The 60,000-nt window shown below is 42.8% G+C and overlaps 1 protein-coding gene, 2 long non-coding RNA genes, 1 other non-coding gene and 5 pseudogenes across 6 annotated transcripts; 5 read left to right on the top strand and 4 right to left on the bottom strand.

Moving 5' to 3' along the window:
* The first annotated feature begins 8,148 nt into the window (after nucleotides 1–8,148).
* Nucleotides 8,149–13,367, top strand: LOC136533038 (uncharacterized; annotated as a pseudogene).
* Nucleotides 10,487–11,659, bottom strand: LOC136533041 (receptor protein kinase-like protein At4g34220; annotated as a pseudogene).
* A 627-nt stretch (nucleotides 13,368–13,994) lies between the features above and the next one.
* LOC136533043 (probable plastid-lipid-associated protein 12, chloroplastic) lies at nucleotides 13,995–20,075 on the bottom strand (annotated as a pseudogene).
* Nucleotides 20,076–25,274: 5,199 nt separating this feature from the next.
* Nucleotides 25,275–25,867, bottom strand: LOC136533040 (uncharacterized). 2 transcript variants are annotated; one of them, XR_010778366.1, is made up of 2 exons: nucleotides 25,645–25,867; nucleotides 25,275–25,573 (listed from the first exon to the last, which is right to left on the bottom strand). It is a non-coding gene; the product is annotated as an uncharacterized lncRNA (long non-coding RNA). The 2 variants fall into 2 exon arrangements; XR_010778367.1 differs by having other exon boundaries at nucleotides 25,670–25,867.
* A 2,168-nt stretch (nucleotides 25,868–28,035) lies between these two features.
* Nucleotides 28,036–28,116, bottom strand: TRNAL-AAG (transfer RNA leucine (anticodon AAG)). Its single transcript has one exon. It is a non-coding gene; the product is annotated as a tRNA-Leu (tRNA).
* Nucleotides 28,117–33,064: 4,948 nt separating this feature from the next.
* On the top strand, nucleotides 33,065–34,974 carry LOC136533042 (uncharacterized; annotated as a pseudogene).
* Nucleotides 34,975–35,143: 169 nt separating this feature from the next.
* Nucleotides 35,144–37,204, top strand: LOC136533045 (uncharacterized; annotated as a pseudogene).
* A 115-nt stretch (nucleotides 37,205–37,319) lies between these two features.
* Nucleotides 37,320–39,722, top strand: LOC136533044 (uncharacterized). 2 transcript variants are annotated; one of them, XM_066525612.1, is made up of 7 exons: nucleotides 37,320–37,659; nucleotides 37,759–37,975; nucleotides 38,089–38,456; nucleotides 38,543–38,653; nucleotides 38,746–39,072; nucleotides 39,150–39,215; nucleotides 39,598–39,722. In XM_066525612.1, exons 4-7 carry the CDS (start codon nucleotides 38,594–38,596, stop codon nucleotides 39,664–39,666), a joined length of 522 nt encoding a protein of 173 aa, XP_066381709.1. In that variant the 5' UTR covers nucleotides 37,320–37,659; nucleotides 37,759–37,975; nucleotides 38,089–38,456; nucleotides 38,543–38,593; the 3' UTR covers nucleotides 39,667–39,722. The 2 variants fall into 2 exon arrangements, with proteins under 2 accessions (XP_066381709.1, XP_066381708.1); XM_066525611.1 differs by having other exon boundaries at nucleotides 38,543–38,668.
* Nucleotides 39,723–40,067: 345 nt separating this feature from the next.
* Nucleotides 40,068–40,607, top strand: LOC136533039 (uncharacterized). Its single transcript, XR_010778365.1, has 2 exons — nucleotides 40,068–40,169; nucleotides 40,222–40,607. It is a non-coding gene; the product is annotated as an uncharacterized lncRNA (long non-coding RNA).
* Nucleotides 40,608–60,000: the final 19,393 nt, after the last annotated feature.

Genomic DNA, 60,000 nt, shown 5'->3' with positions numbered 1-60,000 from the left:
ATGCAAGTGCTACTTCTTCTCCAATTGTGCTATCAAGTCAATTCCATCTTGGACAATCACATATATAGTACAAGACGTTGTATCGGCTAGGTAGGAGCTAGCGAAAGCACGTCCCTGATTTTAGTCAGCATCTTTATGCCCCAAGGTGCCAATTACACATGTGTTCGGACTCTATTGGATGAAGTGCCGAAGGATATATAGGAATGGTTCCTTGTCAATGTAGAAATGCCCTACATGTGGAATAATGTTTTGTGCCCTACGAAAACAGCCCACAAGTCCAATGCTTGTGCATCATCAAATTGGTATCTAGATCAACGGCGGAAATTGTTACCTAAGAAGCATGGCAGGAAGACTATAGTCTCCATCCTTGGCTAGAGAAAAGCTGCTGCTACTATGAGAAAGATTAGAGAGTGCAAAACACACACCTCAACGTGTGAAGCAAAGAAAAGAAAGAACAAGAAATCTATCCAGCTTTTGTGACACAAAAATTGGTTATCTTTGAGCCAGCAATTAGTGACTCAAACGTGGTTGGAATAGCCTCAAATTTTGGTGACCTCATTCCTCACTTAGGATAGGTCGATGCCTCAAGTTTGTTGGAGTATTGGTTGAGTAAAACATTGGATTTGAGAGATATCTTGTCGGCTTGGTTTGCTGCCATTTTAGAACACAATAGTTTTGGTAGATGAATTGTTTGGATGGTCAAACGATGTCCGTTTGAGTTGAATTTTGGTGAGTATTTAGAAGACTCATGGATCTATATGCCTACCAAAATTCATGCATAATGGAGCTGTAGATTGTGAGTTATGAACAACAAACAAAAGGGTATAGAATCTACAATTTCTCTGTTGACTGTGATCATCCTTTACTTTAGAAAGTTGTGTTTGCAATTGACGTTAAGATTAGCAACGCAGTCAAGGTGTTCTAGAAGTCAAAATTGTACCCTTGCAATTTGAAAGTAATTGGAAAGGTGTCTAACCATATACTTTTCTTAGATTATGGTTTTCAAGATATTGATTGGCCTAAGAATAGAAGCCTCGATGTCAAATATAGTTCAAGAAAGCTGGTTTTGCTACGATGCAAGTCAACCCAACTTGCTGTGTAATTGCACCACGAAGGCAAATTGTGCTCAACCTGCTTGGTAGTGAACTAGTCCCTAGTTTTGTGATTACTTGCAACTTGTGTTGTCCTCCAAGCCTCGCTAACATCCTTCTACGTCAATGGTTCTCCAATGCTGACATGCATTTGGTACCTTATATGTGTTTTTACCTAAGAGGTTGCATCAGATTCCACCCAGATCCCTATTGCAACCTGGATCCAAAGGCTCCCTAAGGAATGATCATCGAGAACGTTGAGCCGATAGAGTCAGCTACTACATTTACCACTTCCTCAGCAGACTCAGACCATACAATATTGTTATCAGAGAAAGAGCACTGCACACATGGAACATTATGTAGCTTTCCATCAGTTGGCATCAAATGACTAGACAGTTACAACCAAAATAGACATTGTTTGTCGGATAGTCAGTTTTCCATAACCTTAGTGGATGTTTATCGTATAGGATCTCGTCCCTTATGAAAAGTTGTGCTCAAGCCACTTTTGTAGAGAACTGCTTTTCAGACCTTGGGAACAAATATAGCACCGTTGCAAGGAATATCCATCAACAGGCTGCGGTCTAGTGCAAAGTCCATATGGTCTGTGCTATATCCACTTGGGAAGTAGATGCTACAAGTATTTAGTCTACGTTTGTATCGCTCTTCGTACATCAAGGACGAAGTACGTAGGACATTGCTATCTTGGTTCCTCCCAAAGTAACAATACTTCATGAAGGCCAACGAAGGAAATTCTTCATACCAAACTTACTACAAAGGACAAGTATCAAAAAGTGTCTTGACCAAATTAGCCTCTCTTATGCTTGAAGCTAGGTAGCCTAAAGCTATGGCTGATATTAGAAACTGGTAGCATGTCTCTCTTCCATAAAAGTCTTTCGTCCTGAATCTCGGGACGCGATTCTTTTAAGGGGGGAAGGCTGTAACACCCTAGGTGTTTGCCACCAGTTAAGCAATGGGTTTGAGCTCGAATATGACATATTAAGTGATGATGAAAATGTCAAGGTCAGACCTATGAAAATGAGCCACAACCTAAACTTGGATATTGCACCCTTGCTTTACATATAGGCCCTTTTCAAGATATATGCTTGGGTGGTGTTATTAGAATATCTTTGTGAGTCTCACATCAATACCCATCTATATTGATCCATGGAAAAGTTTCATGAAGTTTGGAATCAAAAAGTCACATGAAATGATAAGTTATATCCTTATTGGAATGATTTTACTAAGTGCTTGAATTGCACTATTAAGTAAATGGAAATGTAGGTCATCAATCAAACCTTGCAACCTTGCCTAAATGACTCTAGATGAACTCTACAACAAAAGTCATGAAAGGTTCATGTTGAGCATAAGTCAAGAAAATGCCTCAATCAGTCAATAACTCTAATTTAAGCTTTACGGTGATGATACTTTGACCTATGTTGACCAACCACTTACAATGCTTGCATGGAGTTGCACCTTTAATAAAAGTTGTAGCTCAGTTTGAGTAGAACAAACTTTGTTTAAAGGTCAAGACCTAGCTCAGTCTCTAACTTAGTCCAACCGAGCCCTCAAATTGGAATCCATTACTACTTTGGAGCTCGAAAAATTTGCTAAGTCCTCAATGGACTGAATGACTATTTTCAGGTTTCATGTCTCTACATTGAGGAACTAATATCTTGCAAACCGATCCGATCCAGACCATGATCCTTTAAGAAAATTTGTAGTACTCATGTAGCTATAACACATGGTGTAATCAGTTGAACGAATAACGAATCGGTTTAGGAGATATAGGATGGGAAAGATGACATTTCAGTCGAATGTTTAAGGTGGTATTAGAAATTTGAATCCATAGTAGCAGCAGGAATGGCCGACCGTGTACTGGCGCTCAATGCCCCATGGCCTCTCATGCTCGCCTGCATGCGTGCCGCGTCGCCCAGCTTGTCGATTTGGAGACCCGAGCACTCGCCCCTCTCCCATTCTTCCTCTCGCTCTCTATGTCCTCTCCCATTCTCTGCCGGTGCCTGAGCGCGTCCGCCATGGCAAACGAGCGGAGCTCCCCACCGTCGCTCGCTTCTTTCTCTTCCTCCACCCTGACTCGCCATCCTCTGCTCGCCCCAAGCCAAGCGCCTCCGTCACCTCCTCCCTTGCCTCGCTGCTGCGCACAACTGTGTCTGCCATGGACGCCAGCCAAGCCAAAGCTCGGGCTGCCACTGCACGAGCACGCGGCCTGGCCGCTGTGCCTTGCCATGGTGCGAGCGGAGCCCAGCCGCGGGCGCGCTATGGCCACCCGGTTTCGCGCGGCTCGTCCTCGCCACCCGTCGCGCCCCACAGCGTCGCCGCCATCAATCTACGCATAGCCGAGCCACATGCACACGTGGCCAGCCCTCCACACTCCTCCTCGGGCCAAGCCGAGGGCACCATCGGGTGCGCACGGGACCGTACTTGCTCCCCGCCACTCGTCGCCATCGACTGCTGCCTCTCCGACCGGATTCGGCGAAGTCCAGTGCCTCCTCTGCTCCTAGACCCCGTCAAGGACCTCGCGCAGCAATTCGACAAAAGGAGAGGGCCTTTCTGCAGAACCTGTGACTCATGTAAATAGTGCCGTAAGGACTGGTTTGTAATTATTTTGCAGGAACTTTGGAAATTCATAGTAATCGTAGAAAATTCGTAAAATAGTAAACGAAGACTTTTTGGAATCCTTGTGAAATTGTCTATGCAGTGGATCTATAATATGGCATGTTTTAGTTTAAATATTTTGCGGTAAAAATAGATTTGTGCAGTAAGGTTGTAATGCTAGTTGAATTTGTTATTTTTCATAACTGTAGATCTAGGGCTCCAAATGAAGTGAAATTTTTGTGGCATGCTACTCATGTGATAGTTGATGTGTGGTAAAAATTTCATGAGTATTGGGTGAAATATGAGTGAGTTATTGGTTTATCTCGCTCTCACATGATTTCTTGCTTTAGCAACTTGTTCTTTTCATAGAGGTTGCTATACATATTCAAATGGAATAAACTTTGTACAGTAGAATATTGAGAGGATATGTGAGCCACTGTAATTTTTGTAGAATTTATTGTATAATTTTGGTATATGTTCATTAAGTCACCTTGTTATCTAAAATAAATTAAGAAATGCATTAAAAGAATTTATTTGGTCATGGACACTAGGTTTTCTGGTGTTCTTTAGTCATGTGTGAAATGTTGGTAAAGTTGGTTTTGCCCAATTATGAATTTACAACATAAGTTAATAATTATTTTCTTGCCGATGTGGTTTATTTACAGATCTGGGAACTTAGCAAAGTTCTTCATGATAAGGTGCTTTGTTGTGAAACTTGTTTATACAAAAGTTGTAGATAATTTATGTATCTAACTGCTGTTAAAATTTGGTATCATTTGGCTGAGTAGTGTTTGAGTTACAACTATTTAAAGTTAGAATACAGGATTTGTTGCTCTCTGTTTTGTATGAACCAGTTTCTGTAAAGGTATAATTTCAACCTACTTAACTTGGGAATCATGCTGTGATGGTTATAGATGAAATGTAGATAATTTCATAAGATTTCCAAAATGTCTTCTTGTAAGTCATTTGGATTTGTGTAACTCCAGTTATAGCTAAATCTTGTAGCTGTTGTTTGCATATACAGAAATTAGCAGATTCCAATTATAGTGTTTACTGGTATATTGTTAAGTGTGACTTATGCCTTGAATGATAATGAGTTAGAGCACCTGAGATCTTAGGAAACTTATATCATGCTTGGTGTTGTCGTCTTGTTTGCCATCTTAGCATGATTGATTGTGTGATGTTTAAGTTAAGCATCGCAAAGTACTTAAGTGTGTTAGTGTAAACTATGCTTGTCTTGCTTGCTATTTTGTGATGCGTCTCATGGTACTATTCTTTATATTTATGCACTTACATATTGCATCTCATCTAGGTATGCTAGATGCACCACGTGAAGGATGAGATGTTGGAGCCAAACCCGAAGACAGTGTTTGATGGATTTATCCCGAAGGTGGAAGGGCTAAGCAAGTGTTAGGACCTGTGATATCACTGGGGTGGTGCAAGCTAACTGAACTGACTTGTGTCGGATCCCAGGCAAGCCCTAGAGCATTAATAAGTCTCCTAATTTATAAAAGCAATTCTTTCTATATATGAGTTATATATTGTTGCATTAAGTTGTAGGAGTTGATTGAAACCGTTGATGCATTTATTGCTATCCTTGCCTACCTTATTATCTTTTTACCCTGTTAGGTCGGGATCGAATAACTGCTTAGCTTGCTTAGACCGGTAGCGATCGGTGATATCCGGTCACCTACATTATAGGTGGTTACTGAAAGAATTTAGCTATGGAAAGAATGATATCCTAGAATTAACCATGGGTGATGGATAATTGGAGACCGGACGGAAAAAAAAGTTGGAGGCAACCAGACAGGGTTCTGGGGTGCTGTTAGTTTCTGTCTGTGTCGATTAAGGACCGACCGTTGTTGGCCCTCGAGTCATGTTGAACGCATGCCTTACATTTAGCTGGCCGAATAAAGCACCTTTCGACCGCGAAGCTGGGAGATTATTCGGGCTGAGTAGATTGCCCGCAGCGCACTGTACCGGAGCAGGTGTGGTAGGACACGGGGGCACGATGATAAGACCAAAGGGCAGTCGGTCGGCCCCCGGGTACATGTGGTTCCTAGCAAACTCGAGATTCCTAGATAGTTGACTCGGTGACCGATATCTCACTTTAGCGGGTGAGTGAGGTTTGTGTAAGGAATAAATCACCAGCTGGTTAGGAATCGATTCGAATCACCATCGCTCCTGGATAGTGAGCACTTGACTCGAGTTACGGCATCGTAGTAATTATTATGGAACAATGATGGTTATCTAAATGGTATGAGATATGCTAAATCTAAATTGGTAACTGGATGTTATTGGTTAATCAAGTGATTGCTATAGTACATGTGCTTACCTAGATGGATAGGTTATAATAAAGATGATGCAAAGTACTTAAAAATGGTTCCTTCATGATAGCTTATGCTTTTCGCAAACAAGTCAGCTAGCCCACTAAAGAAAGCCATGTATAATCCTTGGTGTCACTTTATTTTGGTTTAAGACGGGTAAGTCTGGCTGAGTACATTCGAGTACTCAGGGTTTATCCCACCTTGTTGCAGGTGATGTTCTCGACCTATTGATGATGGTGGCTAACCACCGGTGGGCTCGGTGATTCTATACTTACTTCTCATCTATATGCTTTTGTCGGATGATGTCACTTATGCTAGCAATATATTTGGAACTTATATTAATGTAATCATTTGAAAGCTATGTTGTTTTCACTAAGCGGTTTTGAAACCTAAACTGGTACTTTTATTTGTGAACCCATTTGTAATATTATTTCCGCTGCAACCCTGTGTATGTGATGTGTATTTACTTAATCACGCGATCTTGGTTGTGATATTGATTTACCGAGGTCTTTCGGGACACTCGGCGAACTACCGGGTTTATATGAGTGAAAGTATGGGTGTGTCAACGTATTAGCGGGGACAACCGTACTTGATCTTGTATAAATTGGGCGGTTATGTCACAGTTAAGTTCTCATCCCTTCCAACATCTACACCCGATTATTACAGTGGCTCAAAACACATCCTCTTGTTTCTCTAGTTGGTGAACTTAGAGTATCAAGGGGGTATGCCTAAGGATATGTGTAAGAGACTGAATTTTTTTATAAACTTAGTGGCCAGGGATGTTTGGAAGCATCGGAGTTCTTGTGTATTTGAGTGTTCTTTACCAAATGTTCATGGGTTGCTACATGCCATTAAAGATGAGGATGAGTGCAGCCTCTAGTGCTTGCATTTAAGGTTGGAGTTTTTCCTCTCTTGTAATTGAGTCTAGCATCTTAGGCTATGGGTGTTTGGTCTTTTTGTTTCTTATTTACAAGTGTGTGTGTTTGTACTTAGTCTGTGTTTCTTTTCCTCGGTTCAATGTTCTTTTATCCTACCTTAATGAAACGATAACACAAGGCTCATGGCTCATCCTATACCTGCAAAACCCAATTTTTAAATTTGTTATTAGAAAGGTTATGAAACTAAGATTGTTAGGATGAATTCTTTTACCATTGGATATGCTTTAATAAAATTGCAAGACCCTCTTTGGATTGTTGGGAAAACACAAAAAATGGAGAATTCATATATGAATTGAATTACTATAACGTTCTTTGGTTTGTAGGAATCAGAAAACGTACAAAACTTTCTTTTGTACTTGATTTCATAGGAAACCCACATGAGAAAACACATTCTCATCCGCTTAAGCTGCATGTTTCTCGCTCCTTGTATTTTTTTTAGGCTGATCCAAACACCTATTACTACAAAATTCTTGTGCTTCCCATTCCTTCGTCTTGTATACACATTTCCAATTTATTCCTGTTTTCCTCAACTATCGCGATTGTCCAATTTCAAGCTAATTTCAAGCCATGCACCATAATATAGAGCATGATTTTAGGAAAAAAATCTGAAGCTAGTTTCGTAGTTTTCCAAGCTAAAAACAATATTTCTAAGATTAAATCTAGTTTTATGATTTTTAATTGCATTATTCTTTCTTGTAGAAATATATTTGGATAGTTTTTAAAAAAATATGATTTCTAAGGTATTTTTTGTGAAAACATTTTCTAGTCCGATTAATCTCATTTAACTTTTAACTTGGTTCAATTTATCCTTAGCAAAACCATCTTAAAAAACGCTCTGGTGCAAAAATAAATGATTTTTATAAGTTGAAGGGGTTTAGAAACTGAGTTTATAATTCAGGACAAAAAAAACGTACGGCCGCCATCAACCGTGTCAGTTTTTTTTATCTTGAGAAACGCGTCATTTTTTTGTTTTTTTATTAGGGAGTTAAATCCCGCGTTCAAGGGGGACCTAAACGAGGTAGAGGGCTTTCTGGGCCTCTAACGGGCCGGACCAGCTATCAGCCACTCGCTCAAACGGCGATTCCTTCCTTCTCCTGCGGAGGGCCACCGCAACACATCCGCCCGTCTTGTCCCCGGAGGTCGCCGCCGCCGTCTTCGTGGGCGGCCGTACCGGCGACGATGAACAGCATCAAGTCGGCTCTCTTCTCCGGCCACCGTCCGCATCCCCTCGCGACGGCGGCGGCGGCGGTCCCGCAGCAGCAGCCGGGGGGGGGGGGGGGCTGTGCCGTTCCACTCGACACCCGTTCTGCAGCGAAAGCGCAAGACCCAGGAGAAAATCGGAATTTTGCCCTCATGCCGGGTGGGCTTTGCCAAAATGCCATTAAATTTGTGGATTTCGTTGAAATGCCCTTATAAAATAGGTGTTTCACGCTATTTTGCCATTTTCTGATTTTAGACCACCTTAAAAAAAATTTAGCCCAAATTTTTACCTGATCTGACCATTTTACCCCTGCCCCCGTTACTCCTCGTTCTCTCTTCTCCTCATGGACGGTAAGCCGTCTCTCTCTCTCTCTCCCAGCGAGGATATCTCCCGGGCGAGAGCAGGACGCCGACGGCCGCCGTCCCGGGCCGCTCCTCCCCAGGCGCGCCGCCCCATCGTGAGTCGTGACTGAACCGCATCGTCCCCCGCGGAAACTGCTCCGACGAGTTAGGCATGGCGGTGCTGCAAACGCACCAGCACGGTTGGGCTCCACCCTGCTCCACACGAGCGCTCGAACTTGGAACTGAGAACGAAGAACAGAAGGAGCGAGCGCTGCAAGGCCTGAGCCGATTTCTGCAAGACCGAGCAAATCAGAAACATTGCAGCAAGGGAAGGGCAGGGACTGCACTGCGCCATTCCACTTCACACCGGTGGCTACTGTCCCCGACCAGAAACGCAGTTGAGCGGAAAGAACAGAAAAGGGTGGTTCCAAGAAATTCAACCAAATCCTACCCAAGCCTCCATGAACCGCTCCCAAACTTTGCACAGATGCAATTCAACCTAGCACGAACCTATTCCCCAAAAATCATTGTCTGAGATTGGCCCAAACTCTGAAAATCAGGATTGAAACAAAGAACGAAAATGGGGGAAAATAGGACGCGTGGTCGCCGGCCTGGCGCGGACAGTAGGGGCGAGGATGCCTGGTGACGCGTGGCCTGGCGCGGACGGGCGGCGGTGGCCGGCGTCGACTGGAGCGACGGCGACATCACCATCATCACGCTGCTCCCCGTGGCTTGGCTGGGGCCGCCTTCGCCTGGGGTAGGGAGCCGTCTTGGGGGCGGATGACGGCGGCGCTCAGCGCACTGCCTTTCACGGGAGCGAGAGAACAACGAGAGGGGGAGAGATGAGAGTGTTGGACTCTGTCAACGAGTTCTGGGGCAAAATGGTCACTGGAGGCTAAAATGTTGACTGAATTTTTTTTAAACTGTACTTAAACCTCAAAATGACATTATAGCGTGTTGGACTCGTTTCATAAGGGTATTTCAGCCAAGCCCACAAAATTAATGGCATTTGGACGAAGCCCGCTCACCATATGGTCAAAATTCCGATTTTCTCAAGACCCAGTGGCACAATGTATAAATACGTAATCCCGCTTCCGTCCGCCCCCCTTTTCCTCCAATCTCTTTGATGACAAATGGTGTCTCCTTCTGTTTGATCCGAGCGTTATTTTTATCTGGCCCGGAATATGTTTGATGGGATGGAAAGCATGTGTGGAACCAGGTCTGCCGCACCATTGATGTGCTTTTGAGGATCACACACTTGGTGGACTATTATTCAGGGAACGATTGGTGAAGCGTTCATGCAGAATCCTATTAGATAGTTTCGCATTATAAAACTAATGTTACTAGATTGTATCTGGTGTGTTTGTTTTTCCTTGTTATCCTGCTCTGCACAGGGTGATAGGTGCAAAAATTGAGGATACTCACAGTGATTGGTTGAAGTAAAATGACAGCACCATAATTAATTAGCTGACCCAGAAAAAAATCATTAAATACCCACATGCATCCCTACTTGTGGTAAATTGCGCTGTGCTTTTCAAGATGAATCTTTTAATCGATGTTATACTCACAGTGATTGGTTCAGCCGGTTTCTCTGTTTTGCCTGCTTAGGTTTCAATGAAATAGCATTCTATCTTTCTAGAAGCTTGTGCTAACTGATCAGTCACAAGCAACGTTGTTTCTTACTACAAAATAGTTTGTGCTTTTAATAGTGAAAGAACCAATGCGTACCTTATGCTTGAGCAGAGATTCAACTATTATACGAGACGTAGGAAGAGGGAGATCTAACTATTTGCCACTCTTACGGTGGCTGCTTCTTCGTTTGCCAACTTTATTGTGCCAATTATAAAATTACCCGAGAAAACAGTAACCAGACTAATATTTTGCCATTTTCGCTGACGTGTCGTGCCAGATCAGCGCGCCAGCATGGAAGTTAACGTCTCCGTCTCCGCTGACCAATGGCGCCCGCAACTGTTCGTCAGCTCCCCCTCGTCCTGCTAATGGATGGCCGTGGCTGCCTCGGGGCTCCCGGCGGGGCACGAGCGGGGTTCTTGGGGATGGTCGCGAACGCCGCCGGCGAGTCGGTGGCGTTGGGAGGGTTCGAGAGGGACGACGGGATGGAGCACGCCTGCTTCAGCGGCGGCCCGCACAGGTTCGGGTTGCCCTCGTACGCCGCTGCCGGCTGCGCGGCGAACGGGCCGTCCTGTGGGATCGCGCGCGGTGAAGTTGTTCCGCGACAGGTCCACCGTCGCGTTCGCTGGGACGAGCGCGGCCAGCTCGGTCGGCACCACGCCAGCGAGCTTGTTCGACGGAACGTTGAGCAGGTGGAGCCGTGCCCCCCCCCCTCCCCGAAGTCCGACGGGAGGGAGCCGTTGAAGCCGTTGCCGCTGAGGTCAACGAGCTCCAACGTCCCGAGGCCCCCGATGGGGAGCTCGCCGGCGAAGCGGTTGCTAGCGAGCCCCAGCACGACGAGGCAGGGCAGCCTGCACAACGCGGCGGGGAGGCGGCCCGCGAGCGCGTTGCCCGAGAGGTTGAGCTCCTGGAGACCGCGTGCGTAGGCCGCCGCCCCCGTGTCCGGGAGCTCGCCGGAGATGGCGTTGCCCGCGAGCGAGAGCACGCGGAGCTCGGTGGCGTTGAGCAGCGTGGCCGGCAGGCCGCCGCTGAGGCTGTTCCCGGAGAGGTCGAGGTGGCGCAGGTGCTCGACGCGGCCGAGGTCCGACGACAGCGTCCCCGAGAGCTGCGTGTTGGGGAGCACGAGGCTGATGACCCGCGACACCGTGGCCGCCGCCAGTGACGCGCCGAGCCCGCCCGCCACGGCGACGGCGGCGTTCGGCACGGGCGCGGGCGCGGAGTTGCCGTTGCCGTCGGCGGAGGCGGAGGTCACGTTGACCGCCGCCGGTCCGACGTTGGGCTGCGGGAAGCCGTTGCAGACGCCGCCGTTCCAGGCGCACGGCGCTGCGTCGCTGTAGGTCCAGCCGGCCAGCGTGCCCAGCGGGTCCGCGGTGACCGCGTTCTTGAAGGCCATGAGCAGCACCCCATCGGCATTGAGCCTACGGGAGTGGGCGCACAGCGAGGCGAGAAGCAGCAGCAGCAGCAGCCACCCCACCGCACCCGCCGTAGCTCCGCCGCCGCCCCTCCTCCGGCCATCCATTGCCGCTGCGGCGAGCGAGCTTCCTAGACGGCCAGCGGCGGCGCCAACATGTCCGTCCTCGATCCTCCTCCTAGGCCGCTAGCTTTCCTTGGCCGCTAGCTCTTGCGAAAATGTTGGTTCAGCTTTCAATAATGTCTCTCAAATGCTTATGCAGATACAGAATGTTCTGATCCATTTATATTTTTATATTTTTCTTGATGTTCAGAGTTGGCGTGATGAAGATGTGAAAAATGATGCATCTAGTGGGCCGTCATGGTTTAGAGGACATCGTTGGGTCAGGAATTCAAACAACAATGGTTTCCGTACACATGATTTTTATTCCGGGAATTTCAGAAGCAAAGGTTCAATACCTTTTCCTTTTCCTATCTTATAAGATATTTCAGTTTTTCTTCTCTATAGATCGTAACTTGGATTGAAAAGTTCTTCTGCTGGCCTTCAATGTCCAGCAGTTTTTGTCAGAAATGTTACAGATGTATATAAGTGTGCAAGGCATCTTATGTTATGAATATTAGAATTACTTCGATGATATCAATGCCTTTTTACTAGCCGGCATACCATGGATCTTATGGAGTGTAAACTTTATTTATTGGGTAAAGTACACTTTACAACCCTCAACTTGCACCAAAGTTCGATTTTCAACCTTCAACTATGAAACCGGTCAAGAAACACCCTCCAACTATCAAAACCGGACGAAATGGGTAAAGTACACTTTACAACCCTCAACTTGCACCAAAGTTCGATTTTCAACCTTCAACTATGAAACCGGTCAAGAAACACCCTCCAACTATCAAAACCGGACGAAGGACCAAATTCGTCCGGTTTTGATAGTTGGAGGGTGTTTCTTGGTCGGTTTTATAGTTGAAGGTTGAAAATCGAACTTTGGTGCAAGTTGAGGGTTGTAAAGTGTACTTTACCCTTATTTATTTGTTGTTTGGCTACAGGAGGATTTGATTTTTGCACGAGTGATGAGGATGAACCAGAGAATCTGTTTCGTAATGTTTTCCGAGACCAAGGCACATACTATTGGTCTTTTTCATCTGATAATTTTCAGAGGAACTCCAGACGTGCTCGCTCAGAAAAATCCAGAAATTGGAGTTCTGAAACAGAAACAGACGAGGATGATGAAGTACCAGCTCCATCAGAGGTATCTTTGGCACGACAAGCTCTTGGATTGAGCACTTCTGGTCCGCTAAAACTTGACGATGTTAAAAGCGCGTAAGACCTTTGAGCATTTTTATGTCTTTGAGTCCTTTTTTTCCTTTTTGGCAGAGATTGTGTGTATACTTCCTTTTGAACTGTTCCGAAGATTATTTGATCATTTATTTCCTTTCTTTGATAATAGATACCGAGCATGCGCTGATGCGCACTTAGAGGGCATCCAGATCGCCACAGTGGATCATCTAAGGTATTGTTCTACATTACAACACAAATAATTAATATTGTTATTTTACATAGCTAATTAAGCATATGGGGTTTGTTTGATGGACAGGCTACAGCGGAGGAGAAATTCAAGCATTGCAGCGCAGCATACAAGACCTTATGTGATAGTTTCGCTGCTGCATAGATAATTTTGCTGGTGCATAGATAATTTTGAATGAAGATGGACTCTGGGCGAGTCCCTTTCAAACTTTCTAGCTGCAAATTCTGAAGAGCTGCCACATGCTTGTGGTAGTTCCTACCACCCCAATCCCAACAGTCGCATTTCTCTTGGCTCGGGGGGGGGATCGTGTAAACTCAAAATTGACCAGATAATATGAGTTCTGTACCATGTAAAATCTTTTCTCAGAGCTTATTGTTGTATTCTTTATAGAGATAGGAAGAAATTGTTCATACCGGTCAATAATTTTTCTTGGCTGAGTTACTGTACCAAAATTTAGGTTGGATGTTTTTTATGGGTTCGTGTGATGACAGACGATTATATTTACATTACATTATCGTCTTTGTTGCTGACAAAGTTCTTGTGGACGGTGAACCATCTGATATTGGCTATGTTTTGCCTCATGTTATATGTTCATCACTAGTCCTTTGGACTTGGACATTTTCTCTTTTTCTACATGCTGCTCTGGAAATAGATTGCATGTTCTGGAGGGGTGCCAAATTTCAACAGCACATAATTCGTCAGGTTAATAGGTACGGCTGCACGATTTCAGGCACTCAATTCGGACACCATTTTATACTATGAGAATGACGAGCAGTCATATTCAGTCCTGAAACAGAAATCCGGCAGCACGAACACGAGCCTGACTGGATGTCCGGGCTCATCAAGAAAATAAAAGTTACTCTACTTGCAAAAGGGCATTTTGAGATCTACTTTCTACCTACATAAGAAATTCCCTGAGAAATAGAAACATCCATTTTATGGTCTTGAAGTTACATAAGAAATTCCCTGAGAAATCTGGTTTCAAACAGGCCTTGACAGAATGTTGCCATAAAAAAAAATGCTCAGCTGTCTTTTTTTAATAAAAAAATGCTAAACTGTGGTTCCATATATTTTTGAGAAAACGGTTTGAGTACATGAAAACTAAGTAGACACAACCTGAGTTTTTTTTTTTTTTTTTTTACTAAAATAGGGTCAGCTATACACAACTAAATTTTAAATATGTCGCTTGAAGTAGTCACATCTGATATCAGGTGTGCTCATCAATGAAATTAAGATATAAGTTCACATATCCTTCATTAGGGTGTCATGTATTTGTAATGCGTAAATGGACAAGCATGTGCTGGTTAAGCCTGGATATCCTTATCTTGTTGTCGATATACCTGCAATGAGAGAGAGAAAAAAACTCATTCAGAATAAGCATTAGTTCTCTGCTATCTTGAGCCACCACTCACCAGAAACCGAAATTTTTCTAAGTATAACTTGCATATTTAGATTTCAGGAAATCAAGAATGACTTGCAATATCTCCATGACAAATTCTCCTTGAGCATCCAAGGGAAACTGCAAACCACCAACTTGAACAGCTCCTTTCATGGACACGGTAAAGGTGTTGCCACTCCCTTTTTTGCTTCAAGTGCAATGCGAAGCTGATTCAGAACTGGAAACCAAAATGCACTTTCGTGCAATAATTTGTACATTCTAGTACACCCTGTCTTACTGCAAAACGTTCATTTCCCTCCCTGTATGTGCACAGCTTATTTTTTTATGTTTGCACTAACAAAAGTAAGTATAGCATAATGTTTCCTTCAGGTAGAAGGCCAACTGCTTCAACAAGTATAGATCACGCATGCTGGAGGAGTGGAATAAGGAGTTCTGTTTTTTCTTCATTAAGACGGTCTTGCACAAATGCAAACTATCCTTGACAGGAAACACAAATAAACATTGATTCTTGGAGGCTCTACAGACTTACCCTATGTTGCCTGTTGCATTGAGGGTGAGACCTGGGAAGGGGCTAGCTGAATTATTTAATTTCCCGTCTTCTTTTATAATCTAAACAGAAAGTCCATGTTACTATTAGTCATGTGAGGTGCCAAGTGCCAATAAACACACTAAAGTATCACACAATCACTTTACTGTTTGATTTCATTCTAAAACTGACCTGGAAGTCCTTGAGAACGGCAGATGCAACAGATGACCAACTTTCACCTTCAGTCTGCAACCATAGAAAGGCAAAGCACTTTCAGGACTCCTAAATGTATGCAAATTTAACCAGTATGAGAGTCTAGTTAAGTATCCAGATTAACCTGTGAACTCCACAATAGTTGCCATTCACCCACCAGAATGCTTAGATCAGTCTTTGTTCCATTTTGGCTTGAAATAAAATAATTGATGACCTGTTTAGCCAAAAAGAAAGTTTGTACACATAACTTGTCTCCATTTAGTGCGACGATGGATGATTAAAGCTGTAATCACACACCTCTTCTACTCCTGTTCTTGCAGATATAGCTGACAATAAGATCTGTCTTGGCTCTGCACTCTTCTGTAGGACAAAAGTGGTTCCCTGCACTACAGATTGTTTTGAAAATATGATGAAATACAAGCAGGTCTATACAAAGCCAAATAGTTTCCATATAGAAGGGTTATGGACTTGATATGCTGCAGATTTCTACTAAATCAGGAGAATATACAACAAATCAGAACCTTAAATGCTTCAAGGCTGCATTTATGAACATTCCAATGTTGTCAAGGTAGTAAAATAACATCAAGATTATGTCATCGTACCTTGTTTCCCCTTGAAATACGTATGTTCCCAGTGTGGGATAAGTATGTTGTGTCAAGCCAACCCTTAGCTTCATCTCCAAGAAGTCTAAATGGCACTGGGTATGGAACTTTAAATGACAGAAACTTGAAGGCGAATGCTGCTCGGTCAAAACGGAAGTATGCGCTTTCCATCCTTAATAGTTGCTTCTGCCTGGTTTTATTTTCATAAAACATTTATTGTAAGTATTGTAAAAGAAATTTAAAGTAACAATCCCTAAGGCAATACAAGTATTTATTTCTTTACAGTTAACTCTCCCTAAGGCAGTATAAGGCCTTATTTCTTTATAGTTAACTCTCACTAAGTCAGTACAATGCTTTGTTTCCAACATCCTCCATGTTTATTATGACAAGATTGATGGTTAATGTTGCAGAACCTCTTCGATTACAGATTAATTTGGATGTTACCGCCTATTCTGTTTTGCCTTGGAAGAATAGCAGCAAAAACAGGGATAAGGTAATGAAGTTTATTTCTTTGGGTTTAGTGATAGCTGTGTGCTATACTGTCATTTAATGTGATGCTAAGAGTGTAGGTTTCCAGTTTATCATAACAGAATAGACGTCATAAACAATTGGCAAGGTCAGGTGCATATCTACTCCCTCCGTTCCAAATATAAGACATTTAAGACAAGCTAATTAACAAAAAATGAACTAATTATCATGTCCTAAATGCTATATATTCTAAAACAGAGGGAGTATTCTTTTTAATCATGTATTGAATAAGAATACTAAATGCCAATTTGTTTTTCACTTGTTAAAGCTTGTTGAGAATTTGGTATTGACATGCTAAGTTGTATGTGCATGTAACACCTCAGACATGATTGCTAATTAGCATTGGATACCAAATAAAATCTGACAAGCATCCACTCCCTTTGATAAATTTATAAGTTCAATAACAAATTTCATAAAGTAGATACATTATTAATATTTCCTGAGTCTCTGTAATGTAAAATTTCATCACTTTGATACATTTATAAGTCTAATAACATATTTCGTAACAAGTAGATACATTATTAATATTTCCTGATTCCCTGTAATTTAACATTTCATCAATTATGTTGGAGTAAAATTAAGGTGCACACACACACATTGAACGTAACACCAACACTTCACTGTAATTCAAATGCACGTAAACCAATAAAGCTCTTTATGGAATGTAGATACATTATTATTAATTCAGAGAACTGCACTCTAAAAATAGTTTGACATGAAAGATAATAGTAAATGAAATGGCAGGATCAGGGATGCAGGAAGCACAAACAGATGAAAGACCGACTTGGAAAGATGCAAATCCCTAAAGCCCCATGTCGAACCCGCCGCCCCCACACTCGCCCCCACCAGCTAGCCCCCTGGCTGCCGCCACTGCTCGCCGGCGAAGTGGTGGCGGCGACCTGCGGTGCCTCTCAACAAGGCGGCCTCCCGTGCCTTCTCCCTTCCCTTCCCCACCCTCTCCTTCCCCAAGCTTCTTTCTACTCCCATGGCAGTCGAGATGACCGGCGACGAGAAGAACCATGCCCTCGGAGGCTTGATCCGGTGCCCACGACCATGGATCTGCTGCCCCCCCTTCCCTCCGAAGCAGGCAACGCTGCTGGCGCCGGTGGTGCCGGCGACGGAGCTACTGGTGTGGGACCCCGGCGCGGAGCTGGATCCGTCTCCGCATGAAATGTGAACCGACAATTGATTTAGTCATCCATCTAGAGTTTTCACAATCCAAAGATGAAAGAATACAGATACAAATAGTAAGTGGAACATGTATTTTCAACACAAGCATTTTGAACTCCACCTGAATGGGTGATGCTGTTCCTGGTCTTGTAGTGAAGATGAGCTGCCAGCTACCTTCGATTAAACTTGAACTCGTCTACAGAGAAACAATAAGCCTAAGAAGGCAAGCTTTCCTCTAGTTTCAAGAAGAACATTTTGAGCTTTGTTGGGTGCACATATGGTAACAGAGTTTTGAGTTTATTTTTTCCTAAACTAAAAACTCCCTGAGTCACTTATCTTGAATTCTAAATCAATGCAATGCCTCACCAGAATTAGAGTTTAGCTGTTCCAGATATTCATTGTCAAATCAAATCAATACTACCAAAAGGAACAATAGTGTCATTCAGTTAAGCTAGTGGAGTCTGTAATCTTAATTACACGATGTTAACTGATTTATTCTGTGCAAGGATATATCATACGAAGCTCTAAACAATCTCCTAAGTAGGAAGCTTCAGCTCCAGCATATTATCGCTGTTAAGGCAGTAAACCCGCTAGCTCAAACCTCAGCAGAATTTCTCTGTTCAGTCGGCTTCAACTTAAATATGGAAGATTTAAGTTAACCCATTTGTTAATTCGCATCTGAAGCATTAATCTTTGACAGTTGACTTCACTAATTAACCACTAAGTATCACGGGTAAGCGGATTAGATTATAAATCGCACCGGATCAGGAACGCCTCCCAGGGCCTCGAGAGCCTGCACGACGCTCTCCACTTCCTGCAACCACCACGAAAAGGCGTCAACCTCCAGTGACACGCCCACCTGCATGTCAGCAAGCACGTGGTGCGCTCGGCATAGGTCTAGTGAATCGCGAGTCCCTTGCCTGGAGCTGACGCGGCGCGACGGCGCGGCCGCAGCCCTGGACGCCGAGGAGGACCTCGAGCAACACCAGCTCAGGTTCCGTGTACGCCTCCGCCTCCGCGGCCGCTACCGACGGCGCCGCTAGCGCCAGGGCCCGGCGGCGGCGAAGGCGAAGCAGGGGCGGGGCGGGGCCCCCCAGATGCGCGGCGAGCGGGAGGCGCTAGCGCGAGGCGACACGCATCGCGGAGGCGGAGGACGGAGGTGCATAAGGCCTCCGGGTGCAGCTGGGGCGGTGGCTATGGAGCGGCGGGTGCACGGAGACGGGGCGCAGAGTTCGTGGCTTGCGTTCGCGCTTCTCGTGCGCCGTGCGCGTGGGTGGAGGGTGGAGGCAGCGGTAGTTGTTCGATTCGTGGGGGCAGCTGGGTGACCTGTGAGTCTGTGACCAACAGAACGCTGGGTTCGCGGACCGTTTTTCCGCCAGCGTGGAGTGCTGTGCAGCATTCCTCCTTTATTTTATCATTCGTGGAGTCATGTGTTCAATTTTACAAAAAAAAAAAAAAAAACATACAAACAAGATTTTCTGCCACGTTCCAAACAAGCCTAAGTTTTTAAGGCCATGGGCCATGACATCCAAAGATGGTGTATCCAATTGCCGATTTTCGCTAATGCTCCTATCAAGACGTCCGGACGGACATGGACGGAAGGACCCGCCTCACACCGCGCGCCCTGTGCCTCCCCGCGCTCGCGCCGTGCGCCCCTGCACCTCACGCCTCGCACGGTCGCACCAGATCCACCTCGCGCCACGTGCGCCCTACGCCCTCGTGTCTCGTGCTACACGCCCCGCCCGTGCCTTGCGTCGTCCGCGCCTTGCGTCTCGTGCTGCGCGCCGCCCTCACTCTCCCGCACCGCGTCAACTAGCCTTCATTGGGCGACAGCAAATAGATGAGCACATGTTTCAATCGTATGTTTCATGTGTTTTAGATGTATGTTACATATGTTTTATCTGGATGTTACAAAAGTAGATCTGGGGCTACATATGTTGCAATGGCTATACACGTATGTTGTACATGTATGTTTCAAATATTTCAACTGTTTCAAACGTATGTTGCAAGTGTTTTATCTGGATATTGCATATGTTGCAGTAGCTATACATGTATGTTGCAAGTGTATGTTTCAAATGTTTCACTTGTTTCAGACCTATGTTGCAAGTGTTTCATTTGGATGTTGAATATGTTGCAATTATTTCATACATATGTTGCAAGCGTATATTCAAAATGTTTCATTTGTTTTAGACGTATGTTGCAAGTGTGTTTATTTGGATGTTGTAATTAATATACACATATGTTGCAAACATATGTTTATTAATGTTTCACCTATTTCAGACGTATGTTACAGAAGTGTTTTCATGTTGCAACATTAGCAGACTTAGGAAGCTAGAGCATGCAGATGCGGGGCCCGTGGGCGTAGCGGTCTCCACGTGCGCGGCAAGCGAAGTGAGCGTGTGGCGCGTCAACAGGCATGCGACGCGGTTACGTGCACAACATGTTGGCGTAGCATTTGCATACGACATGCGGGGGCGAGCGTGCAGGCGCAATAGTTACAGGCGGGGCAGGCGCCGTTCCATTTCTTCATGAGTGAAGCGCATTCGCATGGAAACCATGCGTGCGGAGAAAAAATTGTTGTCACTCCTGCAGCTGCATGCATTAGAGAGGGGCGCTGCTGGCGCATGCGAGACTGAGGAAGCAGATAACCTGTTTGCTGGTTGGTTTCTAGGCTGATAAGCCCGACTGATCCTGCTTTATTATGAGAGAAAAATACTGTTGACTAATTAATAAGCTCTGGCTAAAACCAATGAGTGCTCAACGCTAGAGCGAGCATGCAGGAGGAGGTGAGACAGTCAGGACGGACAACGCGAAGGGGCAGACGCGGACGTGACGTCCTGACACTAGCCACGCCACAATCGACTTTAGCTTTAATCGTTAGATCTGCCGACAAAATACTTTAACATGCTAATGTTGTACTAACTCAAGACCAACACGATTTCTGTCAAAACTAAATTGACCATGGTAGTTAACCGAGGAGAAAAATATGAGCCACTTATATTAAATTAAAGAATTTAAATATGAAAGGATATATATATATATATCTTTTTAAAAATCTAACAAACTACGCTACGCGATATATATATATATATATATATATATATATATATATATATATATATATATATATATATATATATATATATATATATATATCTTTTTAAAAATCTAACAAACTATGCTACGCTCAATTCACATAAATATACTTAATCGTTTATAGCCTTTTATGTTTTGTTGCGCAAAGGCTAGGATGGGCTCGATCGGCTGATCAGTTTTTGACTGATTTTGGATGATTTAATAGCGTTCTGTGAGATAATAAGCTAAAACAAGTGGAGAGTGGAGCAGCCGAACGAGCTCCGCTGTTTGATTCTTCAGCCATTCTTATTCTCCAATGAAGTGATTTCATTAGATTCTTAGGAGAGTAGGGTGCGGAGCTGATAAAATTCTCTGCTGATCTCCACCAGAATATAATAGAGAAAGTGAATGGAGAAATGATTCTCTGATATTTTAACTGTTTAGTTGGTTAGGGGTAATTCTCTTCGAATAAGCTGGAGTTAGAGCTCTCACAAACGCCTTTAATATTTTTTTTAACCAAATCTACTTATCTCTGTAATAATTCTGGAATTCAATAAAAAAACTTCTTTGTCGAAAAATATTATCAATATAATAAAACAAACGAAATTTTGAAAACTTATCGGTTTATTGCGAACTGGAACTGTGTGTCTGTAAACGAACGACCTTTGACTTTGACCCGCGGCAGTCAAATCTTCTGGTTTCCTCATCATTCCCCAACTCCCTCGTCAGAATCTCGCCATGCGCTCGACCCACCTCGTCGGCGGCGACCTTGCTTCGGCCTTGGCGATGGGAGGCCACCCCGACCGTGTGTACAGGGCGCTGGCGGTCGCCTCACTCTACATCCTTATCCGCCGGTGGCGCGCCGGCGGGGTCGGCCTCAGTGAGCGGCCGGCGCCGGCGGAGATCGCTGCCGCGGCTGCGCTCTGCACCTCCGTGGCGTGGCTGTATGTGCTCCCCGCCCTTGGTCTCCGTCGGAGCACGCACCGACGTCGGCACCAAGATTAGTTGACCAGAGGTTGTTGTTGCGTTGCTAGTAACCATCCCTATTCTTCCTCTTTTTTTTTTTTTTTCTTTTTTTAGGTGTGTAATCCAATTTTCCAATTGCAGCCCGAGGAGATGTATGTGCAAGTACGGATACGAATTGTTGAAATATTAGCCACTAAGAATGATCATGTGAGTACGGATCTAATGGTCCAATCTAAGATTAGGCTGATCCAACTGTTCAATGATTTACTGGTTCATATGTCAGTGTATAGACATGGTAACCTCTAGCCAGTTACCTCTATGGTTACTAGTGACTTTACAAAGAGAATTTCTTAAGGTTGTTTGTTAATCTCCTGCTTTTCTTCAAGTGACTATTTCTAACTTACAGTTCAAACACTTTGCCTGGGACCTTTTAAGTCGCTTAACAGTCTCAACTCTCAAGACAACTTACACAGGTAGTTGTCATAATCTTGATGATTATGCCTAAGCCCATTCAAGAGGGTCCACTTCCACACCCTTGTCACGCAAAGTGACATCTCTCTCTCTCTCACCGGGAAGCTAAGCATTCTATTGTTGTTCACAATTTACTACTAAAAAAGTAGTATAAACATGGCTGTTTGATACTAACTCCGTCCTGAAAAGAATGCAACCATGGGTTGTGTGCCACGAAAAGTGGTTCACGTTTGACCGTTTGACCAAGTTTTTAGTGAATAATATTCATAGTTATGTTTTTAAATTAATTTATTATGAAAATACATTTCGTAATTAATCTTATGGTATTTGTTTGGATCATAAACATTGATACTTTTTTATCTATAAATGGTCAAACTTAAGGTACTAAAACGTGACACTGTGCTAGAATTGCATTCTTTTGGGAACGGAGGTAGTACTTCAATCACAATGTGATTTCGCGAATTACTTAGATTCCATGCTTCCATGCCTCACCTTGTGATTCTGTTCCACTTGATTCTGATATAACTGAAGTTTCCAATGCCACCTATTTCCAAGCACTTACCCGGTTCACAGGAGGAGTATGTTTTTTTTTTAATAATTATGCACAAAGAACTCCAGGAGGGGAAGTGAAAAAGCATATTCTTTCTTCTTTCCCGCGTCGTTTGCACTTCATTGGTATATGTTTTGGCTTACATTATGTTTTTTCTCAGACCAACAACCAGACAAGGGTATAAATAGAAAAGCTTAAGGGAGAATGATGCGTAGAACTATATAGGTGCTGTGGTTTTGCAAAGTTTCAGGAAAAGTAAAGCATGCTTGGTTGCGATGCTGACCCCTTTTTTTCCAGCTTTAAATTAGTGGTTTTGGAAGTTCTACGTTAAATGAAAGCCAACCCTTTATACTGATTTGTTTACCCTTGCTCAATCATGATATATGCCACAAAATTAAGGGATCTAAACATGGTCTACATTCTAGAATCTAGATATAGGGCACATACAAGCAGGGTAGCTACATCCTTTTGTTTGGAGTGAAGTGCACGTTCGCTGTCTAAGCTTGTGCTGTCCTAAACTTGTGAACTGTACATAGCAGCTGTTTCGGTACGAAATAGTAAGGCTAATTTTTGGATAACTGATTTTCTTAAATTCTTATTTTAGGGTAACAAAATCAATTAGCATTCTGGTGATCTCACTCTGGCCATGAGCAAACATGCCTGCATCGCTCAACATCCTCCAGCGTTGGTGTTGTGCTGGCTAGGTCAAGCGGTGGAAGCCCTCCTTGTGATGGCTTTGACTATAAGGGATCGCTTGTTTTTCTGCTTATGTAAGTTTGCATTATATTAAGTTTCCTATTGTGTCTTGCGCCACAAATGTGTAACTGGATGAAGAGTTTCTGGTAGTAACTCCAGACATAAAAGATTGAACAAAGGTGCTATTTGATTGATATCAGGTGTATGATTGGATAGAGTTTTATGAGTTGTTATGAGTAAACAATGTTTCAATAAAGCACTTATTGCTTCTGGTTCGCCTCTGTCACATTGCTCACCACATTGTAAAGCACTGATTGTACTACCCAAGTGATGTTCTTATAGCAAGCTTTTGCCATTGTTGGTGCACCGTGCCAGAGATTTCGATTCCTAGTGATGTTGAAGTATTCCCGGACTCATACATGTTGCCAAGGATGTTGCCAAGATCATCTGAACAACACCTTTCAAGAACTCATACATGTTGAGGGAAGTCACCTATTATATTGATAAAAGAAGCTATGCATTCGTGTTTCTGGGCATGTGCTGTTTAATTTGAAAAAGAAACCAACTAAGTTATGCATGCGTGTTTCTAGGCATGTTCTGTTTACTTTGAAAAAGAAACCAACTATTGAAAAGAAGGCGGCAACTTATATATTACAAACAAATTCAGACCTTTTTTATGCCGTGCCTTGCTTTAAGATTTAGCAAAGTCAATCACTCAAACAGTCAAGCTTAGCGCCTCGGTAGGTTCCAGACAGCCCAAATCCTAGAAAGCCCAAATATTTGTGCTACATGTACAGCTTCATTGAGGTCAGTGCAAGGGGTCTCATGGCCACAAGAGCATCCTTGAGGTCATACCAGCGGAGGTATGTATTTGTAGCAAAGGACAAGTTAGTTTTGATACAGGGGATTAGTTTGACAGGGAAAGGGAATGACAGCATGCAATAGGACTAGAACAAAATGGTGCTGTTTTGTAGTTTTCTATGTACTCGAATTGTAGAAATGTTTGTAAAGCTATTCAGCCTGTTCGCTTGTTGGTTTCAGCTAGGGCTTATCAGCTAACAAACAGTGTTTTCCTCTCACAACAAACCAGCACGAGCCAGGCTTATCAGCCCAGAAACCAACCAGCGAACAGTCTCATTTAGTGAAGAAGTTCAATGCATGGGGCAACTATTTTGCTTGACCACTATTTCCAAGGTATCAGGAAGCTCTCTATGTTGTTTTTCTTTCAATCATTTCATGTGTTGTATTATATATTATTCCCGTGCAACATTGTATTGTCTTGTACTGATTTTTGTTTATCTTGTTGCATCTACCTATATCAAGAAGAAGAAGACAAAATGAGAACAAAAAACAATTGTTATGTTAAGAATATAAAAAAAAAAGAGAGAAGGAGAAAAAGATCAAAATTGTTCTGTTGAGAATATATAAAAACGAACAAAAGAGAACAAAACTGTTATGTTGAGAATATAAAAAGGAGAAGAAAACAAGAGAGCAAAAAATGTTGTTATGTTGAGAAAATAAAAAGGAGAAGAATAAACAAAGAACAAAAATGTTAGGGGCTCTTGCGTTTGTACCCTTGTTTTGTTCCGAAATTGTGATTTTGCCCCTATTTTTTTGACTTTGTGAATTTACCCCTATTGTGCCATTCACGAAGCACCAGTTTGCCCCTGCTCCGTCATCCACCCCTAACGGTGTTAAACTTTATACAAAAGGACATAAATGCCCATGCGATTTTGCCCCTGTTTGTTATGTCTAATTGTGATTTTACCCTGATTTGGAATTAGATTTTTTTATTGTATGCTGACAATTGATTAAATTTGGTCAAACATATTTGGCACAACTTGCAATTATTTGAACTCAGATTTAATATTGATAAATATTCAAAATTTTGGGACCAAAGGTTCATAATGATGACAGATGTAACGACATAAGAAATATTTCGATATAATCTTTTGTGTGGGACCAAAAATCTTCAATGTATAAGAATGCATGTAGAACATCGGATAACAAACTGTATAAGTAGATGCATGCACTGATAACCTTACATGTTTTTTCAGCAAAAGTAACCACCATACAAGTTGGTTCATGTAACACTACAAGCACTAAAACAACAACATGTATTTACTAACCAAATTGGAAAAGAGAATGACATGAATAAAAAGACAATTGTGAATCATCATGATCGACTATAGCAGCATTTACTACAGAAACGCGACGGCTCCGGGTCGTAGGCAGCACCAGCACGATCGCCGAGTCGGCGACGCCGTCCGAACGCGACGCCTCCACCTTCCTCTGCTTCTGCGGTATTGGAAATGAGTGTGGTTGAAAAGTGTATGCCCTAGGAAAATATTGAGCACCATGAAACTTACCCATCGAGATAGGAAATGGTCGTACATGGTCAAAAGGCCAAGTCTAAACACGGGTTCTGTTGCATAAACTGGTGCAGAGAGCCCAATGAATCAGCAACCTTCAGTTCAGAGGCCCAAGTTGAAAGCTTAAATGCTGCCAGTGGGCGAAGTAAGTATCCACGTTTCCATGGTCTACATGAGGGTGCAGAATTCATAGCAGTTCCAGCAGCGTCAAAATTGTGGGAAGGATGATAGTCATGTGTAGCAATTTGTGACGACGAGTCAACTCTGGAAGCTTGTTTGCCACCCAACCAATTTATGTTTGCAACATTAGTTTGCATAGCAGGTGATGGGGCACCAGCAGAACTAGTCACTGAAAGCTGACAATAATTCCATCCGCACTGATCAAGAATTCTGCATATCATCCAAGGATAACACGTGGTGGTGGCCAAGGTTGTGGCACCAACAATCTAGTACCATTACTGCACTCAAGTGATAGCCAATGAACTGACCAATTATCGAAATGGATCAGGTGGTGGCCATGGTTGTAGGCCACCACACTCAACAACCAACTGATTTCCACACAGATTGAACAGATCACCCAAAACTAGAAATGGATCAGGTGGTGGCCATGGTTGTAGGCCACCACACTCAACAACCAACTGATTTCCACACAGATTGAACAGATCACCCAAAACTAGAAATGGATCAGGTGGTGGCCATGGTTGTAACAGAAACTTGCCACCATTTCTACAGATAAAATGCAGTGCTATTGGCTTTCCTCTGGATGCCTTCTGTAGTTGCACTGGCGGCGTCATAGATGGTTGCCACTGCACCCACTTCATGCAATCTCTGCACCAAGGTGATACCTCAAGCAGGAACCCACTGATCAAATGCATTTTCCCATACCAAGAACGAAACAACCCTGTACCTAGCAGCCATGGAGGTTTTGGTTGCGTACATCCTCGCCCATTCCCGATGTCGGTACTGTCCTCTTGGGGCAGTGTTGAGGCAGGGAAAGCTGTTGATGGCGCTGATGGTGCTATGGACACTAGAATACAAGCATACCGGTACAGGCTTAGTGTCGAACACCTGGTGGGCGAGGCGATGAGGAGCTCGGGTATGCCAAACTGGAAGTCAAGAGCCGTGTCTTGGCTAGGAGCGGAGGTTGGGGAAGAGGTGGGCGAGGCCAAGGCAGCCATCACCAGGTTGCTGGTGGTGGGGTTGGCGCAGACGAAGAGGGGCTTGCCGATGGGGAGGCCGAGCACCTGATCAGATGACAGTAGGGAGAAACGGAAGGGGCCCTGGTGGCCTCACGGATGGGCGCGAGGTACGACAGGACGGAGCCACCGTGGACGGAGTTGTAGCCGGTGCCGGTGGTGATGTCGACCTAGAGCGAGGCGCGATTCTCCAGCCTGCCGATGCCATAGGCGAAGGGGATCCCGCGCGGGGGCGCGTACGCCTGCTCCGCCGAGTCGTTGGTGGTGATGGACAGTTCAGGGAGTGTGCGGTGGATGTAGGAGAGCTCGGTGACGAGGACGAAGCGGTCGATGCAGGGAGTGACGGATGCGGAGTCCTGGTCGGCCACCACGATGTACGAGGAGGCGCGGTCCGCAGATGGGTCGTGGTCCGCGAGAGACCTAGCGGCGGCCTTGGATTCAGAAGCGGAGGCAGAGGCGAGGGAGTGGAGGGTGGCGAGGGCGGAGTTGTTGGAGTTGTAGCCGGTGCCGGTGGTGGCATCGACCTCACGCCCGCTGCTGTCGGAGTCGGCGACGAAGGCTGGAGGAGCGGTTCGAAAGGCCGCGTTGCACGCCTCCAAATCCGACACCATCTTCGTCACCATGACTAGGATCTGGTCTAGCATCTCCTTGCATCGTGCCTCTTGTGCGGCATCCATGGCGGAATCTGAGAGCCCACAGATCGAGAGCTCCGGTACCAGTTGGTGCTTCTACAGCGCCGCCGCTGGAAAAGCCGCGCCCAAGCCCGATGTGAGCGATGACGCCCTATGCGTTTGAGACGAGGAGATAAGGACAAGGGGCACTATGGTCATTTGGCCTTTGTTTTTCAGATTTAGAATTTTTTTAATTCGTTTAATCCATGTCCATCTGACGGACGTCAGAAACAAGGGCAAACGGACCGTTCAATTCAAAATAACAGGGGTAAAAACACAAAGTTAAAAAAAGAAGGGTAAAATCACAATTAGCTTACTGGACAGGAGTAAGAACACCATTTTCCCAAAATGTTATGTTGAAAATTATTAAAAAGTTGAGAATATAAAAAAGGAGAAGAAAACAAGAGAGGAAAAAACGTTGTTATATTGAGAAAATAAAAAAGGAGAAGAATAAACAAAGAACAACAAAAAAAAAGAGAACAAAATTGTTATGTTAAAAATAATTAAAAAGACGAAATATATGTTGAGAGTGGGATTTGAACCCACGCCCTTTCGGACCAGAACCTTAATCTGGCGCCTTAGACCAACTCGGCCATCTCAACTTGTTATGAATATGTTTTGTGATAATTCTTTAATCCTTTTTACTTTGAATCCATGCTTTTCACAGTGCGTCAGAATTGATTTCTTACCCATGGCAACCACTTTCCAGGATTCAAAATTCCCCTACTTTTAGTGTTCTCGAAGACAAGCACAAATGTGTTTTTTATTAGAAACTGTTTTTTCCGATAGAAATACTTTTATTAAAATTGAATAGTTTATGTGTCACATGAGACGATGGAAATAAAAAAAAACTGCCTCTGTAATAAAAGAAAGTGTCTATAAAAATTATTTTTATATTAGTGCCATGGAGCTACATGGCCCACGCTACATTCGCGAAGTCTGATTTTAGACACTCGGGGCTACGAGTGCTTCTCTGGTTCGGTATCTGTCTAGGAGGTTTTCGACCCAAACAATCCTTTTCACCTCTTACGGATCTAATGCCGCAACACAGCGGCAGTATGAAATTTAGGAATCTAAAACGAGAGAGATTGGATTTTAAAAGGCATATAGCACACATAAAACAAGCTTAGATAAAGAGTTTCACCTTTACCTCTGATAATAGGGCTTTCACAGCTTTCCTGGCAAACCTATGCTAATGTAATCTACTTCTAAGAGCACCCTCAACAATAGAGTCTACTTGTTAGCTCGTATATGAAATTAAAGAAAAAGATAAAATAGAGCAGCTATCGTGCTAGCATAGGAAAGCGTGTGAGTATATACATATGAATCATAGGAAAGTGTGGGAGCTTATTAGCTAATATAAGAACTACCTAGTTCACCCACCGCAAAATCAGAATCATAGATGTTTCCACCATGCCTCGTACGAGTGTCCACGCATGTACTGTGATTCAAGAGAAACCCATAACAATTGACTTGGATAATGGCGACGACTCCATGTTTAATGCTACGTCCTTATAATTGCAGCATCTTGTTAGTCCAATCGCAAAGCAAAAGTGTAATCCCTAACAGCCAAAGTTCGCTGATAATATATAGGACAATCAGAAAGCTAGTATGGAGTAACATTTAGTAATAAAATCCTTCGTCAGATCGGATTACAGATGGTGCCAACATATCCGTTTTCCCAAGGCAAGGAAGACAAATTTAATATACTTCCTGGTCCTGTTAGTTTGTTTTGCTACAAACTCCCTCCAGTGATAAATGAACTAGTAGTAACATTTTGAAGGAGCTGGCTTCATAAAAAAAAATTAAACTTTTTTTATGAATAATTTTTGGACCTCATGCCGCGGAGCAGCATGCCATAGTACAGCTCTTTCTAAACATGGTTTTCAGTAATTCATTGGCACTGCTCGGGCTCCTGACCAGGCCATCGACCCAAACGCCTCCAAAAATCTGGACAAGCTTACATGGATCATAACTTATGAAGGTCCTGTTTAAATCCATTAGTGGTAATAGTTAGCTCCTAGCAGCAGATGTAAGCCAGCAAATAGCTTTTTATTAGTGGGGCTATTAGCTAATTAACCCACTAGTTGAGCTATGTTTGGATCCTTAATAATTAGTAGTATTTAGCTAGGACAAACCAGTCAATAACTTTTTTTATTAGTTAGCTAGTTCATTTTGAGTTATTAGTTAGATTTTTAGTTAGGGTATTTGGATTCACTAGTGCTAAGTTTAGTTGCTAACAATTAGCACTAATAGATTTATTTGAACTTTTGGCTTTACTAATAGCTTTTTTTGGAGGTCCAAAACTAGAAGCTCAAATAAACATAGCCTATAGTTTTAAGTCTTTGAGAGCTTTTCTTCGAGTTTTTACGGTTTCATCTCTTTTTGTTCCATTCTTTTTTTTCTCTTTCTCCCTGTAAGCAAAGGAGGGAATTAAATTCTAATGTAAAATAGAGAATTAAATTCATAACTTTAGTTTTAAACAAACTAGAAGAATAGCCCACGCATTGTTGCGGGACTTTGAAATAAAACATTTGTAGAATATTAAATTAAGTTATAGGAGAATGCGATAGGAAAACAAATAGTACAATGTGGATATCTTGCATGTTGATAGACTAAAAATAGTAATTGCATTCAGTGGAAAATGTTATAGCAATTATTAAGGGGATGATATGGCACTTAGTGGAGTATGCCATGTGGTGTCCTGCATGTGGAGATTGAAAGATAGTGAGATTTGTTTTTATAAGAGATATATATAGATATAGATAAATTTCACCACTAAACTATTGTTGTGTTAGTTTTTGTGCACAGTTATCCTCTTTAATTGTTATAGTAGGTGCTCAACTTGCCTGCAATATAATAACCAAAAAATCAAATCGCTATCATTTTTTTTTTCAAAAGTTAAGCAATAGATCAATATTTTTTTGGCCTATATGCTATCTCCACCAAAAATTACATTGTGTAGTCTTATACAAGATAAGTAGAAGAGACATACTTGAATCATTAAGTTTTGTTTGTCTGATCTCTACTTTTGATTATGGGAAGGAAATGCTTTGGATGAATTTCCAAATATGAACTATATTTTATAAAAAAAGTAATATATACTAATATTAAGGTATGGAGTTTTAATCATTTGCCCTCTCCCATACTTTTACGAGTTAGAGCAGTGTGTTAAGACACGATAGAAAGTTCGATCCCAATATAAATTGAAACGCATGACCCAATTAATGGATAAATCTTCAAGCGTCCTTTGCCAATATGAATGCGAGTAGAACGTGTCCAGACGTGTTATAGAGTTTGATTCCAAAGTAAATAAAAACACATGACACAATAGCTGAATAAATCTTCTGAGGTTCAGGTCGCTCAGGTGACTACAAACTATACGTCTCGCAGCAACGCCCGTACATTTTTGCTAGTAATTTAAAAGAATGAATCATATTATATATAATGCTTCTTCCACTTCGACCGCCAAAAGGCCACACTCGAAACATTTCGGCGTCCAAGAAACTACTCATATTTGGAGCTATCAAAGAGAAATGGCGTGCCCACTTGTACTCTTTTAAATTTGTTTGATTTTCATGGCATGTAATGTAAGCATGCACCAGAGCCGGACATCGGCTGACGGTCACCGCATAACACAACACGCTGGTCCTCCCGTGTCTCAGCATACTGCTAATTGGCGACGGTTATGGAGACACATTTTTTATATTAATTAAAATAATAATAAATATATATTTGCAGCACAATTGTCCAACTGCATCACGCTTAGCTAGTGTCATGTTCTTTTGATTGTGGACCTCTATCTATCGTTCCGTCATCAAGCATTATATTGGTCACTTACCAACAGATAGAAGTTCAGCAATACTTAACGGGATAAATTGGTGATAACAGAACAGTCACTGATCAGTTCTAGACTGTCTCATTTAGAACAAAAGAATTTCATAGGAATCAGTTTATTTTTATAGAAAAAATGCAGGAAACAGAAAAAAAATCCCTTAATCCAAAAGGCCTCGCCTCATAAAACTAAAAGCCACGTCCTCATATACACAGGCATGCAACTGGCACAAAATAGTTTGTTCAAAGAACAAATATTTCCTCCATAACATATACTGGGCCAACTCACAAACGGCAATATCTCAATGATTTTTTTTCCTCCATAAACAATGGAAGTGACAAATTTAAAAATATTTCAGATCTGCTAGTGTTAGAGTAGTGTAATAACGAGATATTTTCAAATATGGTGGATTAGGACAATTTGCAACCCAGTTTAAGGCTACTACTTGTCCCCTAATATGCAATGTACTCCTATATAATCCACCCACTAGGCTAGGCAATATACATACCAAGAATTCTCCCAATTCTAGTCTTATATATAAACCTACGTACCATTGGTTTTGTCAGGTAAGAGCAAGTATAATAGTAGGCTGTAAGCTGGCTGAATGCTGAGGTGGAGGAGAAAAGACAAGATAGAGAAGAGAAGCGGGCTATAAGCTTATAGCCGGCTTAGACACGAGAACCGAGAAACTTCGTGAGAGAGACAAGTGGGTCATGAATTAATAGTGAAGAGCTAACTAATATATAATGAGTGAGCTGAGAGAAAGCTACAAACATCCTTACAGCCAGCCTACTAACCGTATTATTAGCCTTGCACTACCCCAGCCATATTTTCTCCTGTCGGTCCAGACATTTCCCCTCGGCCCGCCTCCTCCGTCAGTAGCACTGAAGCATCCCTGTCGTGGCTGGAAAACCGTCCGGAGAGGTGTCTCCCGTCGGTGGGCCACCGTCACGGAGATGCTGTAGTGCTTTTCGCATGCAACGACTGCACTCGCACGCGCTTTCCTGATGCCTTTCGCGCCCAGAAATTGGATGAGCGCGCTGCCCCGGATCCCCCTGGCCCACCAACAGAGAGAGCGGATGGAGGAAATTATTTGCCCACCCCGCCAAACTCCCTGGCAGCTTTGACTGCCGTGGCCTTATCTTCTACTTTTCCCCTCCCCCAAATTCTCTCTCCTCACGCACAACCACAGAAGCCGCCGCTGCCCCCCAACGCCGCATAGGCCGCCGCCGCTGCACAGCCTCCTATGGCCCAGCCTCCTGCACCGGGCGCCGCCTAGCCACCACGCCATTGCTGCCTGCCGCACCTGCCTCCGGCGGCGGCGGCGCCCTAGCGACTGACGCGGGCTCGCACCCGGAAACCAGCAGCGCCGCCCACTGCCCCAATCCACGACGCCACTGGCCCCAGCCAGCACCGCGACCAAGCCTCAGGCAGCAACTCCGTCCGACGCCCCAAGGTGCTCTCGACTTGGATTTCGATTTCTTTCCCCAACGATTTTGCCTTATTTAGATCGAAAATCAAATTTGTATCTTGTTTGTTGATTGATTCATCTGATTTGGTTTTGCCTCCCATTTGGACTGCTCGCTTCGGGGCTTGTTTGTACTTGCAGCAGCCGACGTCTAGCAGCAGCAACCTGGACACCAACTCTGGCACCCCCATCTGGAAGAACTCTCATGTTAGTGTCGAACAGCAAGGTCAGACCACGCCTTGTCTCTCCTCTCCTTCTTGGTTTCCTTTCTCCCTACACGAATCATTATCTACCATATATGTTCTTCATTTGTGCTAGCCTTGCTGTGGTGAATTAGCTGCTCTTTGGTTGCTAGCTATTGTGATCTATATTTTGCGCAAAATTAGATATAACACAAATTTCAGTGACTAACTTTTCTTTTGGTGCTCTAATTTTGCACTGTGATTCACTAGTTATGGTGTACTAGCTGGATAGAAATTTGTTATTATGCCTTTTAGTGTTGTATTACTAGTTGTATATGAATTTTTATTTTGTTTGACTGAAGCAATTTGTGTTATTTCTAAATTGGTAACAGGTTCCTCACTGTGATCTGGTTGCCTGTTGCTGCTTTATTTGGTTCTATCTGCTGTCTGTGAGCTGGCCTCGAAGTCTTAGACAACTACTGTGACTCTGCTTGCAGCTGGTGAGCTCCTATCTTCTGGCTCAAGTTGGCAAATAAGATATGGCAGATCGTGGGTGGATGTATAGTGGTTGGAAGCGTGGTAGTATATCAAATGAATGGGTTGATAAAACAAAAGAGTTTTTAGATCATGCCTTCTCAATCCCTGAATTAGTTGAGTCTGATACAGTTAGGTGCCCTTGTTCCATGTGCCGGGATTATTTCAGGCATAAAAGGCCTAGGATAGAGCTACATTTGTGCCACAATGGGTTCAAGGAAAATTACCAAACTTGGACAGCACATGGTGAGAGGCTGGGAAATCACAACCTTGAGATTAGTTCTGGGGGTAGAAAATGAGGGATTTGGTGAGACAGATCGGATGGATTCTATGCTAGTTGATTTAGCTGGTGAGCACCCACCATTAATTGATGAAACACCAACTGCTTTTGTCCAAGCCTTCTATAAAATGGTTGTTAGTGCTGATCAGCAAGTACATGAGCAAACCTTGCACTCTAGTCTCTCTGTTGTTGCTCGTCTATTGGCCATTAAATCACAGTACAATCTTTTAGCGGCATGTTATGATGATTTTATGGAACTCCTCCCTCCTAATTGTAAGATTCCTAAGGACTTCTACGATTCTAAAAAATTGTTAGAGGGCCTTGGTATGCCATACCATAAGATTGATGTTTGTTATAAAAATTGCATTCTGTACTACAAACATAACAAGGATAAGGATAAGTGTGACATATGCGGAACCTCCCGCTATAAGGATGGATCAAATAAGGTTCCCCGTAAAGTATTGCGCTACCTGCCCATTACAGAGAGGTTACAAAGATTATATCTACATGAGGGCACAGCAAAACTCATGCGTTCACACAAAGAAACTCCTCTAGCAAATTCTAGTAAAATGTTGCATCAATGTCATGGAGAGGCATGGAAGCAATTTGATGCCGATTACCCAAACTTTAAAGATGATGCTAGGAATGTAAGACTTGGTTTTTGCAACTGATGGATTTACACCATATAAATTGAATGCAACCTCTTACTCTTGTTGGCCAGTATTTTGGGTTCCCTATAATCTTCCGCCTGGTGTTTGTATGAAACCTGAGTATATATTCCTTGCTATGGTCATCCCTGGACCAGAACACCCTGGAAAAAACCTAAGTGTCTTGCTTAAACCTTTGGTAGATGAATTGTTATAGCTGTGGGCTGGGGTAGAGACATGGGATGCTTCCGTGAAGCAAAAATTTACAATGAGAGCAGCATATTTATGGTCTATACATGATTTCCCTGCATATGGCATGTTTGCTGGATGGAGCACCCATGGGATTTTTGCATGTCCAAAATGTTTATGTGAGAGTATTGCATATCGTTTAAAGAAAGGCCTTAAGGCTACATGGTTTGACTGCCATAGGCGGTTTCTTCCTATAGACCACCCCTTTCGAAACGAAGCAAATGCATTTCGCAAGGGCAAGGTAGTTCGAGAAGGACCCCCCTAGGAAATTAACTGGAGAGGAGGTTAAGGCTCAGCTGTACAGACATGTTGATAACCCAGAAAAATATGGCAAAGAACACAACTGGACATATATAAGTGGCTTTTGGCAGCTTCCTTACTTCAGTAAATTACTTCTTTGTCACAACATAGATGTGATGCATAATGAAAAAAAATGTGGCTGAAGCCATTTGGAACACATGTTTTGATATTTCAGATAAGACTAAAGATAATGTGAAAGCTAGACAAGACATGGAACTGCTTTGCAACCGCCCTTCTCTTCATTTATACCTAAAGAATGGCAAGTGGCAGAGACCAAGGGCTCCATACTGCATAGATAAGAATGACAAACCCAAAATTCTAAATTGGTTCTAAGAGCTTAAGTTTCCAGATGGGTATGCAACTAATATTAGGCGTGGGGTTAACCTACTACAAAAGAAGATTTTTGGTTTGAAAAGTCATGACTTGCATATCTTTATTGAGCGCTTACTTCCTGTTGCATTCCGAGGGTTTCTACCTGATAATATTTGGACCTGTTTGGCTGAGCTAAGTTATTTTTATAGACAGTTGTGTGCTAAACAAATCAGCAGAGAGTCAATATTGGCACTGCAAGAGAACATAGCTGTCCTTATCTGCAAATTAGAAAAGATATTCCCCCAGGCTTCTTTAATCCGATGCAACATCTAGTAATTCATCTTTCTAATGAGGCATTATTAGGAGGCCCTGTCCAGTATCTATGGATGTATCCTTTTGAGAGGTGAACCCAAAACTACTATTCTTCATCTATTTAATATATGGTACTTACTAGATCTACTAAATGGAATTTAACATGTAGGTATATTATGCGCATTAAAAATAAAGTCTGGAATAAGGCTCGAGTTGAGGGATCCATTGTTGAGGCTTACCTTGTAGAAGAGGCTGCAAACTTCCTTTCGCTGTATTTTAGATCTAAAGTACATTCTATACGAAATAGAACACACAGATATGATGATGGTGGCTCAACTTCTGTTAGAGGCTGTGGCATTGAATTGTTTGAACATACTGGTAGATGCTTCATCTCACAAGGCTTCTGTGACCTCACAACACAACAATACAAGGCAGCAGCCCTATACATATTAACTAACATCCCAGAGATGGATGATTTCTTCAAGTACGCCTTCTTTTTATTTGGTTCAAAGTTATTTTCTGATTTATACTTGCACTATAACAATGTCAAATATGACCTTGTAGAGAATTTGACAATGAACAATGGAAGGGTCGCTCATAGCCAAGTGACCAACAAATTAGTAACTTAAGATTAGATGGTTGGAAAGGCATGCGAGGCAGCAATAGAGGCCCCGATTTCTTTGATTGGTCCAAAAACATAGTAATACCTCAACTCAACTGGAGCAAGTTTTCTTTCTTCTTTGTTTAAAACCACAAGCACTAATAAATTATTAATTCAACTCTTTGCAGTGTACAATCAGATCAAGTGTTCATAATGTGTTGCGTCAAATTTCTTATGGGTTTCACAAAAGAGTGTCCTCCTATGGTTGCTGTGATGTGAATGGATATAGATTTTGGTCAGAGAAGTATGAGAATAACAGGATAGGATTAGCTACATGCAATACTGGTGTTTGTGTGACATGTACTGATGCCAATGGCAATGCTATTGAGTACTTTGGTGTCATTGAGGATATTATTAAAATTTCTTGGGAGGGCAGGGAAGAACTTGAGCTAGTTCTATTTTATTGTCGCTGGTTTGATCCAACATCTAGGGGTGTTAGGCGAACTGAAAATCTTGGTTTGGTGGAAGTGAAGCACAGCTCAAGGCTTTGAAATTTTGAACCATTTGTGTTAGCGAGTCAAGTTACACAGGTTTATTATCTGCCATATGCTTGTGATAAACCTAATTTGAAGGAATGGTGGGTAGTGTACCATGTAGCACCACGAGATCATTTGCCACCAATTGAAATCAACAATGATTCCATTGAAACCGAAGAACCATCACATGACATCTCATTTTTTCAAGAGGATGGACTGGAGGGCACATTTGTGATCGATCTAGGTGACATTGAAATAGTTGCATCATCAGCAGATGAAATAACTGATCCAAAAGAATTGGAAGAGCTAGAGAAGCAAACTGATGCTCCAGAATAGGAAGAGATATTAGAATCTGATGAAGAAGACAACGAAGATGATGCTGAATGCTCTGATGAAGATTGTTATGAGGATGAGGATTTCTAAAAAATGCTTCGTGTTTTTATTTCTGAAATTATTGTACTAATGTTGAAGTCATAGTTCTATCCTAATATGGACTTAGTCCTATGTATCTTTTGTGTGCTGCTATGTATCCTAATCTAAACTCAGTGGTGTGTATCTTTTGTGTGCTGCTATGCATCATAATCTAGACTCACTTTTATGTATGCAGTCTTTTTTTTCTACTGTTGTATTGTTATATTTAACTTTTGTATGCAGTCTTTTTTCTACTCTTGTACTGTTGCATTTAAAAATCTGCTACTAACATTATGTTGCAACATGTTATGTGGCAGGAGATGCAGTCCTTCAATTATCGGACGGATAGGCGACCAAGATCAAGTGATGTCTCACATGACGTCGAGAGTCAGCCCCCTGCAGGAAAGAGGATAAGGGGCCGCAATAGACCACATAAGCCTCGCTGTGGTCGAGTAGAAATAATACCTGAGGGTGACAAGTATGTGCATGCTAAGTTTTTTTTCTCTTAGTGTGGACAATGCTAGTGTTAGAACTTGCTAATCCTTTTATGGTGTACTTCATTTTTCTTATTGAGCAGCCAATTTCGCTATGCTAATTACTCAATTGATGATAAAATGAAGAAAGGCCCAATCCTTGGAGTGCTTTTAAAGAAAGAATATCCTCCGATCATTGAAGGGACAACTAGAGATGGTCGTCCATTCAAGTATCATGCAAGCAAGTGGGAACACTATTCGCACATTATAAGGGAGGAGGATGCACAGACCCCAGCTGATCGTGTGAAACAAGGGTTCTGGGTGAGCATATAAGATCTGTCATTGTATTTCTTTCAACTGTAGGCATGTCTGAGCAGTTTCAAGTGGTGTTCAACACTATTTACAGTAATGCTTGATTATTGTTTCTTTTCCAGAGCATATATTCAGTTCCTGAAGATCTTGAAGATGAAGCAGACCATGTATTTGAGAAATATGCATGCACCCAATGCAAGAATATGATGTACCAAGCTCGTCCAGATGCTGTCAAGTACTACTATCACGAAATCACAAAGAGCCCGAAGTCTGATGCATTTGCTAGTGCCAAACTACTAACTTTTGAAGAGTACATGCAATGCAAGCCTGACTGGTTCATTGTAGAAGCCTAGGAGTCCCTTTGTACGTATTGGTGCTCTGCTGAATACTTGAAGAAAAGGAGTCTTGGGCAAGAATCTCGTAAAAAAATCCTGATGGTGCTCAAAACAGGGGTGGTTCTAGGCCACTAGTTGAGACTCAACAATATCTGGTAATCTCCTTAATCACCATCCATTTCTGAATAACTTTGACATTTTCATATGCATTAACATTGGTCACTTCTTTTATGCCTTGAAGGAAGCTAAGCATGGACCTAGGAAGGGTACTATAATAAATGCTTTTTCCTGCATGAAAGCTGGCCTTAAGAATTGTGATGCCAATAGGAATGCTGGCCCAATTCCAGAACGAGTAAAGAAACTTGTTGTATGTAGAAGCACCTTCTATCTAGTTTCATGCTTTTCCCTATGTAGTTTCTGACTAATAATTTCTGTTATTTGTAGGATGACTATAATGAAGCATTACAAGAAAAGTATCCAGAGAACTGGCAAGAGCAACCTTTTGATGGTCAAATTGCATATGATATTGGTGGTGGCTTGCCGCATGGTTGCCTTGCAATAGGAAATGGTGCTGTCAACATGGTTACAATAATTGATGCTGCCAAGGCAAGTGGAACAAGGCCAGCAACCTCAAGGGCTTTTCAAACCCTGTTGGCAAGATATGAGGAATCAATTGCCAACGTTGGTCGCTTAACTAATCAAAACAATGCCTTGGTTCAACAGAATGCTGCATTGACTCGAGATGTGAAGCGTAATGGTCGTGTACTTGAGGTATAATTCTGTTTTGGTGCACTATCTGTCTACAGTTCAAGGTTCATAAATACTAATTATGTATCTTAACCTTGCAGCTCATTCTTAACAAAGTACAAATAGAGATACCACTAGACCTGCTTCAGGTAGAAGAAAATGACATGGTAAGATTAACAATTTCTTCACCTGCAGCTGCTTGTGCTCAAAATTGTCTTGTTGTACCAATATGTATCTTGCTTGTGCATGTGCTTAAAATAGAGATACCACTAGCTCTCATTATCTTCATCTGCATGTGAAAAGATTCTGTAGAACAAGTGGCTATTTTTGCTTGTTGGTTGTTGGCATGTGTGTTGCTGCTAGTAAGTCCTAGTTTATTTGTCTAGTGAATGAAACTATGTAGCTGCTGCCTTTTATTTGTTCAAAGTGTTTCAGTGGTTGTAAATAGATGCATGCTTGCTTCCTGTAAGGATTGGCGTCAGCAGTAGGCTGTTTTATTTATTTATACTTGCCTCCTGGAATGATCCTATATATTTATTTTTGTTGTAGGGAGGGACTATAGATGGATCATCTCGTGCTTCAGCCAACCTGGACATGGACAACAATGATGGCCATTGAGTTGTGCGATGGCAGGAAGTATTTTGTGAAGCTGTAGTCTTTTGTTTATCTACTATGGGGGTGTTTGGTTCTTTAGGCGCTTCTAAAATTTATGTCACATCGAATGTTTAGAGGCTAATAAGGAGTATTAAATATAAATTAATTATAAAACTAATTACATAGATGGAGGCTAATTTCCGAGGCGAATTTTTTAAGCCTAATTAATCTATCATTAGCACATGTTTACTGTAGCACCACATTGTCAAATCATGGACTAATTAGGCTTAAAAGATTCGTCTCGCAAATTAGTCGCAAGTTATGCAATTAGTTTCGTAATTAGTCTATATTTAATACTCCATGCATGTGTCCAAACATTCGATGTGACAGGAATTTTAGGAGATGGGGAAGGAACCAAACAGCCCCTATAGCTGATGGCAACAAAGTTCGAAGGCCATGCATGTGTCATGCTGGGTATTTTGTGCAAGGGAGGTATCTTGGTTGTGCATGAGCTGCTGCATATCTAGGCTGTGAAGCAAAATATGCGGATTCCATCACGCTTCAAGGCATGCATGCTAGTTGTCGAGTAGCAGCGGCATGTTGCCTATTCACTGCGTGTGCTTGTGCAAATGTGGGTGCATACTGCCATCAAAAAGCAGATTGCTACCTGTAGACTTCCTAGGTCAAGGAATGTCGATTTCTTTTGGCTATCTTGTGCAGAAGTGGCTGCATACTGTCATGAGATAGCAGCTAGCTACTAGTTGTGTTGGGAGGATAGCATCTAATTGTAAGTTAGCACTTTTAACTTGTGCTGTCCCTTTTAGGTCCCTAACTTGAAGGATGACTAGGAGGCACTAATTATTATAAAGCTTTGTATTCATGAACAACTTGAATGATGTTCTAAGATTATTGAATGTAATATTTATTACTTAAGCGTGGATGAATGGTTACATCAGTTGCTGTAATATTATTTTTAGTGGCCGATTAGTTGCTGTGAACAGTAGAATAATAATGGCTAAATAATCAGTGATTTTGCCAGTCAAATGACTGGAAATATTTTCCCTGACGGTTGAACACTGACGGGAAAGTTTATTTCATGGCTGACAGTTGGCGAACCGACGGGAAAGTTATTTCATCCCTGACGGTGCTGCACTGACAGGGAAAGTTTGAAATTTCGCTGACAGTTCTCTGACCAACGGGAAAAGCTAAAAGTATCCCTGACGTTTCTCGGCTGTCAGGGGAAATCTTCCCTGACAGCAGACTAAAAACCGACACTGTATATCTTTCCTGACAGTTTCTGCCGTCAGTGAATAGTCAGTGACGGTTTTCCGTCAGGGAAACTGCACTTTCCGTGACGTTTTTCCGCTGACGGCTTATCCCTGATGGTAACCGTCACAGATGACCTTTCCTGACGGTTTTCAGTACTTTTCCTGACGGAAGAGACCGTCAGGAAAAAAGTGAGCTAGGGTAGTGTTGCTAATACTTAAAACCCTTCGTCTCCAAGAAACTACGTGGGAAGAAGCTCAACAAAAGCAAAAGGCATGCCCACTTAAACTCTTGTGAGACCGATTGTCAAGGCATGTACATAAGCATTGGCCCTAGCAACGGGTCACCGTAAAACCGAACATCCTCCAAAGGCAAAACTTACTGCTGACTGATGAGGATAGTGGAGACAACTTTTTATATCAGAACTTTATATATAACCACATCTTGCTGTTCTATGACGACGAACCTATCTTTCGTCCTGTCATGAAGCATTGGCAATAAACAACAAAAGATCATTAACTTTTAGTGGGGACAGATAATTGGTTAGAGCAAGCTCATGATAGAGAATTTTGTCATACAAATAACCTTCATAGACAACTATCACCAAACTACATTTCAGTTGCTTCAGAAAACCTGGTAGCCCCAATCTTGAACATATTCTATATATATCTGCCCCTGTAAAGTTGAGGTAGTGAAAAGAGGCCTCTTTTACCTTTGATTCTTACAGGATTTGAAACTACAAGATTGCTAGAGGGGATGTAGTTTTGGATCATCCGAAGGCAAAAGAGAGACGAGGGAAATAGAACGATAAATTGGATTTCTTGGAACATTCTCGTGGTTGACATTATATCTGTACTAGGAGTAGGTCTGCAAATAAAATAAAATAAAATAAAATATTGGGGTTACGGGGATGCCTTTCCCTTGAATATATTTTCAACTCCATTCCTATGTCCCCTATTTTAGACATGTTCGCTTCAACTTATCAGCCGGTTTATCAGCTAGAATCTTCAGTATTTTTCTCTCACAACAAATTAGTTTCAGCCGGCTTTAATACCAGCCGAACAGTTACTTTATTAAAGACAAAACTCCTGAGAAATGAACTCTCATCGGAGCAGTGGTGATATCACTGGATGCAGATTTATATATGTTTTCTAATGCGCATTATTTCAACTTTTCTAGGTACCAAGTGCAACTTTTCATAAGAAAACAATAAGAAGAAAGATCCCTTGAAACTGCTCCCTTCACCGGCAGTGTATAATTGCCGCATAAAAGAAGTCCATGACTGGTATCCGCATAGACTTTTGCCTCCCATCATATACTTGGCTACGTCACCATAGATTATTATCTATACTTCTCTAGTCCCATCACTTAGGCACTGAAACAGCACCCATTAATTATTATACACTGATAAGCAAAACAGCAACTCATCAGGTTGGCTAGTTTTCAGCTGTCAGAGACTAATCTTTAGCATTTCACCTAGCTCAAATTAATTGCATGCTGAGTCGAACCTCGATCGAGCACTACTAGCTATGCGAGTTGTTATATATGATGAAATATAATTATTTAAAAGGTACATCAAAATTATTTTAGACACTAGCTAGACATATATTTTTGACTGCGCGAACTGATCATAGATCAGTTGGTTAGATTTCCTTATGGTGGAAACCTACTCACCTGGATTCAAGTCCTCGAATTGACACGGGTGTTCGCATTTTCCAGGATTTATTTTAGGATTTAACGTCGCTATGCTTTTAGTGGTAGGTAACGTCCTCGTCGACTAGTAAGGCACCAGTGGTGACTTCGTGATGCCGGCTTAGTCCTTCGGATGTGCTCATAAGGGTAGGGCTTGCGTACGCGTGTTCATAGGGGTGAGTGTGCGTGCGTTGTGGGCGTCTATGTTGTACCGTGTAATTCTAAAAAAAAAAATGCTAGTAGTGCCAAACTGCCAATGATGGATGGACAATAATACAATATATGATGGAGATTAGATCAGAATTAGATAGGCGGATTTATTTGTGTGTGTGTGAAAGTAGTGTTTACTTGATTTTGGAAAAAGTCCTCTTTTCGAATGCCAGTAGTAACAACGCTCATTTTTTTTACTATCAAGTGGCAAAACCTTGCAGCAGCTGGACCACAGGATTTACCGCGAATATATAACGACGTACTCCGTATGAGCCAGAGCTCACTCCAGGGCAGTGTGGTATCGTCATACTGCCCATTGCCCACTTATTAGTAGGTAGCAAGATGCAGGCTACGGTTCTCAACCACTTGGTAGCCCTTGTTGCCGATGCCGTTTTCAACCACCACCACCCTAACAATCCGATCGTGCACGACCACGACCTTGACCCAGACCGCCATGTCGTCGTGGCGCAGCGGCTACGCGTGTGCTCGGCCGCGTACATGGCGCTAGGCGCCTCATTGCTCATCATCACCGCCGGCGGCGACGGTCACCGCGAGGGCGATCACGACCACATCCTGGTGGGATTCCCGCTGTGGATGGCAGGGGCCGTGCTCCTGCAGCTCTCCTTCGCCGCCGCCCGCTTTCCCGCGGCGGCTTTGGTGGCCGCCGGCGTCGCACAGGCTGCGCTCAAGGAGCTCGCGGTTCCAACCATTCTCACTCTAGCGCGCCACTGGAACACGATCGACCTCGGTTTTCATATCAATCACTGAATCTTTAGTTGTCTTGGCCTTTTTTTTCTATCTACTCCGATCCTATCTTTAACCTCACTTTGCACAACCCGTGCGTGCAGCTCCTGGCTGTCGTGTGACGTCGCTGACCTACGTATGACGTATGATGATCCGTGTGGTACCTCTGCTTCAGATTTGCATGCATGTGCACATATTGATGTTCTACTTGCATGCCTTGGTGTCTCTCTCTCTCTCGCGCGGCGCGGTATATATATTATATATTAATATATATATACTACTTTGCGTCTCTCTCGCGCGCGTAATATAATATTAATACTCGCTGGTACAAAAAACATCTTAGCCACTTGAGTACGATTACTAATAATTTACGATATAAGAACTCGGGTAACGTTATGATAAATCCCATGTGTTATATAATAACTATGAAATATGTATGAATATCGTAATAGTATATAAAATTATCAAAAGAAGGTGACCAGAATAACTATTTTGTCTGGCTCTGAGATATTATTATATATTTCTATATATATATAATTATCTATATATTCTATATTAATATATATTATATATAATACACACTGTGTGTTCATATATACGATATCTATTTCTGGTTTTGTGTAGATTCGAAGCGAATTTGTTTTAATATCCGATCCCCACACACAGTACTACGCACCGTCGTAGGATCGCCGCGTATACAAAATCCGGTACCTGCAACTGCATATTGTTATACACGATAGATAGTATAAATAACGAAGAACTAGTATATTAAGCATAGGAGACATAAGATTTTAACGTGGAAAACCCTCCCAAATTGGAAGGGAAAAACCAATCCTCCCAAAGTGGAAGGGAAAAATCACGGTCATCGACCAGTAAATCTTCACTATATCGGGTGAGGTTATAAACACCGAAGATTTACAACTTGGGGGTACCCTAACCTAGGAGTCTTCCCGTATAAAAGTCTATGATGTATCTTTTCCATGAGGGAGGTGGTCCGTATATATAGGGAGAAAAAATCCCACATCCTCGTCTATTAGCAATACGAAACTAATAGATGGTGTAGCCCCTCTTAACGCTAATGGGCCGCTTCGCTTCGGCCCAAGCTTGAATTTGGATCATAGCTCAACAAACTTCACCTTGAGACAAATTTTCTTCTGGTAGCATAAAACGAACCTTCAACCTGAAACAACAAAGAAATACTTCCAGTGTCAAATAAATAGCCTCTTGGGCTAAACAGTTATACCAACTAAGCTTGAGCTAAAGCTCAAACTTAGCAACATGAACTGACTTTGTTAACATATCAGCAGGATTATCACGTGTGCTTATCTTGCATACCTTCAGCTTACCTTGCGCGACCACATCACGAACATAATGGTATTTGACATCAATGTACTTCGTTCTCTCATGGAACATATGATCTTTAATGAGACATATAGCACTTTGACTGTCACAAAATAAATTAATGCAAGAATCATCTCAACAAAGCTCAGGAAACAAACCTTTCAACCAAACTGATTCTTTACATGCTTCAACAATAGCCATGTATTCTGCTTCAGTGGTAGACAGGGCAACAATGTGCTACAATGTTGCCCTCCAACTCATAGCACAACCATCAATAGTGAACACATAACCTGTGATAGATCTCCTCTTATCCAAATCAGCAGCAAAACCTGAATCCACGTAGCCAGTGAATCCCTTATTAGTCATGCCAAACTTTAAATAAGCATTTATTGTGCCACGAAGGTACCTAAAAATCCACTAAACAACCTTCTAATGTTCTTTACCAGAATTAGCCATGTATCTACTAACCAAACTCATAACATATGATAAATCAGGACGAGAGCAAACCATGTCATACATCAAAGAACCAACAGCACTAGAATATGGAACTCTTGACATGTACTCAAAATCCTCATCCGTACTAGCACATTGCAAAGCTGATAATTTTAAATGAGGAGCAATAGGAGTACTAACAGACTTTGCATCATGCATGTTGAAACAATAAAGAACTTTCTTAATGTAACTTTGTTGACTAAGAAATAACAAACTAGAATTTCTGTCTCTAGTAATTTCCATACCTAGAATCTTCTTAGTAGCACCAAGATCCTTCATCTCAAACTCACTACTCAACAGTTTTTTCAACGTAGTGATTTCTTTCTTGCTTTTGGCAGCAATCAACATATCATCAACATATAACAGCAAATATATAGGTGATCCATCAACAAATTTAATGTACACATAACTATTAAATTCAATCCTCTTAAAAACATGTGACATCATAAAAGAATCAAACCTTTTATACTATTGACGAGGAGACTGTTTCAAACCATATAAGGACCTCTTTAATTTGCAAACATGATCCTCCTTACCAGGTACTATGAACCCTTCTGGCTGATCCATGTATATCTCCTCCTCGAGTTCTCCATGTAGAAACATAGTCTTTACATCTAACTGCTCAAGCTCAAGATCTTGCATAGCAACAATACTGAAAAATATACGAATTGAACTATGCTTTACAACTCAAGAGAACACATCATTATAATCAACGTCAGGAATTTGACTGAAACCTTTTGCTACTAACCTTGCCTTAAATCTTGGAGGCTCACTAGGAGACAAACCCTCCTTTCTTTTGAAGATCCATTTGCAACGAATGACCTTCTTGTGTTTAGGTAAGCGCACAACATCCCATGTGCTATTTTTCTCAAGTGACTGCATCTCTTCTTGCATAGCAGAAATCCACTTCTCGCGGTCATCAGAAACAACAGCTTCAGTGTACGTAGTCGGCTCATAAATGTTCTCCACCTGTTCAGCACAACTAAAGGCATAATGAACAATATCACATTCCTCAATTAAACGTGGACGAGGTCCACGATTCCTCTTTGTTCTGCGATCTACAATAGACTGATTTTGAGGCTACAAAACAAGAGGTGAGTGCTATGAAAGGATCAAAATGCCCAAGAGGGGGGATGAATTTGGCTAATTCTAAAATTCTTTACAATAATTAAACCCTACAGTTAGCCCACTTCACCCCTTATGCCTAGAAAATGTTTCTATTGTTCTAACGCATAAAAGTTTAGCAACCTATGTTCTAATCCTACTCTAGCATGTCAATTCTATGAATGTAAAGACAAAAATTGAATTGCTCAAAGTAAATGCTTAAAGTAAAGAGAGAAGGAGGAACGCGGCGATGTTTTGCCGAGGTATCGGAGAGTCGTCACTCCCCACTAGTCCTCGTTGGAGCACCCACGCAAGGGTGTAGCTCCCCCTTGATCCGCGCAAGGATCAAGTGCTCTCTATGGGTTGATTCTTCGACACTCCGTTGTGGTCAATCACCCACAACTGCTCACAACTTGAGTTGGGTCATCCACAAGCTCCGCCAGATGATCACCAAGCTCCCAATCACCACCAAGCCGTCTAGGTGATAGCGATCACTAAGAGTAACAAGCATGAACTCTCACTTGACCACGACAAGCCTAATGAGAAGGGTGAATGCACACTTTGCTACTCTTGCTTTCACTAATGAGGCATCTCACTTGGATTCTCAAATCTCAATCACCTCACTAGGACATTGCTCTTCTTGGTACTCTCAAGGGTGTTTCTCAGCTGTCGGAATGAGCAAAAGTGATCCCTTGAGTGAATAGAGGGAGTATTTATAATCCCTCATTCAAAACGAACCGTTATGTGCCTCTGCGGGGTGACCGGACGCTCCAGTCAAGGTGATCGGACGCTCTGATCAGTTCACCCGCCTCTGTGCAGTTTAAGTTATGACCGGACACTGGCCAGCGTCCGATCACCAAAACTGCCCTGTGGAACCTTACTGATATTGACCAGACTCTGGAACCCATCGTCCGGTCACTTTGCTGCTCAGCGTCCGGTTAGTAGCTGAAACCTAACCAGCGTCCGGTCAGCACTGACAGGACGCGTCCGATCAGGATTCTCCCTCTCTGGAACCTTACTGGAGTTGACCGGACGCTGGCACCCAGCGTCCGGTCACTCACCTCTCAGTGTCCAGTCGTACCAGACGACTTCACCTTGATCAAATGAACTGACCGGACTCTGAGCCAGCGTCCGGTCACACCGGAACCATCGTCCGGTCAACATTTAACCCTCCATTCACTTCCAACTCATAATCATATGTGAATGAAGTTCACTCCAATTGATCTAAGGGCTTTTTAGAAGCTACCTAGTGCTAGATTTGACAATTGTGCACCACACCTAACCCACTAGACTCACCTAGGTCAAGCTACCCATCCATACCCCCCTTAATAGTATGAACCAAAGGAAAAACAAAGTCCTAAACTACTCTAAGTGTCTCTTCAACACCAAATGACACTTAGAACTAGCTCATCCTTAACCTTGTCGTCCATCATTTGAAAACCGAAATAATTTCCATCGTAGGGGCATAGCAACCATGATTGCCCAACCAATTTCCATTACCATGACCTAACTTAATTGCATCTGCAAAACACATGTTAGTCACAGTAATCTTGTATTGTCATTAATCACTGAAACCCAACTAGAGGCCTAGATGCTTTCAATCTCCCCTTTTTGGTGATTAATGACAATACCACCTCGAGTATGTGAAAGATATGATATTTTCAACATGCTTGGTTCATATAAGCTTTTAACAATAAGAACGAAAGAGATAGGCAAGCTTATATGACCCAAGCCAACATGATATACTCAATAGATATGAAATAGGCATGAGTACAAGTAATAAAGCTCATTTGCATCAGAGTAAAATGCGGAAGCAAATCAAATGAGCATAACACAAGTGATATGACATATAAATAATTCAAAATAGAGAGCACACATGTCACATATCACATAAATATAGTTCGATGCATGAAAGTAAACACATGAATGCATAATAGTGTATCACACATAAAAAGCCAAATATAATAGATAGACTCTCCCTAAATATATCGCTCTCCCTAAGTCTAACATACTCGATCCTTCTCCCCCTTTGGCGTCAAACACCAAAACCTAAGGGTCAGTCGGTGGGGCTACAGCAGACGAGACGGGCGCTGAGGTGCGAGGAGCGAGCTAGAACTACGTGCCATCATCATCTGATCCTGAGCTCTGAGCAGTCTGACCCTCTATGGCTGGAAGCGATGCTGAAGTGGTCTAGGTCAGATCAGGGACTAGTGCAGCCTGTGACGCTGTAGGTATGACTGTGGCAGGTGGGTATGATGATGCAACTGAAGAAGGGAGCGTTTCTATAGTCCCCATAATAGGTGGAACTGTGGAAGGTCCAGGGACATGTAGATATGACAGAGTAGGCTGCCCTATCAACTCACTGAAGGTAGCACCAAGGCTCCTAGAAACTGTGGTATTTAGTGCTAGCAGCGAGGAAGTCTGAGCCGGTGTGAAGCCCGTCTGTAGAGGTGTGAACTATGGGGCTGGCACTGGCGAGGCAAATCACTAGGACACCTGCTCTGTAGGTGAAGGAAACTGTGCTGCTGGCAGTTCCTGACTCTGAAGCCCACTAGGCTGTAAAGCTGGAGTCATAGAAGTGGTGGTAGGCTGGCTAATTTGGGGTGAAGGCTGTAGTAGTAACTACATGCTGCATGAATCCAAGTAACTGCTGCTGCATGAGGAGCTGCTGCTGCATGGCCTGCTGCTGCTACTGCTAGATAGCCTGCTGCTGACGTTGGAACTCGTCTTATCTAGCCTGAAACTATGCTAGAGTAGCTGCTGTCTCCTAGGCTTGGCGAGCCTGATCCTACCTCATCCGCTCAAGGATAGCAAGTAGAGCGGGGTCTGTTTGCGGTGCAGGTGGAGCTGAACTGAAACTACCAGCCTCATAGTCATGTCATCGTGTAGGCATCTGAGGGATGTCCTGGTAGTCATCATCAGTACTATTGTTGGGGTCGCTCTCGACCATACCCTCCTGCTGAGCATCTAACTGCTCTTCCTCTGTAGCTGCAATGCCCCTGATAATCTCATCCTGTTGGGCTGCAGTCTCTGGCACCTCTAGGCAACGGCGCGGCTGGCTAGGTGCACTCGGCCTGTTGTGATGGAGCATCTGGGTCAAGTTATATATAGGAAACTTGGTAGTAGCACCAGAATACTCTACCAACATCTCTAGAGGCCTCACTGTAACTACCCGTTGAATTAGAAATATAATCCAGTGAACATACGGTAGCTGCCTGTGTCCTCTAAATCCCTCTGCTAGGGTATCCTCCATCTCTGAAAAAATGGCATCCCATACATCAAAGATAGTCTACTGCATTAGGGCGTTCAGTAGCCACAACTGAATGTGTGTCAAGCCCTCATGATATCCCATCCTCGGAAGCAGGGTCCTCCGCATGATAGCATCTAGCAATTTGGTAGTAGGAGTAAGATCCCTAGGAGTCCTGCTCGACCCCTCATTGAATGGCTCTATGAAGCACTGGCGGACCAAATCTGTAGGAGGCACAAGACCATCGTGAGGGCGTCTGGGAGGCTCTGTATGCCCATAGCAAACCTCGTGAATTTGGATGGGTGAATCATGTAATATGAGAATCTCTCAGACCCTGAAGCTTATCAGCCTGTAGTTACAGGCCTCCGAATGCAAAGTGAATGAATCTGTGGCCCAGGTCAATATACAATGAAGCATAGAACTGACGATCCCAAGATGGAACATATCTGCCTGTCCGTCCAAGTAAATCTATCAGCCCTGGTAGGTAAGAAAGATGTGGATGTATCTACTCTCCTGCTGCTACAACAATGGCCTCAATAGAGCACACTCGCTGAGATCTGAAGGCCACCCCACTGTTAAGATATACATTGTAAAAATCTTCCTACAGTGGTGTATAGAATCCCTTAGAAGCACGCTCGTCCCTCCTAGGCAGGAACCACTCCTCAAACTGCACAAATCTGAGCTGCTGCACCTGCTTGGCCGTGGCGGCCCTCAAATCCAGGTGAGTCACTAGCAGTAGACCCTGTGGTCTAGGAGGCGGACAAGAACCCCTCCGCTGTGTCTCTGCCCTCGGTGTCACCTAGGTATGGGTACGACCAGAGCAGCGTAACTATGGCTGAGGTGCCTACTCTGTCTCTTCGGTATGCTCGGCCTGCTAGGTGCCCTCTGACTGCTCTACTGGCTCCCCCTGAGTCTGAGTCTCCTCCAAAGCAGCACGTCGTCCCTCAAGCATGATAGTCCTAGCTAGACCACCATGACGATGCTCAACCTACTCTATTGCTGTCCTCTGTGCTGGTGAAAGCTGATCTACAATCTGAACTCCACTCCTAGCATCTCCTCTCTCTGCACGCTCTGCGACGGCTGTAACTACGGCTGCTCTCGCTGTATCAGCATCTGCAAACTTTCGCTTCTTTGACGTGATCTTCTTCTTCGCCTTACCTTTCACATCAGTAGGAAAGTGAGGTGGGGGCCTCAGATCCTCATCACCTGGACCACCTCTAGCGTTCTTAACACGTGTCATCTGGAATGATCTACTGCCTCAGACAATAAACAACTGTCACTAACACTTCTGAGGCTTGACCTCGATCCGTACTCACGAGCTTGGCCTCGAGTTGACTGACAACTTCTAATGAGACCTCAACAACACTGACTCGCTACATGATGGAATAGATCAGATATATATGAATAATTTAAACATACATCTAAAGATACAAAACCCTAAGAAGCAAGCAATAGATGCAAAATTGAAAACAAGGGCTTGCTACCTGACGAACCGGCGAATCGATGAGAAGAGGAATGAATTGGGGAACCACCACATCGGCAATGCAAGGCTAGGATTTGCAATGCGCAGTGGATCGGTGGTAGTGAAGATGCAGGCCAGTGCAATGTAGCTCGGGCACGTGGAGCAGAGGCACTTGGCGCGACGGTTGCTGGTACGGCGATGGCGCTGAAGTAGGGCACAGGCACGGCGATGCTGGAGCACGGTGTGAGCGAGCTACGGTATGGGCGTGGATGGCATGGGCGCAACAGTGCAACACGGTGACACGCAGGCGTAGGAAAGCACGGCTGTGCGACGGTGGCTAGGGCACGAGCGCAGTGTGGCGAGCGGTGAAGGCGTAGGCAGGAGCGGTGAAGTCGGTGGCTTGGGATCAAAGGATGAGCGGTGGATGCGGGTTAGGTCTACACGTGGCATGGCATTATATGGGGTCCCCCGATGGAATAGATAAGGAAACAGAGAAGAGTTAGAATCCCACACGATTTCTACTGATCGGATGCTCCGGTGGCAACGACCGGATACTGCCACCCATAGTTCGATCGACTCCAGAGAGGTCCAAATCTCCTGGAGTCATGACTGAACGCGTCCGATCACAACTGACCAGACGTGGCCAGAGTCCGGTCGATCCTGTCTTCGTCTTCTTCGCTTGACCGAAAGCAGGATCACCTTCTGACCGGACGTAGCGAGAACACTATTCTAGCGTCCAGTCACTCCTTTGTAGCATGGTTCACCTCTTCTGAACTGATCGGACGTAGGGGAACATAGTCCTGTCCAGTGTCCGGTCACTCCTTTTCAGTAATTTTTTAAAGTTCCTTCGTGCTGCCTGTTCCCAATCAAGTCCCAACTTCAATAAGACTCAAATAAACACCAATTGGGACTGATATGAGTGACCTCTCTCAAACCCTCAAAATTTTCAAAATATTTTGCCTTAGGCTATAATTCTTTTTAAGAAAATAGGCAATAAAAGGGTGATTTGAAGAGAAACGACAAAACAACATTCATGCATATGCAATGCAATACTTGAAAGTAATTCTAGTTGCTTATCAAGTTTGATCCAAGGTTAAGCTTCTTCACACGCTTTTCGGCGGTTATCTTAACCATATTGGACAAGCCCTATATGCATTACCAAAGATTAAACGTGTTGTATATTACAATGCAATGCAAGGGACAACACAAGCTTATTTTCTAGTGAAGTTGCTAAAATCAAGCACATTGAGCTCATTCCTCAACCTACAAAATGTTGCCTCATCTAGCGATTTAGTGAAGATATCCGCCAATTGATCCTCGGTCCTTACACCTTCTAATGAAATATCATTCTTAGCAACATGATCTCTAAGAAAATGATGGCTGATATCTATGTGCTTGGTGCGAGAGTGTTGAACTAGATTATTAGCAAGTTTTACCATGCTCACATTGTCACACAAAAGAGGTACTTTTTCTAGAACTACACCATAGTCTAACAAAGTTTGTTTCATGTAAAGTATTTGTGCACAACAAGCACCTGCAGCAATGTATTCCGCTTCGGCGGTGGACAAAGTCATACTATTTTGCTTCTTGGAAGATCAAGACACAAGGGATCTACCAAGCAAATGGCACCCTCCGGATGTGCTTTTTCTATCAACTTTGCAACTAGCATAATCCGAATCAGAATAGCCAACTAATTCAAATATAGCTCCTTTAGGATACCAAAGGTCAATGCTTGGTGTGTGCTTAAGATATCTAAGGATTCTTTTAATGATAATCAAATGAGTTTCCTTAGGATTAGCTTGAAATCTAGCACACATACACACACTAAACATGATGTCGGGCCTAGATACGGTTAAATATAACAAGCTACCAATTATAGAGCGGTAGAGAGTTTGATCAACCATGTTACCTCCCTCATCTAGGTCGAGATGTCCATTAGTTGGTATTGGTGTCTTGATTAGCTTACATGCATCCATTTTGAACCTCCTGAGAAGATCCTTGGTGTACTTTTCTTGAGAGATGAAAATCCCATCTCTCATTTGCTTGACTTAAAAACCAAGAATATAAGCTCACCAATCATTGACATCTCGAACTTCCTTCGACATCAATTCACCAAATTCCTTGTAAGAATCTTATTTGATGATCCACAGATGATATCATCAACATATACTTGACAATGAAGATATGTCCATCAAGCTTCTTGATGAATAGTGTGGTGTCGACCTTTCCAATGGTGAAGCCCTTCTCAATGAGGAAGTCCTGAAGACGCTCATACCAAGCTCTTGGGGATTGCTTAAGCCCATATAGCACCTTGGACAACCTATAAACATGATTAGGATATCTAGGGTCTTCAAACCCGGGGGTTGATCAACATAGACTAGTTCATTAATAAAGCCATTTAAAAATGTACTTTTCACATCCATTTGATATAGTTTCATTTCATGATGTGATGCATATGCAAGGAGGATACGAATGGCTTCTAGTCTTGCAACCAGTGCAAAGGTCTCTCCAAAATCCGACCCTTCAACTTGAGAGAACCCCTTTACAACTAGTCTTGCCTTATTCCTCACAACAACGCCTTGATCATCTTGCTTGTTGTGGAACACCTACTTTGTTTCAATGACTCTTGCACCTTTTGGTCGCTCTTCAAGAGTCCAAACTTCATTGTGGGTGAAGTTGTTCAACTCTTCATGCATGACATTTATCTAATCCAGATCTTGAAGAGCTTCTTCTACCTTGGTAGGCTCAAAGCAAGAGACAAAAGAGTAATGTTCAATAAACGAAGCAAGCTTTTGAGAACGAGTTATTACTCCCTTTGATGGACTCCCTATGATAAGATCTTGTGGATGAGCTTATAGTAGAGGTGAATTTCTTCTATCAACCACTTGAGGGGGAGGTTGTGGAGCATCAACATCATGTGCTTATGTCACCATTTGCTCATGGGAGATATGAGTATCTTTATTTCCTACTCTCCCATCTTTATCACTATCTTATGGCACATTTGATGAAGAAGGTGAATTGATCACTTGTACATCATCTTCATCATCATTAGGCTTGATGTCTTCAACCGAAATGTTCTTTATAGCCTCCCTCAATGGTTCATCACCTACATCATCAAGATTCTCATGTGCTCCTTGGGAGCCGTTAGATTCATTAAATTCCACATCATATGTTTCTTCAACTAAGCCGGTGGCATGATTAAATACTCTATATGCTTTAGACTTTGATGAGTAACCAACAAGAAAACCAATATCGCAACATCTTTAAAACTTCCCTAGGTGTTGCCGCTTCTTGTAGATGTAGCATTTGCAACCAAACACCCTAAAGAAGGAGATGTCCGACTTCTTCCCATTGAGCAACTCATAAGGCGTCTTGCCAAGAAACTTTTGAAGGAATAGGTGGTTGGATGCATAGCATGCGGTGTTGATAGCTTCCGCCCATAGAGCTTCGGGAGTGTTGTACTCATCAAGCATTGTTCTTGCTAGTGTGATCAATGTTCGGTTCTTTCTCTCAACTACACCATTTTGTTGAGGAGTATATGTTGCGGAAACCTTATGCTTGATCCCAACTTCATCACAATAGGCTTCTATGTTTGTGTTATCAAATTCCTTTCCATTGTCACTTCTAATCTTCTTGAGCTTCACTTCAAACTCATTTTGTGCTCTCTTGGCAAACTTCTTGAAGCATAATGCAACTTCGGATTTGTCATGAAGAAAGAATATCCATGTGTATCTAGAGTAGTCATCAACAATCATAAGGCAATAAAGATTTCTTCCCAAACTCTTGTATGTTGTTGGTCCAAATAAATCCATGTAAAGGAGCTCTAGCACTCTTGTGGTTGACATGAAAGCTTTTATAGGATGAGTATTTGCAACTTGCTTACTGGCTTGATATGCACTACAAAGCTTATCCTTCTCAAACTTCACATCCTTCGACCCTCTCACCAAATCATTCTTCATTAGGTTCTTGAGTGAGCTCATCCCAACATGAGCAAGTCTTCTATGTCATAGCCACTCAAGTGTTGTTTTGATGAATAGGTAAGTTTTCAAATTAGCATTTTTAGAGGTGAAATCCACTAGATATAGGTTGTTGTATCTAAATCCTTTGAATATCACTCGATCATCATCCTTCTTAGATACAACAACTTCCTTCTCGGTAAACAAGCATTAGAAGCCAAGATCATATAATTGTCTAACGGATAGCAAGTTGAAACTCCATGAAGCAACATATAGCACATTTGAGATTGAATGATCATTTGATATTGCCACTTTGCCCAATCCTTTAACTTTGCCCTTTAAATTATCTCCAAATGTGATTCTTTCTTGTCCATCTACTTCTTTATCTAGTGAGGTGAATATACGAGGATCACCGGTCATATGTTGTGTGCAACCACTATCAATTACCTAATGACTTTCACCGGTCTTGTAGTTCACCTTCTGTTCACCCTTGGCCATAAGGCATAGGTGTGTAGAGGATGATGATGGTGGTGTCGGTGAAGATGATGAAGAGTCAATCACAATTGCGGCCACCTTCTCATTATCACTATCATCATCGGATGAGCAACTTGATAAATCAATATTCGTGAGCCAATCACCAATGATGTATGCCTTCCCGTTTTTCTTCTTCTTGTGGTAGTCCTTCTTGCCATCTTTCTTCTTGTATGGCTTGTTTTTCTTCTTTTCATCTTCATCACTTGATTCATCTTTCTTGCCCTTATTTTTATTCTTGTACTTGTCTTTCTTGGGCTTTGTGCATTGATGTGCTAGATGACCAAGTTCTCCACAATTGTAGCAATCCATCTCGGAGATTGACTTCCTTCTAGAGCTAGTGAAGAACTTCTTTTTCTTGCCATCGAACTTGATGCCACTCTTGTTGAGCTTCTTTAGCATCTTGGCGGTTCTTCTCACCATGAGAGCAAGACTTGCATCATCAACTTGATCATCACTTGAGCTCTCATACTCAATTCTTGCTTTGCACTTCTCTTGGCTAGCCTTGAATGCTAAGTCTTTTTCTTTCTTCTTGGTAGAGGATGAGCCATCTTGTGGTGTGATGTGCATGTACATCTCATGAGCATTGATCTTTCCCAAAATTTGTGTTGGTGTAGCGGTGGAAAGATCACCTTGATGAAGCACGGTCATAATGTGCCCATATTTATCAATGGGATGGACACTCAAGATCTTTCTTACAACATCATATAGTTGCATTTGAGTAAGTCCAAGCCCATTGACTTCCTCTACAAGAATATTCAAGTGTGAGTACATTTCATTAGCACTCTCTTTAGGAAGCATCTAAAAAATTAAGCTTTTTCATTACAAGATGATAGCGTTCCTCACACTCGCTCTTAGTTCCCTCATGGAGCGCACAAATGTCCGACCATAGTGCATGGGCATCCTTGTGGTTCCTCACCCGGTTAAACACATCTTTGCAAAGGCCTCTAAAGATGGTGTTTTGAGCCTTTGCATTCTATTTCTCATAGTTCACTTCATCGCCTTGAAGGTGCGTGGGATCCCAAGGTTTTGGGAATCCTTGTGAGGCGGCTCTAAGTATTCCAACATCTAGAGCTTCTAAATATGCCTCCATGTGGATTTTCCAATAAGAAAAATCACCCTCTCAAAGATAGAAGGAGGTGCATCCCCGTGAGACATCTTTCTCTAGGCGGTTAAGCCTAAATACGTGAGCACAAGGCTCTGATACCAATTGAAAGGATCAAGATGCCCAAGAGGAGGGGTGAATTGGGCTAATTCTAAAATTCTTTGCAATAATTAAACCCTACGGTTAGCCCACTTCACCCCTTGTGCCTAGAAAGTATTTCTATTGTTCTAACGCACAAAAGTTTAGCAACATATGTTCCAATCCTACTTTAGCATGACAATTCTATGAATGTAAAGACAAGAATTGAATTGCTCAAAGTAAATGCTTAAAGTAAAGAGAAAAGGAGAAATGCGGCGATGTTTTGCCGAGGTATCGGAGAGTCGCCACTCTCCACTAGTCCTCGTTGGAGCACCCACGCAAGGGTGTAGCTCCCCCTTGATCCACGCAAGGATCAAGTGCTCTCTACGGGTTGATTCTTCGACACTCCGTCGCGGTCAATCACCCACAACTGCTCATAACTTGAGTTGGGTCATCCACAAGCTCCGCCGGATGATCACCAAGCTCCCAATCACCACCAAGCCATCTAGGTGATAGCGATCACCAAGAGTAACAAGCACGAACTCTCACTTGACCACGACAAGCCTAATGAGAATGGTGGATGCACACTTTGCTACTCTTGCTTTCACTAATGAGGCCTCTCACTTGGATTCTCAAATCTTAATCACCTCACTAGGACATTGCTCTTCTTGGCACTCTTAAGGGTGTTTCTCAGCTGTTGGAATGAGTAAAAGTGATCCCTTGAGTGAATAGAGGGAGTATTTATAACCCCTCATTCAAAACGAACCGTTATGTGCCTTTGCGGGGTGACCAGATGCTCCGATCAAGGTGACCAGACGCGACGGTCAGTTCATCTGCCTCTGTGCAGTTTAAGTTATGACCGAACACTGGCCAGCGTCCGGTCACAAAAATTGCCCTCTAGAACCTTGCTGATGTTGACTGGACTCTGGAACCCAGCGTCCGATCACTTTGCTGCTCAGCGTCTGGTCAGTAGCCGGAACCTGACCAACATCCGGTCAGCATTGACTGGACGTGTCCGATCAGGATTCTCTCTCTCTGGAACCTTACTATAGTTGACCGGACGCTGGCACCCAGCGTCCGGTCACTCACCTCTCAGCGTTCGGTCGCACCAGACGACTTCACCTTGATCAAATGAACTGACTGGACTCTGAGCCAGCGTCCGGTCACACCGGAACTAGCATTCGGTCAATATTTGATCCTCCATTCACTTCCAACTCACAATCATATGTGAATGGAGTTCGTTCCAATTGATCTAAGGGCTTTTTAGAAGCTACCTAGTGCTAGATTTAACAAGGGTGCACCACACCTAACCCGCTAGACTCACCTAGGTCAAGCTACCCGTTTATACCCCCTTAATAGTACAACCAAAGAAAAAAATAAAGTCCTAAAGTATTCTAAGTGTCTTTTCAACACCAAACGACATTTAGAACTAGTCCATCATTTGAAAATCAAAACGATTTCCATCGTAGGGGCATGACAACCATGATTGCCCAATCAATTTCCATTACCATGACCTAACTTAATTGCATCTGCAAAACACACGTTAGTCACAATAATCTCGTATTGTCATTAATCACCGAAACCCAACTAGGGGCCTAAATGCTTTCATGCTGAATAATATCATGAACATTATTATCAACAATTTCAGTTTCCTGATCATCTACGTGCTCCACCTGCACGCTAACATGTTCCTACTCCTCATCAGAACCAACTGTTGAAACATCTGTGGACAAGTTGTCATTAAACATAATTGATTCATTGAAAACAACGCTCCTGCTCATGAAAGTCTTTTTAGTTTCAGGATTCCATAACTTATATCCTTTAACTCCAGAACCATAACCAAGAAACAGACACTTAATGGCTCTAGATTCTAGCTTTCCGTTATCAACATGAGCATAAGCAGTGCAACCGAAAACTCTTAACTGGAAATAATCAGCAGGCATACCAGACCATACCTTAATGAGAGTTTTCTTATTAAGTGGGATAGAAGGTGATCGGTTGATCAAGTAACAGGCGGTGTTAGCAGCCTTAGCCCAAAAACGCCCGTTCATACTAGCATTGGACAACATGTAACGAGCCCTCGAGATGATGGTTCGGTTCATGCGCTCAGCCGCACCATTCTGCTGAGGAGTGTACGGGATGGTGTGGTGCCTGGCAATGCCTTCTTCCCTGCAGTAATCATTAAAAGCATCCGAACAGAATTCACCGTCATTATCAGTACGAAGCAATTTTACATTCTTTTCAGTTTGTCTTTCTATCATAACTTTCCACTCTTTAAAAGCAACAAAAATATCATCTTTATTTTTCAAAAAATAAGATTACACTTTTTTAGAGTAATCATCAATAATCTCGTAAAGTCCAGGAGGCCAGGAGCCCGGGACTGAAGCGAAGTCTCTCTTCCTTTCCTTGCATGCATGTACGAGCACAACCACTACTTTCATCTCTGCATGTTTGATAGTACGATAGGGGCTAAGGCCCCTCCAGTTCTCTCTCAAAAAAAAAGTTTGATAGTATGATACCAACAACAGATCGATCGAGGCCTGCCTGACACAGCTCCTAGCTCAGCTCGAACACCGGAAAGCCTAATCATTAATTAGTTACGTTGGCTCATGTATATGAACATCTAAAAAAATATATTTGTAGAGGCAGATATGAATCTATATATTACAAGGGCCTCTATTAATTGATGATTAAAATTATAAATAATTGTATCTATATCTAATAATAAAGAGACAAAATTTTCATCATATTTTTTGTTCCATTTTTTTTTTGCCAGGCCTTCTCCAAACTAACAGACCACTCACTTTTCGGATCCGACACGTGACCAAAACGCTTTCATCGATCTGTGACCAAAACGCTTCCGTCGTAGCAAAAGTGGAACAAGCTGTGTAAAGAATACCGACCGTATCAGGACTCGTACAAACGTCAGCCACATGGTTGCCCACCTCCATAGGAGTCCAGGTACGACACGATAAAGTATTAAAGTTGCAGACCTACAGAAGGAAAGGATGGATCGACCAAGGCGGAGCTCTAAATTTGAACTGATCAAGAAAGAAAGCAAGGAGAGGAGGAAGTTGAAAAAAGAAGGTTCATCTGCTTCCGAGTGCTCCTGTGGGCCCATCGCGTGTCC

Source organism: Miscanthus floridulus, unplaced genomic scaffold (assembly GCF_019320115.1).
Source record: "Miscanthus floridulus cultivar M001 unplaced genomic scaffold, ASM1932011v1 fs_775_3_4, whole genome shotgun sequence".
Taxonomy (NCBI): Eukaryota; Viridiplantae; Streptophyta; class Magnoliopsida; order Poales; family Poaceae; genus Miscanthus; species Miscanthus floridulus.
The sequence above is the reverse complement of the archived record's forward strand: the minus strand, read 5'-3'. Positions and strand labels throughout refer to the sequence as shown.

Bases quoted from the DNA above. Each gene is read 5' to 3' on its own strand.
- LOC136533044 (XM_066525611.1), top strand. From the start codon at position 38,594: ATGAAAGCTGGCCTTAAGAATTGTGATGCCAATAGGAATGCTGGCCCA. The intron at 38,669-38,745 runs GTATGTAGAAGC...TGTTATTTGTAG, and splicing joins AACGAGTAAAGAAACTTGTT to GATGACTATAATGAAGCATT. The intron at 39,216-39,597 runs GTAAGATTAACA...TTTTTGTTGTAG, and splicing joins AGGTAGAAGAAAATGACATG to GGAGGGACTATAGATGGATC.